Source organism: Miscanthus floridulus, chromosome 1 (assembly GCF_019320115.1).
Source record: "Miscanthus floridulus cultivar M001 chromosome 1, ASM1932011v1, whole genome shotgun sequence".
NCBI classification, from domain to species: domain Eukaryota; kingdom Viridiplantae; phylum Streptophyta; class Magnoliopsida; order Poales; family Poaceae; genus Miscanthus; species Miscanthus floridulus.
This window is the reverse complement of record NC_089580.1, coordinates 183,803,760-183,873,100: the sequence shown is the minus strand read 5'-3', so window position 1 is coordinate 183,873,100 and position 69,341 is coordinate 183,803,760. Positions and strand designations below refer to the sequence as shown.

Sequence of the window (69,341 nt, the reverse complement as noted above, 5' to 3'; positions counted from 1 at the left end):
GGCCTTGCAGGAGCATGTCGTTTGCGCGCTCGACCTGCCTGTTCGTCCGAGGGTGCGCGATGGCCGCCCAATCGATTCGGATGTGTTGTTCATCGCAGAATCAAATGAATTTCCTATCGATGAACTGTGTGCCGTTGTCTGTGATGATGGAGTTCGGTACTCCAAAGCGATGGATGATGTCGAGGAAGAATAGCACAGCTTGCTCGGATTTGATCGTGGATATTGGTTGAGCTTCGATCCATTTTGTAAACTTGTCTATGGTGACAAGCAGGTGGGTGAAGCCCCCGGACGCCTTCTTGAGTGGCCCAACCAGGTCGAGCCCCTAGACCGCAAAGGTCCATGTGATGGGGATCGTCTAGAGCGCCTGGGCTGGGAGGTGAGTCTGCCGAGCGTAGTACTGACATCCTTCGTAGGTGCGTACAATTTGCTCGGCATCGGCTACTATGGTGGGCCAGTAGAAGCCCTGTCGGAATGCATTCCCAACTAAGGTCCTTGGTGCAGCATGATGACCGCAAGCCCCACCGTGGATATCGCCCAGCAGGAGCTTTCCCTGTTCGCCAGGGATACAGAGCTGCAGGATCCCAATGTGACTCCGTTTGTAGAGTTCGCCCTCTACAAGAACAAATGACTTGGCGCGGCGTGCGAGCCGTCGGGCTTCTGTCTTGTCCGCTGGTAGTATGTCGCGGAGGAGGTAGTCGAGGTAAAGCGTTCTCCAGTCATCGGGAGGGTCGGACTCCGCCGCTGGGTCCTCTTCAAGCGCCATAACCTCAGGGTCGGGCAGAGCGATTGGCGGATCGGCCCCTGGGATCGGACTAGATGAGCCATCGTTGGCTTGTTCCGACCCCATGTGGCGTACCGAGGGTTTGTGTTGATCGCTGGCAAAGACGCCTGCCAGGACTGGCTCTCGGCCGGATGCTGCTTTCGCGAGCGTGTCGGCTGCTTCGTTGAGGCGCCTTGGGATGTGATTGAGCTCGAGGCCGTCGAATGTATCCTCCAGCCGTCGGACTTCTTGGCAGTATGCCTCCATCTTGGTGTCGTGGCAGCTCGACTCCTTCATGACCTGGTTGACGACCAGCTGGGAGTCGCCTCTAACGTCGAGACTGTCGGATGCCCAGCTCGATAGCGATTCGTAGGCCATTGATGAGCGCTTCGTACTCTGCGATATTGTTTGATGAGGGAAAGTGGAGCCGAATCATGTACCTCATGCGGACCCCGAGGGGAGATACGAAGACTAGTCCCATGCCGGCGCCCTTCTTCATCAGCGATCCGTCGAAGTACATCGTCCAGTACTCTTGATTGGCGATTGTTGGTGGCATCTGGACCTCGATCCACTCTGCGATGAAGTCAGCCAGCACCTGGAATTTGATCGCTGTTCGAGGGGCATAAGTAATGCCCTGATCCATTAGCTCGAGCGCCCACTTTGCGGTTCTTCCTGTAGCATCCTGGCTATGGACGACCTCGCTGAGGGGGAAAGACGTCACGACTGTCATAGGGTGTGACTCAAAGTAATGGCGTAGCTTTCTCTTGGTGATGAGGACAGGTGTAGAGGAGTTTCTAGGATTTGGGGGTAACGAGGTTTTGGAGTCGGATAGCACCTCGCTGATGAAGTACACAGGGCGCTGTACCTTGAAGGCGTGCCCCTCTTCCTCTCGCTCTACTACTAAGGCGGAGCTGACCACTTGCGTGGTGGCCGATATATATAGCAGGAGGGATTCTCCGTTGCACGGAGGGACTAGGACCGGCGGTTTAGTTAGAAATCGTTTAACCATGTCAAGCGCCTCCTAAGCCTCGGCTGTCCACTCGAAGTGGTCGGATTTCTTTAGGAGTCGATAAAGGGGAAGTCCTCGTTCGCCGAGGCGCGAAATGAATCGGCTGAGGGCGGCAAGGCACCCTGTGATTCGCTGAACCCCTTTTATGTTCTGGATCGGGCCCATCTTTGTGATAGCTGAGATTTTCTCCGGGTTGGCTTCGATGCCTCGTTCGGAGACTAATAAAGCCGAGCAGCATGCCCCTCGGGACCCCAAAAACACACTTTTCGGGATTGAGTTTGATGCCAGTTTGCGCGGAGTTTCGTGAAGGTTTGTTCAAGGTCGGCGATAAGGTAGGTCGGCCCGTTTGGACTTAACTACGATGTCGTCGACGTAGGCCTCAACGGTCCTGCCCGATGAGGTCCCCGAAGCAGTTGAGCATACAGCACTGGTAAGTTGCCCCAGCGTTCTTCAGACCGAACGGCATTGAAACGTAGCAGAATGATCCGAAGGGGGTGATAAAAGACGTCGCGAGCTGGTCGGACTCTTTCATCGCGATCTGGTGGTAGCCGGAAGTATGCGTCAAGGAAGCAGAGGGTTTCGCACCCTGAGGTGGAATCAACTATTTGGTCGATGCGTGGTAAAGGAAATGGGTCCTTTGGGCATGCCTTGTTGTGACTCATGTAGTCGACACACATCCTCCATTTCCCACTCTTCTTTCATACAAGAACGGGATTTGCAAGCCACTCTAGGTGGTATACTTACCTGATGAACCCAGCAGTCAATAGTTTCGCTATCTCTTCGCCGATGGCCCTGCCTTTTTCCTCGTCGAAGCGGTGCAGGCGTTGCTTCACTGGCTTGGAGCCTGGGTGGATTTTTAAGGTATGCTCGGCGACCTCCCTCGGAATGCCTGGCATATCCGAGGGTTTCCACGCAAAGATATCTTTGTTATCGCGGAGGAAGTCGACGAGCGTGCTTTCCTATTTGGAGGAGAGCGTAGTACCAATGCGTACCCTCTTAGCCTCGGAGCTACTGGGGTCTACGAGGATCTCCTTGGTGCCCTCGGCTGATTTGAATGACCCGATTGTTGTTTTGGCGTCGGGCGTTTTTTCGGCAACCTCCTCCCTGAGGGTGATGAGCTCTTTGGAGGCGACGACCGTAGAGGCGTGATCGCAGCATTCGACTTCGCACTCGTAAGCGCGCTGGAAGGAGGTGTCGATGGTGATGACCCCACGGGGGCCCGGCATCTTCAGCTTAAGGTACGTATAGTTGGGGACGGCCATGAACTTCGCGTAACATGGTCGTCCCAGGATGGCGTGAAAAGTTGGAGGGAACCCCACTACGTCGAAGGTGAGGGTCTCAGTCCTGTAATTGGACCGATCCCCGAAAGTGACGGGCAGATCGATCTGCCCCTAGTGGCATGGCCTGCCTACCAGGTACGACGCCATGGAAAGGTGCTCGGACGGGACGGAGGTTCGTTCGGTCGACGCCCATCTCATCGAGCGTTTTGGCGTACATGATGTTGAGGCCGCTGCCTCCGTCCATCAGTACCTTTGTGAGCCGCTTTGGGCCGACGATCAGGGTCGACGACAAGCGGGTATCTTCCTGGGTGTGGGACGGCGCCCGGGTGGTCGGCCCGGTCGAAGGTTATGGTGGATTCTGACCATCGGAGGAAGGCAGGCGTGGCCGGTTCGGCCGTATAGACCTCGCGGCGCGCGACCTTTTGGCGGCGTTTGGAGTCGTAGGCCGCTGATCCTCCGAAGATCATGAGGGCGCCGTTCGGAGTCAGGAAGGTGTCGTCCTTCTCCTCGATGTCGTCTGTAGCTGGGGGCAGGTTCCTTCCCCTGCTCCCCTTTGTTGAGGCCCCCGGACAAGTATTTGCGCATGAGGCCACATTCCTTGTATAGATGCTTGGCCGGGAAAGCGTGGTTTGGGCATGGCCCCTCGAGCATTTTTTCAAAGTGGTTCGGAGTGCCTTCCGCGGGCTTCCGGCCACCTTTACGGTCGGCGACGGCCACGAGCGAGTTGTCGCGCCGTTGCTTCTTATTCTTTCTCTTGGCGGGACGGTCGGAGGCGCCTTCGTCGGCTGGCCTCGTCCCGCCTCGCCTTGCCGTCGGTGCGGTCGAAGACGGCTCCGACCGCTTCCTCTCCTGAGGCATGGCTGGTGGCGATGTCCAGGAGTTCCTTGGTGGTCCGCGGGCCCCTACGTCCCAGCTTGTGGACCAGGGATTCGCAGGTTGTCCTGGATAGGAAGGCTCCTATCACATCGGCGTCGGCAACGTTAGGGAGCTCGTTGCACTGCTGGGAGAAGCGCCGGATGTACCCGCGGAGGGTTTCATCGGCCTTCTGGCGGCAGTTCTTGAGGTCCCATGGGTTTCCAGGGCGTTTGTACGTGCCCTGGAAGTTACCCACAAAGATCTCCATGAGATCCGCCCAACTTTGAATGGCGTTGGACGGTAGGTGCTCCAACCATGCTCGTGCCGAATCGGCCAAGAATAGTGGGAGATTGCGAATAATGAAGTTGTCATCACTCGCACCACCGGCTTGGCAGGCAAGCCGATAGTCTTCGAGCCAAAGCCCTGGGGTTCGAATTCTCCAGAATATTTTAGGATATTGGTGGGCGGTCGGTACCTCGGGGGGAACGCAGCGTTGAGGATGTGTCGGCCGAAGGCCCGAGGGCCTGGCAGGCTTGGGGCTCGGGCTCCGGTCCTCGCCGCTGTCAGTAGCGTCCGCCACGTCAGAGGATGATAGCCAGCGACGGGCTCATTCCCTTTCGTCCGCCGTGGGTGCGCCTGCGGGCGCTGATGGTGCTGCGCATGTCACGGTTGTGGCCGAGACGTTGATGTACCGGGATAGCGGAGCATTGCCTGTTGTCCTGGCGGCGTCTGGTGAACGGACTGCGTCCTTGGCAGGACGTACCGAGGGCGTGTGCTAGCTGGTGTCGGGTTCATGTCGTCGAGACAACGAGCTTTCCGCCTGCTGCACCGCCGCACGCTCGAGCAACGTGCGAATTTCTCGACGGGCGTGGCGATCCTCAGACGTCGCGGCCTCTAGAAGGTCGTGAAGCAAGGCCGTCGCTGCGGCGATGTTCTGGCTTGCCTGAGTGAAGTGAGGGAGAGTCCCATCATCGGTGAGGATCCTCCGATGCACATTACGGGCCGAGGCACGTGCGTGCCCACCGTCTCCGCGACGCTTGATCTCCTCATCGATGTTTCGGTATTCCCGAACAAGCTGTTGTCCAGGCGTCATCGATCTCCAGCTTTCGTGCTCTTAGCTGCTCCATCCTTACGTGAGATGGAGCGGCCACCTCTGCCTTCGATCCTGGCATCGGGGTTTCCTGTTGGGGTTGTCTCCTCTCTGGAGATGCTTTGGACGTGCCCCTCGGGGGTTTGCGTCATGAAGCATTCCCGGGAAGGGTGATGGCTCCCCTCGCTGGAGTCAGAGCTGGAGGACAACTCTGGTTCCTCCGTGAGGAGCCCATAGAGTGTCTCCGGATCGTGTTCGATTACCCCACGAACTCGCTGTCCGTAGGCGGTTGAACCATGCGTAGTGCCAGAAGGTGGCCAGCGGTCGCCACGGCGTTGCGGAGACCGAACGGAAATGCTGTCGCGGCGCTTCGTACGGGGCCTTCCAGAAACAGGGTGATGCTTCGTGGGGGCTCCCTAGACAACTGGGGTCCAAGGGAGTCGCCCTGCGGGCCCTCAAGCCTCAGACGGCTGAGGTTGATGGAAGGAGAGAGGCTGTGCCGCCGTGTGGGTCAGCGCCAGCTCTCCTCCTAGTGTGACGATGAAATCTAGGTCGCCGAAACGTACATGTGCGCCTAGGGACCCAGCTGATTGCGTGGGTGGCCATCCGAGGCCTGATTTGGAACTGCGCAAGTCCCCTACCTGGCGCGCCAACTAGTCGGTGTTTCGTACAAGCACCGGCAAGTAAATTTATAGTAATGCGCGTTAGGCTCGGATGGTGCGCTAAAGGACACAAGATTTATACTGGTTCGGGCTGAATGTCCCTACGTCCAGTTTGTTGCTGCTCGTGTTATTAGCACCGTGAACGGTTCGTAGTAGGGGGTACAAACGATCGAGAGAGGGACTGGTCCCAAGTCTCTGATGGAAGGGTTGAAAGGAGGTCAAGAGCTTGGTAGCAGCTTGACTGTGTGTGTGTGTCTTGTATTGTTCGGTCAAAAGTCCGTCCCTTTTATGGAGGAAGCGCATCCCCTTTTATAGATGAAGGGGCTGGCTTTACTAAGGGTGAGGGCTTTAGGATGCGTACTCTACTTAGTCTTGTGGCTCACGTCTACCCGGCCTGGTTCCTCCATTCTGATGAGTGCGAAGGAAGATAAGTGCCTACAATACTGTCGATGTCTCTGTAGAATGTCAGGTTGGTTACAGAATGCTACCCTGCGCAGGGTATGGGCCGTAGTACAATGGTTTTGACTTATGAGCCTCCCCCAGCCTTGCTTCGCATGCCTTCTGGTTCCTATGAGTCTTCTTCGGAGGGACGCGGGGTCGGGGTCTGGAGTAGCGCCAGTGGCCAAGGTCTTCTGTCTTGGTGGACCTGAGGGGTCGGGAAGCGAGCGCCGCTCCCTTGGGTCCATAGCAGTGGTGACGGAATATCCGTCGTTCGTGGAGATAGCAAATCCTTTTCTGGAGCGTAGCGGTTGTCGTATATCTTCGTCGGGTTCCGTGTCCCTAGAGCTGAAGGCGGCGCCTACAACTCTACAGGGCGAAGAGCACGCACCTATAATACCTTTCGGGCTCTACGGCGTCCGGAAGGGTCTAAAGCACCTATCCTGTCGTTCCCTGGCAGTACTTTTCCTACCAGGGCGCAGGGTATGGTCCTTGGAGCCATGGTTGACCCAAACGTCCTGTCTTGCCTTGTACCCATCATCATGAGGGAATGGGGAGAAGTTGTCAGGTAAGATGAAACCAGTCTTTAGATATTGAACAGGGCAAGGTTCGTTCCCGGCCGTCGGGTGAAACGGAGACCAATCCCTATCTCTTGGGTGAGACCGACCCCGCCCCTCCGGGGTCGGGCGAGGCGGAGTCTATCCCTCAGCCCTCGGGCGAGATCGAGCCCGCCCCATAGGCGTCGGGCGAGACGGAGACCAGCCCTGAGCCCTTGGGCGAGACCGTGCCCGCCACAAAGGCGTCGGGCGAGACGGAGACTAGCCCTGAGCCCTTGGGCGAGGTAGAGCTACCTCAAAGGCGTCGGGCGAGGCAGAACAAAACTCTTGTCATTCGAGCAAGGGACGCTACGGCGCCCTTATCCGTCCAGAAGTTTTTATCGTTCGGTGGTTATTGGTTCCACCTTCTGGGGTACCCCGGTATTAGGTTCCCGACAGCACGGCTCGGTCCCGCCTGCTCGTCCTTAGCGACAGCAAAGGCGTGCACGAGAGATGAAGATGGGGGACATCTCGATACATCGCGTAGCCATTCAATAGAAAAGAACAAGGCTAGAGGGTGGACAACTACACGTGCAGCGTAGGGCGAGGCCAGCGGCGGCTTGGCACGTTGTACTGCGCGCGGGAGCTCCGCGTAACCTCGACAAGGCACGGTCGACCGCTAGCGGGGACAGGCGTGTGTGCAAAAGGCAGCGGCCTCGATCCCGTACCGACACAGCACCACCGAAGCAAAGGGAGGGGGCAGGCACCGGTCGTGACAACCATGTGCGTGGTGGTGTGGTAGGGTAGCGATGCGCCAGGGCTATCGGCCACAGCGACCAGCCAAGTGCGGCCAGACGCGCGCGGGTGGCCGGCGCATCGATGTCATGGCTCAAGGGCGCGGTGACCGCGCCTACACGAGGAAACCGACCGAGGACGTGTCATGCACGCTTTTTAAATCATCTGAAACAGCTAATCGATTGGCCAAACACCCAAACCATCTTCACCATACTTTAGAGGGTACATTAGGCTACTAAAACAGGCCATGACACTCTACTTCTTAACTAAAATTTTCTACAAAAATTGATGAACAAAGCAATGTCTACCCTTTCCAAAGTTCAAGAAATTTTCTAAGTTTTAATTGGATTTCTATTTCTAGTTGCATTTTCAAGCTATTGAAATGTGTACTTAACCCAATTATTTCTCTAAACCAAGTATTTCACTGTCAACTACAATTCTTAGACTTCCAACTTTATTTAGGCCTCTCATGCATGTTCTATAGTGTTTTCCTTCAATAAAAATTCATGAATATCCTTACTCGATAATTTCATAAGTCGTGAACAACCTTTCATTTTAAGTTTTTACGGTTTGTTTAAATTACACTGCTTCACTTGTTCATATTATCACATGCAATAACATTTAAACATGATGCTTATGACATGTTTTAGTAAGTGTTACACTGCGCGCCGCGCTAGGCCGAGCCGATGAGGCAGCGCGCGTGCGCCCCTCGCCGAGGCATATTCCGCTCCGTACGGTCACTACGCAATGACCAACGGCCAACGACGCTTGGCCCATCTGCACCCACGCTGGCACGCTCTCTTAGCTTGGCCGGCCTTGACCGAGACAGAAACTCGTGGCCGCCGTCACCGCCATGGACGTCGGTAAACACCGCCACCTCCCCGTTTCCAAATTCGCGCAACTCGAGGCCTCCCGCTCCAATTCCTCGCACACATAGCTGCGCCCAATTATCGTGTAGCCCCTGGAAGTGACCCTGTTGCAAACCATCCACTGCGAGTGATGAATTTTGGAATCTAGCCGCTGCGGTCCGCCATGGCCGAGCGAGCTCCTGCTGCGCCGCGTTCCACTGCCACCAAGCCTCCCCTCGCTCGACCACTGGCACAGTGAGGCAGGGTCAGCCACGGAGGCGCGGGATCACGCGGCCACGCATACGCGGAGGCGCTGGGGCAGCGCTCGCGTGCGTGGGGCGCCAAGACGGGGTGGGGCGCCGTCCGGCCAGAGGAACAACAGAGGAGAGGTGGCCACAGGGCGAGGAGGTCGAGCGCGATACGGGCCAGGGTCGCCGCGGCTAGCGCGGCTAGTGGCGAGGTTGTCGCTGCCGGCGGTGGCCATGGCCTGCTGGGCGAGTGCGCCTCGAGCCCACGGGCCACATGGACGACCACGTCACCTTCTAACCTTCCTCGTGTTTATTTTGGACCTGGATGAAATCACTTAGATACATTGATGAGTCAAACGTGTGATTTCATAGTTTGAGGACTTAGATAAAACCTGCCCAACACTTCAAAGACTGGTCTTGTAATTTACTCTAAAACAAACAAAGGGTCGATGGCATAAAGAGATGCCAAGTGTAGCAGTAGAGCGAGCACATTACCCCGGGCTGAGTACATGAGTGATTCCCTGTCACATGCCTAGCTACGAGGGCTAGCGGAGAGAGGCCCCTTTTGGCATGGCATGGGCTGATGCGCATGGCAGCACACGCACCACACACAAGCTGACAAGCACCACCAGTTGCCAATAGATTAGTCTTATATAGTCCCTGTTTTTAAACAAAAGAAAAGGCCGCAAGTCAAGTGGGCGTTCATTAGTACGAGAGCCGGCGTTGGCTTTGGGCATAAACTAGGGAGTGCCATCCTTATCTCAGACACCTCCCGGCCCTGTTTCCCCATCTCCAACTTGTGGAATTCCGACGCCATTATAACTAATCCTCCCCCTCCAACCGCGCCGTGCGAGCTGAGTGTGACCACCAAACCTAATCTCCTCGGGACACGGGCTACACGCCTCCTCTCCTCCTTTGATGAGCTGAGCGGCCTAGCTAGCTAGCTAATGGGATCCCTGGAGGGAGCTGAGCTGCTGGCGTCTACTAGGCATGGTTTAGTTTAATGGCGGAGGGAGATCTCCGACGATCCGCGGCCGCGCCCGGATTGGGCAGCAGCTCGGCGCGGTGTCGTGGGCGCCTGGGAGGACGACAGCGACTGCCCGAGGCGAGCCGGCTCCGCGGCCGGCCGGACGGCAGGGAGCGCGCGCATGCCGCACGCTAGCTAGCAAACGGAAGGAAGCAAAGCACGCAGCAGCAAGGAACGTACGTACGCCGCCTCGAAGTGCGTACGCGGCGGATTCGCTCGTCGATCTTGGTCCTCGATCGATCGCCTTTGCGTGATCGGCTCCTCCATCTCGATCGAATTCTCTAAAAATTAGAGGACGGGCCGGGGAGGGTGCTAATACCGATGCATGCTGCTCGTCGTTACGCGCGCGCATCTAATTTCGCGCCTGCCTTAACTGACTTGATCGTCAGCTTTCGGACGTGTTACTACTACCGGCCCTATTAGCTTAACACGTACTCCGTATAGGTCAATGGGTCATCAGCATGTAACTATATGTATCTGGCTTGACTTATCAGCCAACCAACAGTGTTTTTATCTCATACCAAATCAGTCAACGGTACTTTCAGCCATAAACTTATAAGTCAATCCAGCCGAAACAAACAGGCTGCGAGGTATTCAATGGAGAAAAGAAAAGTCAGGCTGCCCTCCTTTGATTTCCAACCCTAGTTAACTGTCCACTGTTTCTTTCTTCTGTTCATATTCCTGGCCTGCAGAGGTTTCACAATGGTACAGGCCAGAGGGCCCGGTTACTACCATATCACCAGTAAAACGAAACAAAGCACTTGTAATAATAAGTTTTTTTATATACAAACTTGTAATTTCTAATGAGTTTCTTCATTCGTCCATTAAATGCAAGGCACATTATGATCCATCATTTTGTTCAAGTAGCTACACTACCATTAATGTTTTTATCCATCCAGGTTAACAATTAATGTTTTTTTGGCTAGCTATATACTATACGAGCCCCTCCTCCACTCTCCGAGCAACACGTGTATACCAATGCCAGAACTAGGGCTTGCACCATCATGGCAACAAGTGTAAACTCGCGGCTTTGTTTTAACGGCAGCACTAATGCCACGTTAAACCGGAATCATGGCCCGGCTTTCCCCGAAAGGCGCCAAGTTTTGTGCCACATTTTTAGGAGGGACGACGGGTTTAATTGGATGGCAAGCAAGCTTCAACCCCAAGGCTGCTGCTGCACACTTGGCATGTTCCAGTCCATGGTTTCCCATGGTTTGTTAGGATACTCCTCTTCTTTTCCCATGCATGCTAGCTAGCTATAGCTAAAGCAGCCTTCACCAAACTTAGCTTGTTGCTCCTCCCTAATAAACTAATATAATCCCAACAGTTGCACGGTAAAGCTAGCTTAACCACAAGCCACAGAAGCAAAGGATCGGATGATGGGCTTTGATAGGGTTCTTAGCTAGGGTAGTAGGGGACCTCGGACCCCAGGGGACCTTGGAACATTCAGACAAATTAAAGGAGAAAGGCTAACATTAATCGCCACTAAACAACTCGCTAACCTTTGAAGCACATATGCTCCGGCCACACGCCGAAGCTCACACAAGTGGCCATCTGGCATGACGTGGACAGACATCGCTGACCTGGCTCCTCCCGCAAGGCGACACGTGGGAGGCGGGTTCGGGCGACCGCGTCGCCGGAGCGAGGCGCGGACGCCGAGGCGACCTCGAGGAGGGCGATGGTGGGATCCCGAGCTTAAGGCCTTGTTTAGATGCCAAAAAATTTGGCAAAATGCTATAGTAGCGGTTTTCGTTGTTATTTGGCAATTAGTGTCCAATCATAGTCTAATTAGGCTTAAAAGATTCGTCTCGTAGATTTCGTCTAAACTGTGTAATTAGTTTTATTTTTTATTTATATTTAATGCTTCATGAATGCGTCCAAAAATTCGATGTGACGGGAAATCTTGAAAATTTTAGCAAAATTTTGGGGAACTAAACTGGCCCTAAATATGACCAAGTGTACGTTAAGGCTAGCTAGCTTGAGTAGAATAATGGTTTTGCCAGTGAGGTTTTGAGGTGGAGGACACGGCCATGGCGAGGCGAAACGTGGCCATCGTGTCGCGATTAGTTTATTATGGTCGGGGCCTGTCTTAATTAGCTGTCCGATTAACCATATTGATCCATCAGTGCTTGAAAGGTGCGATAGCTTTCTTGCGATCACTTGTTTTTTATTTGGGGGCTCACTTCTCAAGGGAAAATCTTTATCGTGCGATTTGCTATACAAGGCAAGTATGTGACATAAGGGCTGACGCATCATAACCATGTCAACACAACACTCTCTTTGTGTTTTTGTATGCGTGATAATCAGACTAGTACGATATATATGATCATCCATGCAGCTAATAGCATACATACATATATCTTTTCAACTTGTGTGTGTGTGTTAAAAAGTTTGCAAATGCAAAGTGAAAAAACAGTAGATACTTGCATTATTACTAGGTTTATTTATGCAAAAATCAACTATGTTTATTTCTTCTAAAAGTAAGATCAGATGCAAAAGTTCCAGCTAATCTTGGATTAGCAGGAAAAGAAAGCAAGATTAGAAACTTAATATTCCCCATATACTTAATCATATCCACTCACAGTTTTAATTGACACCCGCTAATTGTTCTTGGAATAAAGAAACTTATGTTAGGTAATCAGATGCAAGGTTCTTTTGTTGGGGAATAAAAGAACAGCCATGAAATGGCAAACTGCTAGAACATTGTAAGCTGCATCGTCTGTACATACACGCCAGATACCGTACATTCAGAAAACAACACAGCAGAAGTTGCTTTACATCTAGCCCAATCAAAGTGCATTCTGCAATACCAATATGATACATGTGAGAAAGCACTCCACACCAGAAAGCTGCACAATCTTATACAATGTATATACAGTATACACCACTTGTTCAGTAGCATCCCAATGCACTTTCAAACTGTCCTGACAATCACAAATAAGAAAAATGACTCAGGTTGACTTCAGTGACTTGCTACACCTCCCTGGGATCTGAATCCTCCGAAGATGGCGAGCCCAGCCTTCTATCAGGCAGTGCTGGCTCTGGTCTCACATCGTTTTCACTGGCCTTGTGCTGGTTGCAAGCCTGAAATCTGAAGCAACATGACAGATGGTCGTTAACGATCCCGGCAACCTGCATGAAAGAGTAGATCGTTGTAGGTCCAACACACTGGAACCCTCGGTGCATCAAGTCCTTGCTTATGGCTTCAGCTTTCGGCGTCTTTGTAGGTACATGGCGAGCATAGCGGAAGCCGTTTGTGATGGGCCTGTGGTTAACAAAGCTCCAGCAGTGGTTGCTGAACGATCCGAATTCCTTAACCACCTACAGGTAAGCATTTCGAAAGTTCAACACATGGAATACTGAATTTATGAAACATATGGTACTACACAAAAGATGTTTGATCAAATCATGGTGAACTGCAAATCATGTATAGAAGAAGCCCATGTATCACATTATCCAGATTCTCAAAGGGTACATGATGTGGCTCATGTACGAAACGAGGTCTCCGCCTCTTGGGATTTCTGTTTGCTTATGGACTGGAAATGGCTGTTTTAGTGCTGTGCTAGTCAGCTGATCGCTAAGTTGCAAAGCTGAAAAAAGTAAGCTGAGTGTGATCTCACTAGTATTTTTTTTATATATACATTGGACAGATGCTCAAAATTTCTAATGTTGCCAAATTTCTGATACCGTTTTCCCCTTTGTTGTTAAATGCCAAATAGGTAAAACAGCAAAATATTAGCATTCGGCCTTATCACAAGAACGATAAGAAGAATAAACATTGTGTCCTCGTCCATCACAGATAAACTCAACAAAAAGATTCGATGCAAATGCAAATAACTGTAAGAATACAAACTCCTGTACCTTCTGCATTTGCTTAGCATTTGTTACAACTGCGCGAATCTTTTGCTCTGACAGCAGCACGATTCCATTTGATCTCAATAGGTTTATCTTCTTCTCCGTGAATTCAGATACCAATGCAAAGTTGAAGCCATCGAAAATCTCCCTGGTACAAAGGCTGAATCCATCAGTGGACATCCTAACACCTCTGCTATGAACAGAGTTTCAGTTTTGGGCAGCATACCTGGATTCCTCCCTCTTGCTCAAAATAGAAGGCCAGGTGAGTTGACCTAAGGCTTGTGAAAGTGTGAGCAGCTCGAATAGCATTTGGTCATCATGAATGGGAACTCCCCATTCTTCATCATGGAATGCGACATAGAGGGGCTCTGAAGAAATGGAGGTACCATACCATATAACACCAAAAAGCATGATATTACCTGACCTGTTCGCTTGAACTTATCAACACGGCTTATCGGCTATGGTACAGTATTTTTCTCTCACAACAAAACAGCATCAGCCGACTTATCAGCCGCAGAAACCACCCGCCGAACAGACTAACGGTGAGCCTATACTTTGACAAAACTGAAAATTCAACAAAAGTGCAAAAGATGCGACTTTTTCTACAAAATGCACTTCTGTCCTTGGTATTCTAAAAAACCTAAAAATTCAGGTGTTTATTGTTGCAGAATGAATATCTGTACTAAAGTGTAAAGATGCATGTTCACCAGTTTCAGACTGTTCATGGATAACAGTTCTAGAGCTACACCTGGTCTAATAAAATTGCGGTAAAATTCTTGCCATCCTTTCGAAAAAAAGTTCTACAGCTTCGAACTCAGTATATTTAGCACTAATTCACTAACGTCGTAAATGACAAAGGAGAAGTCTCAACTGATTATGAAGACAAACCAACAGAGTTACAAAGGTAGTTGAAATCCAACTGATTATGCTTCAACCACAGAGCAAATGACAAAGGAGAAGTCTCAACTGTAACGCACACGTACTGATCATTTGCAATGTTCTAGAGGAACCACAAAGAAAATGCAGTTTTATTTCACTTATTTTAAGGGAAACAAAAAGGAGGAACCAGACAACTGTGATTAACTCACCTGAGTTTGCAGTGATCCAGGAACATCTCTTCTTCTCCGCATCCGAGCCAACTGGCATCAGAGGAGGCGAGGTCCTGCACCCAAGTGACGGGACGAGCCTTCCATGCTTGCCCCGCTTCTCTTGATCATCCAGTCGTCCCTTCGCCTTCGAATTGGCCAGCGTCTTGGCTCTCTCAGCTAGCTTCGCCCTGGCACTGGCTACCTTGGAGGAAGCGGTGGGTAGGGCCATCCAGATGTGGGGTACCTCCGGCAAGGGGGACTCTGACTTGACGCCCGGCATTTGCAGTTGCAGAGTCAAGATCCTCGAGCTTCGCGGTGTTTGTTCAGTTCGGCAGGGACGACCGGACGAGCGGCTTATTAACGCTGTTTGAAACGGATGCAGAAAGACGGAGTTACCCCTGACGCGATGTTTTGAAACAGGAGGCTAGGGCAGCCGTGTCGAGCTGGGCGTCGGGTGCAACGGCCTCGGCACCAAGGGTGGCGTCGCCACGACGCCTCGTACCGTTACGCACAAGCATTGCCATACGCCGCTCAAGTCTCAACACGTAGTCAGTCTCCGCCGCGCGCATCGTCCCATTTGCAGCCCGGGCTTCCGTTAGTTTGCTTGCGGCAGCCGGCAGAGGCGCAGAGCTCTCGTCGGCAAAGATCTTCCCATGAAAATTCGACAAGTACTCTGCAGTAGTCCTTGGAGAACCACCTTCCAGATGTAATGTAACAATGCAAGGTACACGGCAAGACGAATGGACACATAATGGAAGATTGTGATATCAGCAACAGAATAGACACTGGATACGGCAAAACTTATGATACCAGAATGTAGAGTAAACCAGCAAACATTGTCTTCAAACCTTAGTTGAGTGCTCAGGGAAATGGAAATCTCTGTTCTACTTTACAGGAACGTTCCGAATTGTAGTAGCTGGAAAGTAACCAGGACGCAGATGAGTCCAACGAATCTAGTTGTGTACAAATTCTTTCATCTGTGACTGCCTGTTAGCATTTGATCTGAGTTTTCCAGAAGCACAGTAAACATTGCAATGCAGGGAACTGCAGAGTGTAACTAAGAAATAAATAGAGATGTCAGCCCCTCAGGTCAGCCTAGGTAGGATTCGCCAAACCTCCAGCCGCTGGCAAAAAATTGGACTTGATATCAATCAAGCACTGCTGGGAAGCGAGAGGTCACACAGTAGGTCAGCACTGGCAGACGGCCCCACTCATCTGGAGATGGGGTGTTCTTCACCACCTGAAGAAAGACATGTCGTGATATTACAAGTCAATAATACAGCAGTCATGAAGTGACTGGATAATAGATGCGGGAAATAACTGCTTACCAAGAAACACGAGGTACAATGCTATTGCAAAACCACTTGCCATAGGCGACAGTTGCATCAACGATTCATGTGTTCATATCATGCTCTTGGCAATCAAATTATTTCTCCGAGAAGTACATGGTATCCTGAAAATGAAGCGGCTCGTTTCCCCAAGAGGTCCATCTGGGAAACAACTCTCTGGCAAAAAGCTCGATGCATCTTGAAGGTTTAGGACCTGGAATATATTCTGAAAGTAATTCTTTTACAGATTAAGGGTCAACTAATTGAACATCTGTTATATCCAGCTAAAAAGGCCATATTGCATGACTGTCTATTCCAAGTTATAAAGGCAAGGGACACTTGAAGGATACTCTCAAGGGGAGGTTTCCTTGAGTGAGCACCTGGGACACTCATGATTACTTGGCTTCCTTCTAAAAACTTGAAGTTAGACCCTTGCTTAGCATTTGTGTTCTACATAAACAAATCCGGAGAACATAATCAATGAATTTAAGAATACAACTGCAGAACTAAAGTCACAGTCAAGATTTGGTACAAATAAGCTGGTGGGATAAACTTACAACATTTATGTAGCCAAGGAGGAGGCACTCATAAGGCCTGTGATGGAACAAATCTAAATCACCAATTAGAGAACCATCAGGTTTCACCTATAATTGGCAAAGATATTAGAACCAAAATGCAGAAAAATAGTAATGTCGCTATAAAATTAACAAATATATCAATGAAAAATACTGTTGCAGCAGGTGCCAAATGAGTATCAGATGTAAACCTTAAGCCAATAAAACACGGTGGGATCTTCCACTCCCCAAGAAGGAAGCAGTTTTTTCTCAACAAATGCCCGCAGTTTCTCCCTATTTGTAATCCACAAAACAAGAAGCGCTCCGGCTGGATGGGCAAGTTCTTGCACTGGAAGATACAACAAATATCTGTTGGGAAGTGTAGGATACCTGTGGCATAAACATTTAAATGAACGATTTATTACTCTATAAGGTTTCTAACTAACCAACTATAAGTTGAAAATTACAATTCAAAAGATGATGGACGGCGATGAACGTGAACACAGTCTAACCATAAATGGTTTAGTTTTGTAGACACAGCCAACTCATGCTTTACTATAAGTTCATAGAACAAAATGATACAGCCTAGACGCTCTATGGTCAGCTAAGGGTAATAATGATATCTGCACTACATTGGACACCATACAAGAAATTTGCACAGTGACAAAAAGAACGGGCTTCAAGAACTGGAGCGCATATTGGAAAGTTTGTTTACGCTGAATTCTCACTCTTGGTAGTAGGAGAATTCTTACTCTCATCGAGAGAGGATGGCACAAGGAGTTGGAGCAATTTTCTTGTCTATTTCTCACACAAGCTCACACAAATGCCATACCAACCTGAGGGGTTGGGGTTACATATTTATAGGCTGCTAGCCAGCCAAGCATATGCCAAGATGCTAGTCTAAGATGCTAATATGCTGTCCTAGCTAAGATGCTGTCCTCTAGTCTAAGATGCTGTCCTCTAAGATGTTGTCCTCTAGTCTAAGATGTTGTCCTAAAAACAGAAAAACAGCCACAAGGACCATGTGAGCAACAACCAGCCCCACAAAGACCAGCCACACATGACTTATCCATCATTCTCCCCCTAAGCCTTGTGCGTCGTCTTGTGGGAGAGTTGAACCATCCCGGTCCTGGAGCAGAGCTCAAGGAACTTAATCCTCCCAAGGGGCTTGGTGAGAAGGTCCGCAAGCTGGTCCTTGGTGTTGATGTAGTTCGCCTTGATGCTCCCTTCCTCCAAACAGCCTCGGATGAAGTGGTACCTCACCCGGATGTGCTTGCTGCGTTCGTGGAACACGGGGTTCTTTGCCAGGGCCAGAGCGAACTTGCTGTCCACCCTGAGCTCCACCGCTCTAGTGTCTCTGCCGAGGAGATCACCAAGCAGTCGAGCGAGCCAGAGCGCCTGAGTCGAAGCGGTGGAGGCCGCTATGTACTCGGCCTCGCAGCTGGACAGGGCCACCACCTGCTGCTTGACCGACTGCCAGCTAACGAGGCACTTGCCGAGGAAGAAGAGGATCCCGCTCGTGCTCTTGCTGGTGTCGATGTCGCCGGCGTGGTCGCTGTCGCTGTACCCGACGAAGTGTGCCGCCCCAGGACACCTCGGGTAGTAGAGGCCGTGGTCGAGAGTCCCCGCAACGTAGCGAATGATCCTCTTCACAGCCTGCTGGTGCTCCGTCGTCGGTCGCTGCATGAACCGACTAACGTAGCCGACGGAGAATGCCAAATCCGGCCGTGTGTGGGCGAGGTAGCGAAGGCTCCCCACAAGGCGCCGGTACTGTGTAGCATCCACCTCCTCCGTCGTGCTGTCGCGGCTCAGCTTCAGCCTCTCCTCCATCGGAGTGAGAGCTAGGTTGCAGTCGGTGAGCCCAGCTAGCTCAACGACGCGCTTGGCGTAGGCGGTCTGTTGAAGCGTGATCCCGGAGTCATCCTGGTGCACCTCGATTCCCAGGTAGAAGGAGAGAGGCCCCAGGTCACTCATCTAGAAGGTGGCCTTCATCTCTTCCTTGAATGCCGCCACCTCCGCATCCTTGGTGCCGGTGATCACCAAGTCGTCGACGTAGACACCCACCAGCAGGGCATTTTCTCCATTGCCCCGTCGGTAGATGGCCGCCTCGTGCGGGCTTTGCTCGAAGCCCATCCCCTTTAGCGTGGAATCCAACTTGGTATTCCACGCCCTCGGTGCCTGCCGCAGGCCATAGAGGGCCTTGCGCAGGCGGAGCACCTTGCCCTCCTTGCCGGGGATCGCAAATCCCGGCGGCTGGTGCACGTAGACCTCCTCCTTCAAGTCGCCGTTAAGGAACGCCGACTTGACGTCCATGTGGTGAACACGCCAGCCCTCCTGGGCAGCTAGTGCAAGGAGGAGTCGCACGGACTCCATCCGTGCCACGGGAGCAAAAGCGTCGTCGAAGTCGACCCCCTCCTGCTGCACGAAACCTCGTGCCACCAAGCGAGCCTTGTGCTTGACGATGGCGCCGGCTTCATCCCTCTTCAACTTGTACACCCACTTAGGGGTGATCGCGCGGTGACCACGAGGAAGGTCAGCAAGCTCCCAGGCGCGGTTCTTGTCAACCGCATCCATCTCCAACTGCATCGCGGCGCGCCATGCCGCGTGTCTCTCGGCCTCTGCGAACGACCGAGGCTCGCCGTCGTCACACGCAAGGTGCAACTACGCCTCCAGGTCCTCCAGGTCGTGAGGCACCAGTCCCGGCACCAACTGGTTGCCGAGAAGGTTCTCCATCGTACGGTACCGCAACGGCTCGCCGTCGTGGTACGCGTCGATGCGCTCCTCGTCGTGAGAGAGCGGAGTAGCGAGCTCAACCGGGTTGTGCTCGACACGAGCTGGTGTTGGAGTAGTCGTGCCCGGAGAGGTGCCTGTCGGTGCTGGAGTGCGTGGCGTTGCCGGCTGTGGTGAAGCCGGCGAAGAACTCATCGCAGCCGAGGTCCTGGCTGGAGAGCGTGGAGCTGTCGGAGTAGCAGGCGCCGGGGTCGGTGGAGGCTCGGGGACTGGGGTAGACGCGCTCGCCGAAGAAGAGATGCCTACTCCCCCAGCTCCCTCGAAGTGGACGTACTCGACAGTGAAGTCGTCGTACGTCGGAGCCGAGCCATCGTCCACCGCCTTGTCCCACGCCCATCCTCGCCCTTCGTCGAACACAACGTCGCGCGCCGTGCGCACACACTGTGTCTTCGGGTCGAGGATGCGGTAGGCCTTCGAGCCCTCCGCGTAGCCGATGAACACTCCCGGAGTGCTCCTGTCGTCGAGCTTGCTGATGTGGCCAAGCTCCTTGGCGAACGCGAGGCAGCCGAAGACCCGCAAGTGGGAGACCGCCGGCTTGCGCCCATGCCAAGCCTCGTACGACGTCCTGCCGTCGAGCGCCTTGGTAGGCGAGCGGTTGAGGATGTAGACGGCCGTCACCACCGCCTCTCCCCAGAAGACAGCCGGCATCCCCCTCTGCTTGAGGAGGGCCCGAGCCATCCCCACAACCGTCTGGTTGCGCCGCTCGACGACGCCGTTCTGCTGCGGGCTGTACGGCGCGGAGTAGTGGCGCTGAATGCCCTCGTCAGCGCAGTACGACGCGAATTCAGCCGCCGTGAATTCGCCGCCGTTGTCGGTGCGCAGCACGCGCAGCTTGCGGCCGCACTCCGCCTCCGCAGCAGCCTGCGCGCGTCTAATGGCGTCCGCAGCCTCTCCCTTGCTGCCGAGGATCATCACCCACATGTAGCGGGAGAGGTCGTCGACGAGCAGCAGGAAGTAGCGTCGTCCTCCCGGTGTGGCCGGTGTCACCGGGCCACACAAGTCCCCGTGCACGAGCTCGAGCCTCTCCTTGGCTCGAAAGCTCGCCCGCTGGGGAAAGGGGAGTCGCCTCTGCTTCGTCAACACGCAGACGTCGCAGAGCTGCTCCATATGGTCGAGGCACGGCAGGCCTCGCACCATCTCCGTGGCACTGAGCCGCTTCAGGGCCTCAAAGTGAAGGTGCCCGAAACGCTCGTGCCACTGCCACGCCTCGTCGTCCCGACGAGCAGCGAGACAGAGGGGTTGTGCCACCTGCACGTTAAGGACGTAGAGTCGATTTGCGCTTCTGGATACCTTGGCAAGAAGGCGACGACGACGATCCCAAATCCTCATGACTCCGTCCTCAACCACCACGCGCGAACCGTTCTCATCCAGCTGTCCCAAGCTGATGATGGAGTTCCTCAACGCGGGGATGTAGTAGACTCCGGTGAGCAGCCTGTGCTCACCAGACATGGTGGTGAAGATGACGGAGCCGACGCCCTTGATCTCCACGCCGGAGGCATCCCCAAACTTGACGGAGCCTCGAACGCTAGAGTCAAGCTCGGTGAAGAACTCCCGTCGACCGGTCATGTGATGGGTGGCGCCGGTGTCGAGGCACCACCCGTCAGTCTTGTCGTTGCCGGAGCTGTCGCCGAGGAGGGCGTGTGCTTTTGGCTCGTCGAGGTGGAGGAGAGCCGCTGCGGCCGGTGCCGCTGGAGGTAGCTCGATGCTGGCATGTGCCATGAACAGAGTCGGCTCCTCCTCCGCCTGTGCGACGTGGGCCTGGCCGCGTCGTGGCTGTCGACAGTCCTTGGCCCAATGGCCAAGCTGGCCGCAGTTGCGGCAAGTGTCGTCTCGTGCCAGCTTGTGCCTGCCGGCGGCGCCGCCCTGGGCGCCTCCGCGGGCATCACCCTCGGCACGTCCTCGCGCCCCGGCCTGGGCGTCTCTGCGCGCCTTGCGCGGCTTGCCACGCTTGCGGCCGCCTGTCGCGGAAGAAGGCTCCCCCTTCCTCCGGTCACCCTGGCTGGCAAGCCACTGCTCCCGAGTGAGAAGGAGCTTCCCGCCAGTGGTGATGGGCCCCGAGAGGGACTGTGGCTCATCACTGTCGACGACCTTGAGGCGACCTATCACCTCCTCGATCGACATCGTGGAGAGATCCAGCAGCGACTCGATCGAGCGAGCCATCTGCTTGTACTTCTCGGGGACGCAGCGGAAGAGCTTTTCGACAGCTCTCTCCTCGCCGTAGGTGTCGTCGCCGAACTGCACCATCTTCTGCAACAGAGTGTTGAGACGGAGAGCAAAGTCATCAACGTCCTCACCTGGCTTGAAGGCCAGGTTCTCCCACTCCTTGCGAAGTGCCTGCAGCGTGGACTTGCGGGCGCGGTCGCTGCCGATGCGTGCCGCAGCGATGGCGTCCCAAGCCTCCTTGGCAGTCCGCTTGCTGGTAAGCGAGAACTGCATCTCGGGCGGGACTGCAGCGATGAGAGCATCCAGCGCCCGTCGATCTAGGTCGTAGTCGACGTCGCCGTACCGGACTGCCTCCCACATGTGCCGCACCTGGAGCTTTACCCTCATCACCGCAGCCCACTCGACGTAGTTGGTCTTGGTGAGGGTAGGCCACCCACCGCCGGGACCGACGTCCCTGACAACAGCCTGGAGCCCGTGGTAACCACGGTACCGATCCGGGGAGAGAGAGCCACGCTGCCTGTGAAGGCCGTGCTCTCCATCGACCCGTCGGTACCGATCCGGGAAGAGAGAGCCACGCTGCCTGTGAAGGCCGCGCTCTCCATCGACCCGTCCGCCACCGTTGCCGTGCGCGCCTCCTCCAGGAGCGCCGCCGCCGTGTGCGCCTCCTCCAGGAGCGCCGCCGCCGTGCGCGCCTCCTCCACGAGCGCCGCCAGCGCGTCCGCGCCTGTCTGGGCTGCCGCCACGCTCGTGGACGTGTGCGGCTGCCCACTGCACCGCCCGCGCTCGCGCTGCGTCCCTCTCTAGCAGCTCGAGGTCCGCGTCGGCGGTGTCATCAGCGGAAATGGAGCTGCCGATGCTGCCGCGCAGAGCCTCGACCTCCGCCGTCGCCGCACGCGCTGCATTCGCCGCCGCCGCTGCTTCCGCCTCCGCTCTGGCTGCTGCCAGCCTCGACGCCCTTGCCGCCGCCGCAGCGGTCTCTGCCGCCGCTCGCTCGCGTTCCTCTGCCGCGGCAAGTTCGGCCTCCTGCCGACGCCGCGTGCTCGAGGCGACCGAGCGCTGAGACTGCCCTGCGGACATGACGCGCTACCGGGGGGCTGCTGCGTGGGGAGAGGGCGGCTTCAGACGAGCTGGGAGAGGAGTGAACAGGAGCGGCCGGAGGAGCTGCTGCTGCCAACGGCTGGGGCTGTTGTGGGGCTGGGAGAGAAGATGAGCAAGAGATGCTCAGGCTACAGGATAATACGGCTTTGATACCACTTGTTAGTCGCTGAATTCTCACTCTTGGTAGTAGGAGAATTCTTACTCTCATCGAGAGAGGATGGCACAAGGAGTTGGGGCAATTTTCTTGTCTATTTCTCACACAAGCTCACACAAATGCCATACCAACCTGAGGGGTTGGGGTTACATATTTATAGGCTGCTAGCCAGCCAAGCATATGCCAAGATGCTAGTCTAAGATGCTAATATGCTGTCCTAGCTAAGATGCTGTCCTCTAGTCTAAGATGCTGTCCTCTAAGATGTTGTCCTCTAGTCTAAGATGCTGTCCTAAAAACAGAAAAACAGCCACAAGGACCATGTGAGCAACAACCAGCCCCACAAAGACCAGCCTCTGTGATGTGGACCAAGGCTTAGTCATTAGCAGGTGCAGAGCCAAAGTACTAGTAATGCGGTCACCTTACAGCACGCATGTCTATCATAGCTATGTTAGTGACATCAATGGTTTCTAACTCTAGATCCGCCCCTGGTCATTAGGCTCACCGAGTGCTCTAGGCACTCTAGCTTTTATTTACTTTACAGAGAAAAAATACAAAAATTACTGTTAAATACTTGTTCACTTCATATTCATAGATAAATCACATCCAAAAAACAGTAAGCTTACGCTTCTTTCTGACGAACGCATCCATTCTCCCAAGGCGGGTCAATAACTATAAGATTATACCCTTGATTTGGACTACCTAGAGGAAAAAGGGTAACACCAAATGAATAAGGGAATCAAGTAAATGTGACAACACAATTATCACAAGCATAGAAATATGTGAGCATATTTAGCCTTCACTGGTGCCACATTGTCACTTACAAGGAATGAGATCTCTAACCTGTTTGAAGTCAGTCTTTATGTCAACGGATGACCCAAAGCATGAAAAGGCATTTCAAAATTAAGGACAGATCATTCAGTTAGCTGAAACTATATGTAACAAAGAAAAAGGGTATTTATGTACCATCAAGAAGCAACTTCCTCTTGGTAAAATATAATGCCTATTCTGGAATTCTCCTTCTGCCTCGTCGATCCCTTCAACACTGATTATGCTATTAAAGAGAGGAAATGATGTCTTTTGGGCATGAAAGGAACCTAAGATATTAGAATCAATAAACACTGCTTCAGCATTGCATCATGTACCTTCAAATATGGTAAAAAAGAATAAAACCATCTGTTTCATTACTTTACCTTCCTCATTGCCCTGAACATGGGGTTTCCGGAAGCAAAGAGTGATCTCATAGAAAGGTGCTCGCCATGAGGTCCCAAGCTCAACGAAATTATTCTCAGAACCACTTCCTGCATCAAGTGTGTGCTCGTTGCCTTTGATTGTCTTGGAAATGTACTCCAGTAGATGTTTAGCCTTAATGAGTGATTCATGTGCTTTCAACAGTAAAGGCCTCGCTTCCTAGCAGAAGTTAATCACAACATCAAGTTCAAGCACTAAACACTACTCACTACGTTTGCAAAACAAATTCCAGAGTTCTTCTCCACAACCTTAAACAAATATTATGTTTTCAATTGCCACTAGCTAAAATTCTAAATCCCCTGGCAAGTTGTCAAAGCGAAGCCATGATCCAAGTAAGAACTCAGTTACAGCAAGACTATCAGTTTGAGCCAAATTATATGTTACCATCTAGTCAATTTAGCATTACTTTGCCACAGTAAAGCAGTGTAACACATCACCTGGTGCCGGGCTTCAGCGATTTGCTCCATGGGATTGAGCTCCCTGGACTTCGGCTTCTGATTACGCTTGCGCTTCCTCCGTTTCTGGGGCCGCTCGATCTCTGGCTCGCCTTCCTGATGCTGGGGGCTGAAGCTTCGGGAGTAGTACGCAGAAGGGACGATGCGGAAGCGCTGGTAGCACGCGTTGAGGAGGCGGACCGGGTCGAGGAAAGTGGCTCCGGTTCTGCTGCACGTGCCATCGAGGCGGTAGACGCCGGTGGCCTCAAACGACCGCACCTCGTCGCAGACTTCCATCTGCGGCGGCAGCAGCAAGGGTTTGGGAGAATCTGAACTCTGAACCGTTGGATCTCCTTCCTTCGAGCCGGCGCAGAGGGCTGAGCGTCGCCGCCACCGCCGACGCCCGAGTTTGCGGGCCGCCTCCAGCTCTCCCTCCAGCTCAGGTAAGCGCCGCCGCCGAACAGCCCCGGGCGGAAGCGAGCGCGCGGGCGTGGAGGTCAGTCGGAGGCACGCGCCGTCAGTTGGGTTCAACTATCCTGGTCCTCACCAGTCAGATACTCAACGAGCAAAACGTGAATTGGCACAGTGGTCCGCAAAAAAAAATCTGTGCATCCGAGGTGTAGAAGGACCCGTGTGCAGCGCCGCAATCCGAAGAAGCGAAGCAACCAACCCCCGAAATCTCCGACGCCATCGCCACTGCGCCATGCCCATCCCGCTCCTCCTATCGCCGTTTTCCCTACCCTCGCCGCCGCAGCCCCTCCCCCGCAATGGAGCGCCATGGCGGTGCCCGACGCGACTCCGTGCCGCCCTACGGCTAACGCCTCCGCATCCGCCTCCGCCTCCGCTTCACCTGGGGCTCGCCGCGGGCCGTGGCGATGGTGGGAGGCGGTTCGTCGGGACGCTGGGCTCGAAGAGAGCGCGAGCGGCTGGTGCGGTTAGGATTTCTGCGATGTCCGGAGACGGTGGTGGCGGTGCTGGTGGTACGGGGATCGCGGCGGCAGCGGCCGCCACTGTGGTCTTTGCTGTGATGAACCGGGTGCTCTACAAGCTGGCGCTTGTGCCAATGAAGAATTACCCCTTCTTCCTCGCCCAGTTCGCCACATTTGGGTAATCTTGATAGTTGATACTTTCAATGAAACCTCAACGTCTGTCGTGTATTGAGCATTTTTTGTGCTATACAGAGTACTATAGGAACTGTGTGTAATTGTAATCTTCTGGATTGATTAAATTTATTAGACGTACGTTGCTGGTTTTCACTAGTCACAATTAAGTTCCTGGGGCTTATGAAGTGCAATGCTTCCATACAATTCAGTATCAGTAGAGTCCTTGTGTATTTCCTTTGCACAAACTGCTTTCTACTAGCACTGAACTTCTCACTTCATATTATTTGCAGGTATGTCCTAGTGTATTTCTCTTGTGTATTTCCTTTGCACAAACTGCTTTCTACTAGCACTGAACTACTCACTTCATATTATTTGCAGGTATGTCCTAGTGTATTTCTCAATTCTCTTCATAAGATTTCGCGCTGGGATTGTCACTAGAGAAATGTTAGCACTTCCAAAGTCACAGTTCATGCTAATTGGTTTACTGGAAGCGCTAGGTGCTGCTTCAGGCATGGCTGCTGCTGGTAGTCAATGATGCTCCTACTTCACCTTTAACAACTCATTGTTCAAGTTTGTGCATTGTAGCAGGTTCAGTAGTTGTGGTATGATTCCTTCAGACCATAACTAAATGAAATTTGTTTCTATATTTGTCTGTCCTCGCAGCTATGTTGCCTGGGCCATCTATTCCAGTGTTGTCACAGGTAATATGTCTACATATACCACTGGGTCACTTCTGATTACTCCATACGTAAAGCTTTGATTGTGGGAGGCATGAATCATGTATTGCTTACAAGTTACAACTTTACATATAACCCTGTAAATGGTTGTCAAATGGGTGCTGTTTTCGCAATTTCTGTTTTTTTTTACTTAGCATTTCTCTTTAGATTGTTTTTTTTCCCATTCTAAGTGCTTACATTGGATCAACACTTAGATAATTCTTGTAGCTAGGATGGTGGGCTAAGTGTTTCCACATGCTCGCTTGTGTATTCTTTTCACTGATCTATTAAATAATCATCATTATTATATAACATTTGTATAAGTTACAATTAACTTAATTTTTCCATTTTATCTTTGCTAGTGACATACAATGTTTCTAGGATGTATTTATTTTTCTGTATAGATCCGCTGGATTCATCCACATTCATGAGTACTTTTCATGTGATCTTCCTATTAATTGTCTAACATGCTTGTTATCTTTGTGTAGTCTTTTCTGGTTTGGCAGCTTATCTTATCTGTCCTCATCTTGGGAAGGAAATATAGAGCAAATCAGATCCTTGGCTGCTTGCTTGTTACAACTGGAGTAATTCTAGCAGTGGCTGGGTGTGTATTGGAATAGTTGTCCTTATTTTGCTTACTCTTCTATTGCACTTCCATGACGAGCACTAAATAATAATGAGTGGTTATCTATTATATTGTACACCATGTTTTTTTTTCCAAATCTGGCATGCTCATGTAAAGATCATGCTGACTGTTATCAAAGCTCCTGGTTCATTCTAGATACCACTGATTGCATTTTAGGATTGGCAGGCAATATAAGAGATTTTGCATATGCCATTTCAGTTTGTGATGTAGCTGAGAACTTGGCTTTATTAATCTGGCTAATCCTAGAACAATGGCAGAAGTAGAGCTTGGTCGCCCTCCCTACGAGGCTCTGATCATAAAAACTCTACCTCTGTTTATCCCTCTTTGCTTAGAGGGCCCTTAGTTATAGCACCTAATGGCCGACTCTCACCTAACAGAGTCAATAACCAAACGCATGCAGATCCTAAACCCAAACACATGCAGATCCTAAACCAAGCGCATGCAGATCTATCGTTTAGCCAAAGTCCCCTAAACAGATAACTATGGATATTTTTAGCCACTAACAGTTGCTGACGCCTTCGTCTTCTTTGCTGTATTGCTTCCCAATGAAAGCGTCCACAACACTTCCACCCTCCTGTCATCGAGCTGTAGGCCTGCTCAGAACTGGGGCTGAGCAATACTGAAGGTGATGAAGCACACTTGAGCAGTCAGCTGCTGGAAGAAGACAATCATGGCGACGACGGAAGATGAGGTCTGAAATTGCGCCACTGGAGTCAATTCAGCCAGCGGGGGTGCTGGTGCTGGTGTCATTGGTAGTGCCATGGTGGTTGCAGGGGAAGGAGATGCCACTGCCGTGAGGATGTGTTCGACAAAGGCAGCCAATACTGATGTCAGGCATGTCCACAGCTGACAAACATGGCAGCAATGTCGGATACGGTGGCAGATCTGGCAGCTGCAAAGACGGCTCTGATGCCGTTGGTGTCGCCACAATTGACGGAGTTGCTGTTGGCAAGGCTGCTGATGTAGAAGACAGTGGTGGTGTGGTGCCCAAGACTGAGGAGAACACCCTCTTCGGTGGAGCAGACAACGAGGCCAGAGAGTTTGCTAGAGATGGCGTGCATGTCGGTGGTACGTGAAGACGGCCACAACCACGGAGACGCCATCGGCTTGGATGTGAGTTTGGGAGCCCCTGGATGCAGCGACATCGCGGAGAACGCGTACATTCACGGTGGTGAGTAGAGGGGTCTGGAGGCCTGCGAATTCTGCTAACCCTGTCCGACGGCTTTAGTCCTGCCGGTGCAGATGGCCTCACTACTGATGGTGTTGTGAGGGCTCCAAGTGTCGCAGGCCTTGCCGCTGAAGTGACCAGGACCAAGCAGGACGCCCATCGTTGCGAGGGCCCTAGTGTTGCAGACCTTGGTGCTGAAGTGGCCAGGACCAAGCAGGACGCCCGCATCGGTGGAGCGGACATCAACGCTGGACATGCAATCGCCTGGTGCTTATCCTTCACCATGGCTGGCGCAAATGTGACCGGAGGAGTAATCACAGGTGGGGATGGCGCTGATGGTGGAGGCGGTGGGGAAGTGGTCGGTGTAGCCGCAATTGTCGGTGGAGGTGAAGCTGTTGGCGTTGGTGATGCTGCCGGCGGGGAAGATGTGGCTGCTGGTATAGCAGACTGGGCGTCGCTGGTGGGGAAGAAGGCGGTGATGCCGTTGTCCCAGGGACGGGGATGGGGATGGGGACATCTGGATTGGAGGGGCTGGTGGTGACGAGTCCCGAGCCTTCATCCGGTCGCTAAGCTGAAGGAGTGTCTCGTAGATCCGATCGATCCCTGCAGAGATGCGATCATACCTCGCAGAGATTCCCTCAGCGATGGTGAGGAGATCGCCCATGGCTGGGAATTGTGGATGAGCAAATGTGATCTGAGGGTGGGAATTTGCGGCAGCGCTATAGTACCGCGGGTACTGTAGACACATGGGGTGGCAGCGACGGAAACAGATACGGTCGCAAGATCAAAGGTTCTGGATACGAATTGATGTGGCTGAGAACTTGGCTTTATTAATCTGGCTAATCCTAGAACAATGGCAGCAGTAGAGCTTGATCGTCCTCCCTAGGAGGCTCTGATCATAAAAACTCTACCTCTGCTTATCCCTCTTTGCTTAGCCGGCCCTTAGCTATAGCACCTAATGTCCGACTCTCACCTATAACAGAGTTAATAACCAAATGCATGCAGGTCCTAAACCCAAACACATGCAGATCCTAAACCAAGTTCATGCAGATCTATGGTTTAGCCAAAGTCCCCTAAACAGATAACTATGGCTATTTTTAGCCACTAACAGTTGCTGACGCCTTCGTCTTCTTTGCTGTATTGCTTCCCAATGAAAGCGTCCACTACAGTTTGACTAAATAATCACAGTGACACTACATTTCGTTCATAGAATTACTGGTCTAAATGTTGACCCGTAGATTCAAATTGAACAGATTTCTTGTCTATTCCTAGTTTTCAGTGGCATAACTCTGAGAATAAACTTATTCCCACAAGATAAAATATATAAATGCTGAACCAAATATCTTGGAAGAGTATAGGTTTAGAAACATATTATGGTGGATCATTTGTACAGGTTACCATTATGGCGCATGTATTACGCTCATACCTTGATTAGATTGAGTTTTTCTTAAGTCATCCTCTTTTCTTGATGAATGCAGTGGAGCCAGTGATGGTCCGATTCTCTCTGAAGTCAAATTCTTTTGGCCAGCAGTAATGATGACTTCAGCTGCATTTCAAGCTGCTGCTTCCATTATCAAGGTTGAGTGTTCATAGTAGTGTTGTGGTGGGATTTTCATGCTAATCCAGCTATATAGTTTTTTTGGCACTATTACAGGAGTTTGTTTTCATTGATGGTGCAAAACGCCTTGAGGTTCGTTTAAACCTCAGTTTTTTTTCATTGATTTTCTGGTATTGAAAGCATGAATTATAACTTGGTTATTTTTTGTTTACATAGGGAAAGCGGCCTGATATATTTGTAGTCAACTCTTTTGGTTCAGGTTTCCAGGTAAGATAATAGAGATTCACTTTTTTCGATAACTCTAGGTTCGTAGTTAATACTGAAAATAGGAATGCCAGTACTATGACCTTCTTGGTACTCTATGATTCTTTGGAAATTTCTGGTGATTCTTGTACCATTTTGGCTTATGAATCATTTGGTTTGTCTTTCTTTTGCTCACTGAAAATCTTTGTTGTTGCACCATACAGGCTCTTTTCATTTTCCTACTCCTTCCATTTCTCTCTAACTTGAAAGGGATTCCTTTTGCTCAACTCCCTGAATACCTAAACCGTGGTGCTGCATGCTTTCTGAATGTTGGAGGGAATCTGAAGGGTGAGTATTGTTTCTCATAGTACATTCAGGTGGTAAATAAATGGAGCATTATCTCATATTATGTAATTTCAAATATTTGGTTGGTTGGAGAAAAAAAGATTTTCCTGAAATCTTCCACAAGTGAATATTATTCATCTCATCTTTTTTGTTTTGGTACAATGAGTGTTATTATTCAGGTATGCATGGCATAAATGTATAACACTTTGCTAGCTATGTCAAACTCAAAACGCTTGAGGCCTGCAATCTATAATCTATGATGCAAGATCATATGCTAATGGTTTAGATTTTCAGATTGCCATGGAGCTCCTCTGCTACCACTTCTCTACATAACTCTGAACATGGCCTTCAACATTTCTGTCCTTAATCTTGTGAAGATGTCTACAGCAGTGGTTGCTTCACTAACATCAACTTTAGCAGGTTATGCAGTTTGTCTTCCCTCTTCATATTTTAATGTTTAAGTAGAGTACTTGTGCAAGGCAATCAGGCAAGGGCATATGGAGATTTTTTTTTTTAAGTTTGAGGTGCCATGCAAATCTTTTGTGCAGTTGGCATACACTATAACTCGATGTTGACTCACGACCAAAACTTTAAGGAAACATGCCCTTTTTAAGCTGACTTCTGTTTGGTTTGTTGTACATTTTTTTTAACACTATGCTTCCCTGCAGTACCTCTTTCCATCTATATCCTGTCGCTGCCTCTGCCATATCTACCCGAAGGAACAAATTTGAGCACATCTTTTTTGATTGGTGTTGCTACCTTAGTGCTCGGACTGCTTCTGTACAATCTTCCTAAAAAATCAGCCAATCAAGTAAAGAAAGATTAATCTAAATCCATATCAGATATAAGGATGACAGGAAGCTATTGGTGCTCCACTAGGAAAAAGGAGCTGCATTTTGTTGACAGTGGCTGCACAATTTGGCACAGAACTTATGAAGAGCAGTTCTTCTGCTACAAACATTTGTTGTGCAAACATTGGAGGCACCAGCTGACTTAAAAGCTTTGAAACAGCAAGTTCTCGTTTCATCTGTTAACAAAATCCCGATGGATTATGCAGCTATCTGTTAACTCCACTTGAGCGAATGTAACTGCCAACTAGTTTCAGACGAGTAAGGGCTTCACAAATTCATTGGTCGTATAATTGTTGTCACTATTTTTTTTTTGTTAATTCAAGACTAACATGCCTAACTTCATAGGATTTATTATGTAAATATAAGTATACGTTCTTCTTCATTGTAAATCACGATTGTATGGCCAACCATTTCGGGTGAATGCTAGATGCATGGACCATTATTTATTTCTCCTTTATATTAACCTTTTTTATTTTTTTACCCTAGGGCCTAGGGTCTCTCTCCTCCAGACGGCGCCGCCGACGGGAGTCCACCACAAAACCGCAAATCTCACTGGATTGCTGCTGAAACTCCTTGTTTTAGCAGACCCTGTGCGGCTCTCTTCCAGGTTATTACTTCTCCCCACCCTGTGCACAAGTTGCATGGCGGGTACTTAGGGAGTTTCGGCTAGAGAAGACAAAGAGAAGATGACCGACGAGATGAGTTTGAGGATCGGCTGCAGGGGCTCGCTTTGGTGGGGGAAGAAGATGAGGATTTAGATTTCTCGGAGGAGATTGACAGCTTGATCAAGGAAATACCACAAAACCCTTCAGCCATGCAGCCTTGTTAAACGCCATGCGCAATACGTGGTCTGCAGCAAAGGAGGTTACTTTCAAGGTGTTGGGAGAACCTATTTCTTGTCCAACTCCAGTGCGTGGGGGTTGTACTAGGATCATGGAGGGAGGGCCTTAGCCTTAGCTGTTCCGTGGAGCACCGGTGGTCCTAAAGGAATATGATGGCTTCTCAAATGTGAAGGACTATAATTCTATAAACTCAATAAAATCACAGTTTGGGCTCGCATCCAGGGCATCCGGGAGGGGTTGAAGAAGAAAGAACTGGTGGAGAAGGTGGCGAGGAAGGTCGGCGGGCCACCAATTACGGTGATTTTGGATGAAGGGCGCATAAACCCGACCTCTTATCTTAGGGTCTGTGTTTTCTTCGATTTTGAGAAACCCTAGTGAGGGTGGTTCCTATCACGATTAAAGAAAGCAAAAGATATTTGGTGCAATATGAGAAGCTCTCTATGTTTTGCTTTGTTTGTGGTCTTATGGGCCATGAAATGATAGAATGTGATGGAGTGCATGATGTCAATAAATGTCGGTGGGGTGATTGGCTTCAGGTGAAGTTTGGGGGCAATAATTTGAGAAGAGGTGCTGGTCGAGGGAGTGGCCCTAGAGGAGGCTTTGGGAATCGTGGAAGGGGAAGAGGTAGAGGTAGAGGTACATGCCCAAATGCTAATGAAGGAGATGACATGGATATCTATGAAGAACAGAATAATGATCTCCTGTTGCTGCTGGGAGCTTCAAATACAGTGGAGGTTGAAAATAACTCGAAAAAAGTTCAGGAGAGGAAAAGACAAACAAATGAGGAGGTGAATGAAGGGGTGGCAAAGTAACTTTCACTAACAGCGTCCTATTCAAACCGTAGGTCACTTCAGCATTTTCCTCCCTGCTTCCGTCTCGAAGTGAATAAGAAAAGACAAAACAATCTAGCAGAGTAGCAGTGGCAGATGCTTGTCCCTTCCAGCACCAAGCACCAAGGCGGTTCTCCCGCAAGACGTCGCAATCATCATAATTCCTTGTAGGGGCGTTTTGATACTTTAGCTTTAGCCTTGGTTTTGGTGAGATGTTCTTAATCGTGGGACAGAGAGAGTAATTATTAGTTATTCTGGCATAACATTATGATTCTACAGCCATATTTAGTAAAGCCTTGCTTGGTTTGATAAAGATTTGAGGAGGATTGAAGGCGATTTAATCCCTTGCAAATTAAAATCCCTCTCATCTCTTTTGGGAGGGGATTAACCGAGCAAACTTTGATGATGGAACAGACGCCGCGCATGAACCAGGAGGGAGACGTGTGTTCGCACGGGAAGGGGGAAAATCACGTGGGTTATAAAAATAAAAATTAATGTTTAAAGATGAATCATATCATATAATAACGCCTTGCTTGGTTTGATAAAGATTTGAGGAGGATTGAAGGCGATTTAATCCCTTGCAAATTAAAATCCCTCTCATCTCTTTTGGGAGGGGATTAACCGAGCAAACTTTGATGATGGAACAGACGCCGCGCATGAACCAGGAGGGAGACGTGTGTTCGCACGGGAAGGGGGAAAATCACGTGGGTTATAAAAATAAAAATTAATGTTTAAAGATGAATCATATCATATAATAACGACACCAATTAAAGCCCCCGGCGAGGATCGAACTCGCGACCTTTCGCTTACGAAGCGAACGCACTGCCACTATGCTACGGTGGCCAATGCTGCTGTTTATGGCAGAGAAGATTACTTATAAGCATCTCACATGAAATGGCCTAAAAATAATGAACATGGGCACCCTTTCATTTTTTTCTCTTCTCTCCTCACCCTATCCATACACACACCTCCTCCACCACAAATACTACTGGCGCCGCCTCCTTGTATTGCCCTGCTCCGCTCCACCGTTGCCCCGCCTCCGCCCCTCCCCATCTCATGCCGTCGCGTTGGCTTTCCTGTACCGCGAGTTGAGCCCACACAAGCAAGAGGAGCCGAGTGAAGCTCCTTTTTCAAGCTCTTTCTCCTTTTTCGCACTCCTCTTGGTACATTTTTTGAGCTCCATCTACGAAGCAATTAGACAGGGAGAGCGTTTGGTGAATGGATTCATAGAGCCCCTCGTGGAGCGTACCAAACTTGGCCTTATCTACGTCAACATCCCAAGAAGTTATCTTACCAGCTATGACCCTCACACATATGCTTTCTTAAGTTTGACTCAGCTTCGAAAATATCAGCAATATTTATATCTCTAAATATGTTTATTACGAAAATACATTTAGCGATTTTATTTAATAATACTAATTATAGATAATAAGTATCAATATTTTCTTTTATATATTTAATTAAAATTAAAAATATTTGACTTCTTGGTAGTGAGAATGATACTATTTTTACAGAACGAAGGGTGAAAGTAATTGTGGCTGCAGTGCATAACGCACAGGATTATTTTGCCCTCGGCAGTATAATTTGCCCCAGGCGGTGTGTTCCAGCAAGAACCTCTTTACGAATTGGACAGCCTAACTGTTCCAGCGTCGCCGAAAATGTTCGCCGATCCGTTGCGTTTTTTTAAAAGGCTACGTACAGTTCCGGCACGAGGGAAACGTTGGAGCAGCATGGGTGGTTGGGTGGCACCACGCCGACCAGGGGAGCTAGGGAGGCCCCCGGCCGCCGTGCCCGCAGATCCGCGTCAGGAACAGGACCGGCCGGCCGCGTCCTCTCGCCTCGCGCGAGCGCCGCCGGGGACCCAGGAGATGCCCCCTCCGCCCATCTCATCTTCTTCCCCACCCGCGATATCGGTCTCCATTCATTTAGGGATTGGAGAGTTTTTTTTTTTTTTTTTTTTTTTTTTTTTTTTTTTTTTCAGAGGAAGAAGAGAGGCAGGCTCAAAGCCCCGAGCGCGTCCCCTCGTTGAGGGGAGAAAAGGGGGTGACGGTGACCGATTATTTGGCCAGAGGCATTTTGGTCCCTTTCAAAATTACTGACACAGTCAAACTAAGTCAACTAAAAGATATACAGAGAAAATAGACGGTAGTGCTATTTATGTAACGAATTTTCAACTCGGTGTTAGATAAGGAACTTTGATTTCTTTAGTGCCTTAGAAGGAAGAGCGATTTTTTTCAGTGCTAAATAGATAATTCTCTCAAGTAATATGCTCCTCTAGTTCAAAAAAAAAACTTTCTTATTTTTCAAGGAGTTAACAAATTTTAAGTTTAATTAAATCTATATAAAATATTACAAACGTTTATAATACCAAATAAGTATCATTAGATTGATTACAGAATATATTTTCATAGTAGATTTAATTAGAGACATAAATATTGATAATGTATTTAAAAAAACTTGGTTAAACTTAGAAAGATGAATTTATTCAAAACCTAAAATTGTATTCTTTTTTTCAGAAAGTCTTCCGAGCGCGCACGTGATCGAGCCCCGGCGCGCACACCCCGACGGCCGTCCGATTCGTGCCCGCGTCTTCTTCCACGTCACGCTCGCGCCCGCTTCGTGCCCTCGTCTTCTTCCTCGCCGCACCCGCACCGCCGCCCTTCTTCCCCAAATCCAGCGCCTAGGGTTTCGACGGCCGCGCCCCACCCTTCTTCCCCAAATCTGGCGGGCTATATAATGGCTGGCCGGGGGAGGCAGGTAGGCTAGGCGGTGGGGATGGCCGGTGGACGGTTTAGGGGAGCTGGCGGCGGTAGCGACGACCGAGCCAGGTTAGGGCAGGGGTGCCATGGCTAGATTTCGACGGAGCTCGCCGGAGTTCGCCATGGCCGCATGCGGGAGGGGACAGGGAGGGAGCGAGAGGGGAGAGGAAGGAGGAGGTCGCCGCCGGCGGCAGGGTGGCATCGGGGTGGTGGGAGGTGGTGGAGGCGGGGGCGAGGGCGGCGAGCCGGATCCGAAGGCACAGGGAAGGAGGCGAAGTGGGAGCGCTGAGCGCAGGAGGAAGCTCTGTCGCCGGAGCCGAGCAGTCGAGGAGGCGGCGGTCACGCACGCGTAGTCATGCAGGAGAAAGCAGATAAGTCGAGGAAGGAGGTGTGCGGGCGAAATTTGTGGAGCATGCACGGGCGGAGACTAGGAAGGCCCTTCTTTTTTAGATGGAGAGTATTTTTATGACCCTTTTATCATTACAGTGGCCCCGTTCGCTTGTCTTAAAAATAGCTTGTTCGGCTTCTTTTTTCAGCCGGAACAATGTTTTTCTCTCACAACAATTCAGCCAGAACAATATTTTTCAGTCAGTTTCAACCAAATTTCAGACCAACGAACGGGGCCAGTATTTAGACTTTAATGTTCTGATTTCTTTTAACAACAAATTACAGTCGTCAATAAATAGTTAGATTGAAAATACAGTGAGTTTTCGACCAACCAGGAATTACCGACCGTTTCTACCTTATCACCGGAGTTGAACAAAACGTATATCGTGAGTAGTATAGAAATCCCTGCGAGTTCGTAGTGAATCCGTGTTAGTTTCGTGACAGAGATTCAATATACAAGTGATCAATGGCATCAAGATTGTCCACGCTTAGGCCTTGTTTGATGCGCATATATTCATCTCAATCCACATATGTTGAGTTGGATTACAGTGGAATTAAACTAAGTTCCATTTCAATCAAATCCAACACATGTGGATTGGAGTGGATACAGGTGCATCCAAACAAGGCCTTAAAGCAATTACATGTACATGTCATGATGCGAATCCTTAATCGAGCATCGAAACAGCTAAACTGTGTGAAAGAAAGACCAAAGTGCTGCTTGTCTGTGACTGTGTAAACGCCTAAACGGGCAAGATATTTTTTTAACCCAACTAGTAAACTAACTAGACCCTTGTCTTTGAATTGCAACCACCACCTCGTTACAGCGTGGGCATCTATAGGAGCTTGTAGCGGAACAACGTGTGCGTAGGCAGTAATAGCAATACCTGAAAACAGGAAAGAACCTGTCTTAGGCAAATTTCAACACAGCAAAGCTTTAGATACTATAAACAGCATTCTTTTTCACGCTTTGAGATTTTCTGGAAAAAAAAAGATAATCGACTGCAATATGATTACAGAAGTTGTCTAGAAATCCTGAGAAGGATCCTACTATTCCAACCATTTGGAGATGACTACACACTTGCTTTTCCTTATACATGTCTTGCTCTTTGAATGATCAAATAGTCGTTTCCAAGGTTATCTACTAGGTTACTACAAGGGGCTAGTGTAATAAACACCAACCCCAGCAATCTTAATTAACCCAATAATAGCTATCAGAACATGGCTTTTCTAATGTGCTTCTTTGTTGTGCAAAATGTTAGGGTGGAATCTACTGAAGGGAGTATACCACAAAGGGAGATATATATGACCAACAGGGCACAATAAGAACCGGCGTACCTGTGTTGACATGGAAGAGCAATAAAAGGAATGCTAGGACTGGACCGACATATAGGACAATCTGCTTCGTCGCCAGAAGAACCTGCCGACTTATCTTCGGAGAAGGGAAGAAGGAACTTCTTTACTGAGGATGAGTTTAGGAGGGGAAGAAGCAAAAGCAACATTTCCTGAACAATTAAGCAGGGTCAGGCATCACTTCAAGTTCAACTAATATATACCGGCAGTACATCAAAATAAAGTTCTGTTGAATAACAAGACACTAGCAAAAACACCAATTTAAACACTGGGACAATAGGGACAATAGTGACAATAAAGCTCCCCAAAGTACAATATGAACAATGGTCATAAGACTAATGCTCGAGATTGCTTCACAGTACTATACTCATCTAGTTCTTCAAGAACATGTTTAAATTTCAGAACACTTCAGCTTAAATAATAGAGATAAATCCGTTGATTTTTATCTTTACTAGCCATCTTGCAATAATGTGAGAATCTAAAGAACAGCGGCAAATATTACAAGTGATACTTTGCTTTTATAAACAATAAATAGCTGGAAAAACTAGGTCTTTACATATACTTTCAGCATGTCCACATTACAAGCACCAATAACAACGTGATCGATTGCGGTCAAAACCTTTTTGCCCATTGCTGTACTTCAGTTCCAATGCTAATATAGTATCAATGGAGCCACCAACCCATGTTTACTTGCATTCTATTAGGCAACTAGTCTGACCTTCTACATAGAGGAAAAGTTATGTTTATCCTTACATAACACATTATAGGATTTTCGAATTTCGATTATACCAAAATCGCACCCCAAAGTATTCGTGGAAAATCTCAGGAACACCTAAAGAAACCGGCACAGCAGCCCCAGCACACTCTAAATTAAGAACAACATTACCAATCCGTTATTAGCAGGTTCCTAAGTAGATAGTCCTGAGCGCCCTTCACTGAACACAGATCAAGTGAACAGATTCAGACTGCAAGGATTTCACAATAGGATTACAGTTTTTATGCCACTGGAGTCACGCAAACTGCGTTTGAATGGTGATAACAATGCAACATGTTTGACTTAGTAAAATTATCATTCCAAGGGACTGTCATGAGATCGTTTCCATTTGGAATAGAAGCAGATGCAATTAAGGCATCCTCCAACTCCCATGTTTGCATCCTAGTATCTGGCTGGAGTGAACACGAACTAGATTTAGTGAAAAATGCACAAACATATGCAATCTAAAATGTCAGATAGTGGAGGATATCAGAGAACTAATTATTCAGAGACCAGATAGGTTTCATTATTTATATCAGTATATATGCAATCAAAAACACAGCTGCACAGATCAAACTGTAACATCGATAACTACTTAAGCTAGAAACTTTTTAGGTTACCAACTGTTTGTGAGAGAAGAGAACTGTAAGAAAGAGATTTACCGAAAACTCATTCCAGACCAGCTGCCGATTCATGTACTCAAAGCTAACGGCTCTGTTCATGTTGGGGCTCCCATAAACAAGTCTTGCTTTCAGAATCCTTTCTACAATAGTTTTGTACCTTTATAAACACATAAGAAAGGCTTATAAGTATGTGTCATACAAAATTAATCATAATTAAAAAGTGAAAAGGATGATAATCTATTAAAAAAAGAGTGTCTTTCAATTTCCCCACAGATTATGCTGATCCAGCTCATTCAGATACAGTCATTGGTCAATTTCCTATCAGTGGACAGTACATGAAGTACATGTTGACAATGTTCAATCTATAAATAGATAGTAGTTAACTTTGCCAAACTAGGCACCACCTGCTATGGCCATGATATCATGAATAATTTCTACAATCCTCATGACACAAGAAGAAAGGGCCATAATTAAACAGGCATAGGAAGGTACCTTCCACCATAAAGAAACAAAAATAGGTTAAAGAACGAAGCAGCCCTGTACAATACTTCAGCATTCTGCACTAAGCCCCAAGCATGGCGTGCTAGTGGTCTCTACATCATGAAATAGAAATTAAGTTATACTAATACAAGTGGAGGAATTGTAAGTTTTCAAGAAGATGTCTGGCACCTGTTCAGAATCGCCCCATCGACGGAAAGCAGAAAAAGACTGTAATCGTGACCATATATACTGGCCACCAACAAAGCTAATACAATAAAAGATCTTTTGAGAAACAGAAAGCCCAGATCCTTCCAAACCTGTTCTAACTGAAAGCAAATGGAATTCATTAGATGTTGCTCAGATAATACTAATTTACGTATCAGTAGAAAACAACACAAACCGGTATAGAATAAACTCCTAGGAAGGTTACAAATGAGCTAATTTGGCTAAGATAACCTTGGTGTGGTTCAGTTCATTTGCTGAGTTGACTTCAACTTCTGTTTTTACAAAGAAAAGGAGATTGTATATAGCATGTAATGTGAAAAGGCAAGCTCCAACCAAGCTGTAATTTGATATGTTCATGTAAATATGATAAATGAGCTGCTGAATGGTTAAAATTATGCAGAAGCAGAGCAGAAGGGTGAACCTTGTGGGGATGAGACACTAGAACAGGAGAAGAAGGGCATAGATGAAGACACTTTAGACAAGGTGAATGCAGATGGTTAGTCAATTTCATTCTTTGAACATAAAGGATACAATCGTGACAGTCCTATCCTTTTTGTAGATGGTGGAAGACTTGAATACTAGTGAATGTATCTGGAAACAAATAATACTAAAGATATGCAACTTTTTTTATAATACTAGAGATATGGAATTAATCATGTCATAACAAACTAACAGATTATGAGATAAACAAGTAACATTCTAATTATGCAACAATAAGAAAAATAATGCACATCATATGCCTCCTGGCACTGGCAGTGGCTGGCATTAGGCCCATGTCACTTGTTTAATTGCATAAGCAATTTCTGATTGTTGCACTGTGCTGCAATGCGAGTATTTTAAGTTAGCTGTGGAAAGCAGTTATTGTACAATCCAGCACACTGTTTGATAAATCAGATTATAGTTTACCAAATTAATTATCAAATACGCAAGAGAGTTGCATATCACTAAAGAAGAAAGATATGGTACAAAACAAGTTCAAAATATTAAAATATTACAAGGATGGCCATAATTCAAAATATCTGAAAGTGATTCCACCAAACAAGATGACCATAATTCAACATTTCACTCTACTGTTTATTCGTACTAGGTATTTCTACAAGCAACCATTGGGTCATATGTGTACACCATTCTACTCAATAGGGCAATATACCTGTAGAGAGATAATGCACCGCACACCCAATAAGGGGGGGTGGCCTTTCATATATATAGCCGAGAAGGCTTGGAGTACAAGTAATATGAAGTACAATACAAGTCAGGCTATACATATCTATTTATATCTCTAATACCCGCCCGCAGTCGCAGCGGGAGGATCTCGCACGCAAAGACTGGACCTAAAATCAGTAAACAACTGTACAGGCAAGCCTTTGGTCATAATGTCCGCGAACTGGTGGAATGAAGGGACATGGAGGACTCGAACCTGTCCTAGAGCAACCTTGTCGCGAACAAAATGAATGTCAATCTCTATATGCTTCGTGCGGCGATGATGAACAGGATTACCCGTCATGTAGACTGCACTGACATTGTCACAGTATACAATCGTCGACGAAGTAAGAGGAGTGTGAAGCTCCTGAAGTAGCTGACGAAGCCAACAAGTCTCAGCAACAGCATGGGCGACAGCACGGTATTCAGCTTTCGCGCTGGAACGAGAAACTGTAGTCTGTCGTTTGGAGGACCAAGACACCAGATTGTCACCAAGAAAGACACAGTATCCAGACGTAGACCGCCGAGAATCCGGACAGCCAGCCCAATCAGCATCCGAGTATGCTGTGAGAGTGTCAAGAGACCCGGTACCGAGGTGAAGACCTGTAGACAGTGTACCCTTGACGTATCGCAAAATCCGCTTGAGCAGCGCCAGATGAGGTTCACGCGGAGAATGCATAAAGAGACAGACCTGCTGAACTGCATAGGCAATGTCGGGACGAGTCAATGTGAGGTACTGTAAACCGCCGGCGAGACTCCGGTATTGTGTTGGATCGGCAACTGGTGAGCCATCAGTGGCTGACAGTTTGGCGCGTGCATTGACTAGGGTGGCTGTAGAGTGACACTCAATCCTGGAGAAGATCAATTGCATACTGCCGCTGTGACAGGAAAAGGCCGTCAGCAGAACGAGTGACAGAAATCCCGAGGAAGTGATGAAGATCCCCGAGATCAGTCATGGCGAACTCTGAGCTAAGGCGCTCAGTAATATGTCAAAGAAGAGCAGGCGAGGATGCTGTGAGGACAATGTCGTCGACGTAAAGCAACAGGTAAGCAACACTGGTGCCCTCCTTGAACACAAAAAGAGAAGTATCTGACACTGAAGCGACGAAGCCCAAGGTCTGAATGAAGGTAGCGAATCGCTGGTGCCATGCCCGGGGTGCCTGCTTGAGCCCATACAAAGACTTCTGTAACAAGCAGACATGGTCAGGTGCAGCCGGGTCGACGAATCCAGGTGGCTGCTGGCAGTAAACAATCTCATTCAGATGACCATGAAGAAAGGCGTTCTTGACATCCAACTGATGAATTGGCCAGGCACGAGACGCAGCAATGCTGAGAACAACCCGAATCATTGCAGGCTTGACAACTGGACTGAAAGTCTCTTCGTAGTCGATGCCATACTGCTGAGAAAATCCTCGAACAACCCACCGAGCTTTGTGACGAGCAAGAGAGCCATCAGAGTGATACTTATGCTTGAAGATCCACTTGCCGGAGACAATGTTGGCACGAGGAGGCCGTGGTACGAGTCGCCAAGTGCCATTGTCAACAAGTGCCTTGTATTCGTCCACCATTGCAGCCCGCCAATTTGGATCAGCAAGGGCGCTGCGATAATTGGCAGGAAGCGGTGAGGCATGCGTGGCGGAGTAAGTCAGGCGTTCCGGCGGAGGCAGGAGCATTCCAGTCTGTTGCCGTGTCACACGGCGCAATGGAGCAGCAGGGACCGGCTCAGGTGCGTGAGCCGGCTGAGGCGCCGGTGGAGGAGGCGTGACCTGTGCCTGGAGCACAGATGACGGTCGAGGACGCCGGCTGTACTGGAAGAGCACCGGCGGACGTGATGCAGCGGGAGCCGGCAGACGTGCTGCGCCCTGAGCAGCAGGCATGATGTCAGCAGCAGAGGACGCGCCAGGGGCTGCCGATGTAGGGGTAGCAGTACCCTGAAGGACCGGACCGTGCCAGAGGATGGCCGGGTCCAGTGCCAGGGTGTCGTCGTCGTCGAAAGGCGGCCGAGTAGAGAGCTGGCCCGGAGCGCCAGCAGGAGGAGCTGGCACAGGTGCAGGAAGACGATCCTGTAATAAAAAATCAAGTGACTCCGTAGGTGGTTTGGCAACCGCAAACGGAAAGTGAGTCTCATCAAAAATCACGTGACGGGAGACGATGACTTTGCGAGTGGAGAGATTGAGACAACGATAACCCTTTTGTGAAGAGGGATACCCGATGAAGACGCAAGCTGAGGAGCGAGGAGCCAATTTATGAGGTGTCGTGGCACTAAGATTTGGGTAGCATAAGCAACCAAAGACTCGAAGCACGGAGTAGTCAGGCGTCTTGTGATAAAGGAGGTGATAGGGAATACCATTATTGATGGAGGAGGAGATGGCGGCGACATGACAGGCTGCAGCAGGGTGACTGGAATGTGGAAGGGTGTAGAGCTCCCCGCCACTATTGCAACGCGGAATCTCGGTCTTGGTCTGCAGATCCTTAACAGAGAAGCCAAAAGCATCAAACTCAATGGAGCAGTTATTGTCGCGAGTAAACTGACGAAAAGATAACAAATTTCGAACAAGATGTGGAGCGACAAGAACATTATTGAGTTGAAAAATATGATCAGCTATAGGAAGAATGGAAGTGCCACGACTAGAAATTGGAATGGAGGACCCATTGCCGACTGTGATGAAGGACGGCGAATGAGGTAGATGGGAAAGAAGTATACCGTCGTGGGGGGACATATGAGATGTAGCTCCTGTGTCGAGGACCCAGGGGCTGGCGCCTCCCTGCAGTGCCATCTGGTTGAGGGAGGCAATGAGAGCGCCCTGATCCCAGCCATCGGACGTAGAAGGCGGTGCGAAGGACGTGTGGGCCTGCGGCAGAGGTGCCATTGGAGGACGCCACTGCGGCTGAGGAGCCCACGAAGAAGGACCAGTCCACGGGTTCATGCAGACCCAAGGACCAGTCGGCTGGACGCCGGGGCCGGGACGCCCGCCCAGGAGGCCCGGGGACGCCGCGGGTGGCTGCTGTTGGCGGCTGTCACCGCCGTTGTTGCCTCCACGCGCACCATAGCCGCCCTTGCCCTTGCCGCCGCCTCCACGCGCACCATAGCCGCCGCCGTTGGGGTTGGTGCCAGAGGACGAGGAGCGGCAAGAAGGGGAGGTGCAGGCCGTAGTCGCTGAAGTGGTGGACGGGGCGACGGCATTAAGGGCGGTGTCGGAGGAGACCTTGGCGTCGTTGGCGAGGCGAAGCTCCTTGAGCCGAAGGGTGTTGTGGGCGGAGATGAACGACGGAAGAACCGCCGCATTGGCGATGATGTCCGCCGTGTTGGCGAAGCGCGGATTGAGGCCGTGAAGAAGGTTGAGGACCAGCTGGGGCTCGGAGACGGTGTGGCCAACGTCGCGGAGAGCGTCAGCCGTGTGCTTCATGCGCCGGGCGTAGGCGTCGATGGACAAATCACCCTGGGTCATAGAGTGGAACTCTTGACCTAGGACGACGGCGCGTGTCTCCTGGTTTGCCTGAAATAGATTGGTAATGTCAACAAAGAGATCACGGGCAGTCTGCTCAGGTTCCATGGCGAGGTCGAGGACGCTGTCGTCGATGCAGCCATACATCCAACTCCGGACGCAAGCATCTGGCTGTGACCATGTGCGATCAGTAGGACGTGCCGGGATGGAGCCGTCGATGTGGCCAAGTAGGCCGAACTTGCCGCACATAGCGGTGAAGAAGGCAGACCACTTGGTGTAGTTCGGCAGCTTGAGATCAAGGGTGATCGGCACGTGCTGGCGCACATTGATGGTCGCGTAGGAGAAGATCACAGGAGCAGGGGCGTCTGTCATGGCCGGCATGGATGGTGATCCAGACATCCCGGAGGTCGCAGTCGAGGAGGATCCATTGGTGGCCATAACAGGGGGGGCGGCGCCGGGAGAGGTAGGGCTAGGGCAGCGGAAGAGAGGAAACCCTAATTTGGCCCGGTCTATGATACCATGTAGAGAGATAATGCACCGCACACCCAATAAGGGGGGGTGGCCTTTCATATATATAGCCGAGAAGGCTTGGAGTACAAGTAATATGAAGTACAATACAAGTCAGGCTATACATATCTATTTATATCTCTAATAATACCATGAGGTGAGGATATCATGAAAAAGCTTAAATTGTCAAGATAAGTAATATACCACCCCGTATCAAAACAAATTTCTTAGCTGAAACAGGAATATGGCAGTAAGTTTAGGATTTTCAAACAAGGTAATTTTAGTAAACTATGCTAGTTATGAATTTTTTTTAAGTCTCAGATTTCTTGGGAGCATGCTTTTAATACTTTGAATCTTTGGTGATTTGAAAACTTCACTTGAATAAATTGTAAAAAAAAGTCGCTAAATCATTTTTCACTAAAAATAACAGGACAGATAATTAGAATAATTGTAGATGCAGCCTCTGCCGGCAAAGTCAGACCCCACAAGGCCACAAGAGCTAGGATCAGCCAACTTTAACATGCTAGGGGCCTCAACCAAAGTATGTAAGCAAAGGGTATTCTAATGTAAAGGAAAAGCGCAAAATGATGTGTTTTGTCTCAAAATGTTCAGGAAGACACCTGATTAGCTATAACCAGCATGACAGGTACAAGGGGAAAACAACATGAAATCAGACCAAATATTACAGCAATTGACATAAAACTTTGATAGAAATACCTTCTTTTCCAGTGATGGGTGCTGCCCGCTCATCTCTATACCTCAGGTTCATGAGTGCATTGCCTGGGGTTGGCTTGTCAACCCAAATTGAGAACCTCCAGATGAGGAACTCAAGGAAAGCATCAAGTTCAGGCTCATATTGGAACAAGAGTCCTGGCTGATATGAAGAAAAAGCATCAAAAGTGAAAGCAATAACTAACATTGCCCTTAAGTTCGGTGCAAGCCTAAAACAACAGGCAAATCAGCAGAGTTAATAAAGAAAGCACCTTCACCAAGGAGAACACCTTGAGTAGCTGCTCTTTCAACATGGCAGACATCTCGACATCTAGCCTTGCAGCATCAAACTGGTTCACCCTAGATATCGAAATCGGGATAATGACCTGCACCAGAAAAACGACATTACATTCCACACATTAATCGTGCTATGTGCCTGCAACTATCAATCGTGACAACTAATTGTGCTTCCAAGAGCTCGAGATCATCTCAAACCTTCATCTCTGTACTTGATAAGCAAAACCGGGACCCAGGACAGCAAAACGAGCAGCGATTAGGACCGTGAAATTAGTTTCCATATGCTTGTGATGGGTTTCAAGTCTCTACCACTTCATCTCATACATAGAACTAGAACTTATGTCTCGCAAAGTGCCGTACAACAAAATGAACCTAAGAACACAGGGGAAACAGGGGCATCTACCTTGGAGGAATAGCGCAGCGACTCCCACCGCGGGAGGAGACTGCAGAACTCGACTACCCATGCGTCCTGCGGCGGCGGCGGCGGCGGCCCCTCCGAGCCAGCGACCGACTCGACCTGCGGCATGGGTGCAGGGGCGGATCCCCTATTTTTTGGAAAAGAAAAAATTGAAATTTCTCATTTGCTAATAGAAATGATGGCTAACTACAGCGGGAGTGGAGAGGAGGGCAGGAGGGGGCGTACCTGTACCTGGTGGATGCTCGTCGCCGGCGAAGCCTGGCGATGGGTCACGCCGCTCGCCCAGCCGTCGCCGCCCAGTGAACACCTCTGCTCCGCCAACTGCTGCTGCCTTTATCTGGGCATTTGGGAGAACCAACGAAGGGGACGACGAAGGTAGCAGACAGGTTAAAGCACCCACTAGCTTGGGTTATGTTGTCAGTGTCAAGAATTCAAGTGCGGCTTGAAGATTATTGGAGGACTCGACTTGTAATAAATATAGTTAAGTCCACCTTATTCCATAATACCTCTATCTATAAAAGAACGCGACTCTCGTTTTTATTAGTGAAACAGATTTAACTTTCATTAAAAATATAAAAAAAACTACTAGCATTTATAATACAAAATAAGTATTATTAAATTAATTGTAAAATATATTTTAGTAGTAAATATTTTTTAAGACATACTTCTTTTATTCCAAATTACAAGTCATTCAAACTTTCTTAAAAAATTAAAACATCTCAAGGTTGACTAAAATTATAGAAAAAATTATAAAGACTTATGAGATCAACCATCGTGGATGCTCTACGTAGCAAGCCCACCCAAGATAGTGTTATTTCCTCCGACTTCCTTAGAGTCTCCAATAGCACAGTCAAGAATAGGATAGAGCAATAAAAGTATAAAAAGAGGATAAGGTAGGCCGGTAGCAATGCAGTGATATATACAACCGAGATATCCTAACAAAATTAGCTCTTTGACGAAAAGATGGAAAACAAAAAAAGGCTCTATCCTTCCATCTCTTGGATAAATAGAGAGGGATGGTAGAGTCATTTGTGTCATTTTCAAGTTAAAAAACCCAGGGGGTGGGGGTTGTTATAATGACGAGCCAATATTTGTCTTATGTCTTTTCTCATTTATTGCTCGATATTTTGGTGTCTCAGGCGTAGACAACTACACCAATCCATTCTAAATTCGATGGTCAAACTCTATTGCGATAATGGTACTACAGCTTTATTGCACTATTTGGAGGCATACCCTGTCTATACAAATTTATACATAAAATGAAATGGTTGACATATGTATATCGATAATATAGTAAGAAATTTGTTTTTTCATAATAAAATAATAATACGCATATGATTCTCTTGTAAGAACATTTAAAAATCTTGAGAAGCAACGAACGTTAGTGTGGACCATCGGACCATATTTTTTATGTTTTTTAGATTTTTTTGAGTAAACATTCATTATAAGACTTAATAATAATATTCTTTTAAAGATTAGCATCGCTAGCCTATTCTAAATCTCACTTCAAACTCTATCGTCGATCTTAAACCATGTGGTAGGGGTTTAAATGACTATCTTTGCTATTACAATATTATCTCCATCCCAAAAATGATGCAATACTGGTTTTAGATTGAGTCAAACTTTCTGAAGTCTAACTAAGTTTATAGAAAAACATTGCTAATATGTATGACTTCGAATAGATATTCTATAAAAATATAATCCATGATTAATGTAATGACTTATTCTGTATCATAAATTTTAAGTATTTTTCCTATAAATTTAGTCAAACTTAAAACTATTTGACTCCTTGAAAAACGAGAATTGTATATTTTTTAGAATGAAGTTAATAAAGATATAATAAACACACGAGTTTCATTAACTTAAAGATAAAATACCTATAACAACTGATAAGCTCAATATTTTAAAACCAAAATCAAGATTTAGGACGTCATAAGATTATGTTTTCTGAGATTCTGGCATGTACGGGATCACGGTTTGATCGACTAGTAGTGGCCTTAAGTCTTGACACACCAGCAACAGGTTTAGTGGTTTACAAACAGAAGCTCAGTTCATGAGTAACCTTGTGTTGAATGTGGATGGCTCGATCGGTAAACCGAGTCACGCTGGAATGAAATTTGAACTTGAGACTCGGATAATAAAACCGTTGAAAGCTCTAGTTTGGTTTTGGTTAATTGATGAAACCCTAAGTGCTAACCTAGTTTATCAAGATGATTATGAGATAGGTAGCACTACTCCAAGTGATGAAGCAATGGCGAAGATCATGACAATGGTGATGGTCAAATGCTTAAACTTGGAAAAGAAGAAAGAGAAAAACAAAAGGCTCAAGGCAAAGGTATAAAATATAGGAGCCATTTTTTGTGATCAAGACACTTAGTGAGTGTGATCACATTTAGGATTGATAGCCGTACTATTAAGAGGGGTGAAACTCATATCGGAATGCGGTTATCAAAGTACCACTAGATGCTCTAACTCATTGCATATGCATTTAGGATCTAGTGGAGTGCTAATGCCCTTGAAAATGTTTGTGAAAATACAATAACACATGTGCACAAGGTGATACACTTGGTGGTTGGCACATTTGATCAAGGGTAGTGAAGTTTAGGTGCAAGGACAAGAAACTCCACCGGCACCCTAGACAGAAAAATTGGAGGTCACTGTGAGTGATCGGACGCTGATCTTGGGTGGACCGGCGCGTCCGGTCAGGCATAGCAAAGAGATCGCCAGTTTCGGTGTTGCACCGGACGCTGGACCTGAGATGCATCGGACACTGGTTTCTGCGTCCGGTCAAACTGACATGGCGACACAGTGACTAGGGTTTAGCACCGAACGCTGGTCTGTGTCCGGTCAAGGTGGACCGGACGCGTCCGATCGAAGAAAACCGGATTTGGACCGTTACTGTAAACGACCGGACGCTAGTGGTTCAGCGTCCGGTCAGTTTTGCCGGAGCGTCTGGTCAGTTAATAGCCGTTGTAATCTGGCGGCTCAAGTTTAACTCAGAATGACACGTGGCTTACATCTGTGGACCGGACGCTGTGTCCAGGGTCCAGTCAGTATGACCGGAGCGTCCGGTCAGAGCGCGATTTGCCCAGTGAAGGGGTATAACGGCTCTATTTGATGGGGGCTCTATATATAGCCCCATGGCCGGCTCAAGGGACAACTCTTGCACATTTTCATTGACATAGCAACCTCGTGAGCTTAGCCAAAGTCCTCCCACTCATCTCCATCATTGATTCATCATCTTTGTGAGATTGGGAGAGAATCCAAGTGCATTGCTTGAGTGATTGCATCTAGAGGCACTTGGTATTCGTGTTGCGCTGCGGATTTCGCTTGTTACTCTTGGTGGTTGCCACCACCTAGACGGCTCGGTGCAGCGGTGGAGGATCGGCACAAGTTGGTGATTGTTCGTGACCATCTCTGGTGATTGTGAGGGGAGTTGTATCTTCCGCGGCGGAGAGCCGAAAGGTAACTCTAGTAAATTGCTCGTGTCATTGAGTTACCTCACTTGTGGGTCGGTTCTTGCGGTGTCCAATTGTGTGGACGCGGTTTGTGAAACACCTCTTAGCCGCCGAACCACCAAGTGTTGGTCGACACAACGGGGACTAGCGTGTTGGCAAGCACGTGAACCTCGGGAGAAAAATCGGTTGTCTCTTGTCATTTGTATTCTCCCTGTGATTGGCTTAATCTTCATCTTGTGATTGGTTCATCCCCTACATGGCGGTATAATCACCCTACTCACCTATTTATATTCTTGCAAACTAGTTGATACAAGCTCTTTAGTGTAATTAGAATTGAGAGCTTGCTTTATTATTGTCATTCATCTAGTTGAGCTCTTTAGAGTAGAAAGATTGAGAGCTCTTAGTGAGTAGTTATATAGCAAGTTTGGGTGCCTAAGTAATCATTGCAACTAGAATTGTTGGATAGGTGGCTTGCAACCTTTGTAGAGCTAGAGCAAGTTTGCATTACGCTATTTGTCATACTAATCAAATTGCTCTAGTTGATTTGTAGATTTTTTAAATAGGCTATTCACCCCCCTCTAGCCATATTAGGACATTTCAACCGTGTTGGACAATACGCCACCCATGGGAAAGGAAATCCAAACTTTTGTTGAGTTGTTCCCAATGAACCGCAGTGGCGCGGAGAAGATATGATATCCGCTCACAATTCTTTAGCTAGAACCGAATTGTTCTTCTGATCACAAACCTCTACTGCTAGTCTGCGACTCGTTGGTTTCTCATACACATTGCATCCCTAGGAACAGATGTTCAAAATGCCGCTGGATTCTGGCCTTCAGTTACATATCTTGCAGTCTTCTGAACCACCCACCTAGTACTAGGCAGGTGTGCAGACACGAGTTCAACGGCCAAACTTCAGATTTTAGAGGTTCGGTGCACATTCAGAAGTTCATCAGATATTCAGAGCTGAGGATCACTTAGGTGATGTTAAGGCAGAAAAGAATGCTGGAGTTCAAGTTTGGATTCTGAATTGCTACCAACATTTTATATAGTCCTATCTAGTTTGAATTAGAGATGCTAAGAATCCTCATATGCAAATACCATGGCTTCCATTTGGTGCATGCGTGAGTTTTAGTACCGAGTCACTGACGACAATCAGAAGATTTGTGTGATAATCAACCAGCCAACCAAGTCAACCTTCAGGTTTTGTCTGAGTGAGATTACCAGAGTACAAAAACCCATGAAGAAAAGATTTTAAAAAATGGTTTCTCATCACAACAGAAGCCACAAACAAGTCTGTAAGCGACTGACAAAGGTTAAAGTGACGAATGAAAGATGCGGTTGATGCATTGGTTTCTGCAGGTCTTTCAGTCCTGGCCACAGTTGTAGTCCACTCTGTATTATAAAATGAAAACAACAAATGTGTCAGCAAATGAGGGTCAGCTAGGAAGTCAGTGGAAGGACTGCATGAGATATAGCAAGTGAAGTCTGCACAGATAATTAATGTCAGACAAGATTTTCATAAAACGTCATCAGGTATGAGTGATGCATATGTAAATATAGCATTGTAGCTAGATAGTTCAAGTAATTGACATTGCATAGTGCAGAAATGACAGTGTCGGGTTCATAAACCCGGGGTCCCTCATGAACCTGCATCCCAGCAAAAGCTTGGCCCAGCAGGCGACGTTATAAACGACGCACAACTCCTGAGCCAGCCCAAATACCTAACGACGGGCCAGAAGGGTGATCCAATCTACGACCGAAAGGCCTGGCGAAGGAGGAACGGCATCCACTTCCGACTCCGGCCCGCCTCTCCGAGCAGAAGGCCTGACTAGGACCGACCGAAAGGTCTAGCCAAAGAAGAACGTCGCTCGCTTTCGACTCTGACCCGCGTCTCCGACCAGGGATGCACCGAACCTCTGCTTACATCCTTCTCCGACTAGCGCAGTCAGAGCCGACTAGGACCAACCGACCGGGGATACCCGCTCGGTGAGGACCCAGGAAACGGGCAGAGTAAGTAAAATAGGGCGCTCAAGTCAACCGCAAAACCAAGGACCATACCCTATACACCTACAGGCCAGTACCGACAGGACATGTCAGAAGGGTGCCCTACAACTTTCCAGGCATGTTAGAACCCAAGCAGTGTTGTGGGCGCCGACGTTTGCCCTACAGTGTTGTGGGCGCCATCAATTCCCATACCAGACGAACACGGTAAAAACCCCCACATGCCTCTAGGCATCGACAGTGTTGTGGGCGTCGTCATTTACCATACATGGTGAATGCGGTAAAACCTCCCACATATGTCTAACACAAACAGTATTGTCAGCGCCTACCATCATCTTGTACCCGACGACATGGGCAACAAGACTTAGTAGCATATGTACTCTCTCTCTCTCGCTTGTAAGGTCGTCCCCTTCATCTATAAAAGGGGATGCCCTCTCTCCCAACAAGGAGGAGCGATCCATCAACAACTCTCTAAGAGAGGACTCGAACGATCCAAACCACCAATGATCGATTCACTCTAAAGCTACTCAGAGCACACACTCGAATACTTAGCGCACGTAGGAGCTCCCTTCACTGTCGGCCCTTCGGTCCAGAGTCCGACCGGACCTCTTGCACCCCCCATCTTACTCCCTTCCATTTGTAACCCCACAGCAAACTTCGAGCACCTGGGCTCAGGAATAAAATCACCGACCTACTCAAACTAGATGTAGGGCATGTTGCCTGAACCAGTATAAACCCTATGTCATTGAGTGCTAGGACACATCCGATCACAATGTACAGCAAAACTACAAATATTTACGTGTTGGTCACTTTCTGCACCGACAGTTGGCACCGTCCGTGGGGAAGACGCCGTACGTTCACGCTTTTGGTCATCGGATGGCCTACTTTTCCACCATCTTCGCCATGGCAGGCTCAAGCGATACGACTCGCTTCGGCTCACTGGAGTTTCCCGCACTCCCACCTATTGGGATGTGGGTTCCACCGGTCTTCGAGTCATCCTAGGCTTTCCTCTTCAGAAGCCTAGACTTCGTCGCCGACCGGCTCGGCGTACTATACCTCCGCTAGGAGGCACTTGTTCTGGCGCCCGTCGGAGGGGCGCCATCCGTTGGCTCCGGAACTCTCGGCGACCTCAACGATGAGGTGTCTATGCTTCACTCCGAGCCTACACTAGGTTCAAACCCCGCTGTGAGTAATGTACATAATGTTATTTACCCGCTATTTACTATTTTCCACCGATTCTCCGGAGCTGGGTCCCGATCCGCACTATCTTGGTTGGGTCGGTGGGGTCGACACCCACCGCCTTGGTTTCCTCGAGCGGGTGGGAGGCCATCGACGAGGTTGGTTTGTTGCAGTCTGGAACTGATGGGGTTGACCACTCCCCGTGCCGCGGGAGCTCGGACGAGTTGACGACCGTGGTGGTGAGCTTGAAATGCTCGCGGTCGCACATGAAGGCGTGCCAGAAGGCACTACTTACAGCGATGACGTCGTTTGGTCCCGATATCTTTAGCTTGAGGTAGGTATAGTTGGGGATCGCCATGAATTTGGCATAGCATGGACGCCCCAAGATAGCGTGGTAGGACCCTAGAAAGTCCACCACTTCAAAGGTGAGGACCTCCGAGCAGAAGTTGGTTCGTTTGCCAAACATGACGGGTAGATCAATCTGCCCGAGTGGGTATGCCTGTGCTCTCGGGATCACCCCATGGAAGGGAGAACCCGCTAGGTGGAGTTCCGACTGGGGAATGCGCATGGCGTCGAGGGTGTCGACGTAGAGAATGTTGAGGCCGCTGCCTCCGTCCATTAGCACCTTGGTGAGGCACTTCTTGTGGATGATAGGGTCAATAATGAGCGGGTAGCGTCCCGGTCTTGCAGCATGGGAGGGATGGTCCCTCTGATCGAAGGTGATCGAAGATTCTGACCAGCTGAGGAAGGAGGGGACGACCATCTTAGTGGCGCATGCCTCCCTATAGCGCACCTTGTGCTGGTGTTTCGTCCAGATGGTGTTGGACCCACCGAAGATCATGAAGCACTCCTCAGGTTTAGGGAAGTCGTCTCCGTCCTTGCCTGCCGCGCCTCCTTTCTTGGCTGCCGCCTCTTTGCCATCTCCCTCCTTTGGCCCGCTGGCCTGTCGGAGAAAACATTTGAGGAGCTCGCAGTCCTTGTAGAGGTGTTTGATAGGATAGGCGTGGTTGGTGCACAGACTGTCTATGAGTTTGTTGAAGTGGTTAGGTAGCCCCTGTTGGGGCTGCTTGCCCATGCGATCAGCCACGGCGACCATCATGGTGTTGTTCGATCGGCGCCGATCATTTTTGTTCTTTTTGCCCCTCTATGTGGAGGGGCCCTCGTCTTTGTCCGCGTGCTTGGCCTTGCCTTTGTCCCGACCTCCGCTGAAGACCGTTCCAACCGCCTCCTCGCCAGAGGCGTGGTTAGTGGCGACGTCGAGCAGGTCACGGGTGGTACGGGGTTTCAGGTGGCCAAGCTTGTGGATCAGGGACTCACAGTTCGTCCCGAAGAGGAATGCGCTGATGACGTCCACGTTGACGACATCAGGGAGGGAGTTGCATCGTTGGGAGAACCTATGGATGTAATCCCGCAGGAACTCGCTGGGCTCCTGCTGGTAGCTCTTGAGGTCCTAGGAGTTTCTAGGGCAGACATACATCCCCTAGAAATTTTCGACGAAGACCCTCTTGAGGTTCGCCCAGTTGCGGATGCTGTCGTGCAGGAGGAATTCAAGCCATGCCTGAACATGTTTCCCCACACAAATGGAAAGATACTGAATGATGAAATAGTCATCATCCACTCCTCCGGCCCGGCAGGCGAGCTGGAAGTCTTCGAGCCAAATGCTTGGGTTTGTCTCCTCGGTGTATTTGGTGATGTTGGTGGGTGGTCGGAAACGCTGCAGGAATGGTGCTCTCTAGATACACCGACTGAAGGCCCATGGTCTCGGGCCGTCAGGGCTGGGACTCTAGTCGTCTGGCCGGGGACCACGCCTGGGGCGCATTTCACCGCTCCCCTCGATGGTTCGGTCAGGATCCGTGTTGCCTGCTCTTGCCGCCGCACGGTGGACATCATCATCGTGTCGGACCTAATGTCGGTTGCTGATGATGCTATGAGCATCCTAGTGTGGATCGGGCCACTCGTGTACCAGCGGTCGGTGTGAAGCAGGCGCCAGGTCGGACCGTGGCACGGCTGCCGCCCCTGAGCCACGCCTGACAGCTGTAGCGATGAGCGAATGGAGCGATCCGTCTAGCACGTCCCCGTTCCCCCAGTTGAAAGAGAGGGCACGTGTCGAAGTCGCAACGCGGAGCTTTTCGCCTGTTGAACAACGGCGGCTTCTACTAGAACCCAGAGGTTCCGGTAGACTGCCCGCTCCTGGGGGTCGACGGGCTTGGGAACACCGCGCAGAAGCGTTGCTGTAGCAACGATGTTCTGGCCAGCCGAAGCAAATTATGGGAGATCGTTTCCCTTGTTCATGATGTCATGTTGGACTTGATAGGCCCAACCCCGGGTGCCACCCACCGGGCCATGCGCATGGGGCGCAGCATGCTGTACCGACTACACCGGTGTAGGCGGCGGCTGGTTCTACCACCGTTGTCGTAATTCCTCAGTGTGCGCTCATGTAGACGCGAGGGCCTCCACACGTAGGTCCGGAGGGGTGTGAGTCTACGCAGACTCCACAATCATCGGCGGCTGTCCCAGAGCGTCCGCCATAGCGCACTCCCGGGACGGACAGTGGCGGGGTGCCACGTCGCCGATGCTGGAACCATCGCTCTCGCCCTCATCATCCGGGAGTTTGTGGAAAGCGACAGGAGCATAGCCTGCCATTCCCATGAATTTGGATGCGAGGGGGGGATGGCGCTAGCATCCTTCGGAGCCCCTGAGCATACACATCCGTGGAGGATGCGAGGCCGTAGGGGAACCGATCATACGGTGTTTATGGCATGGGCGATATGGTCCCTCCGGATGATCGGTGGGAGATAGTAAATAAAGAGTAAATAACAGTACGCATATTACTTACAGTGGGGTTTGAGCAGAGAGTTTGCTTAGAATAAAGCGTAGATGCCGCGTCGTTGAAGTCGTGCGTCCCAGAGTCGATGGAGGGCGCCCCTCCGATGGGTGCCGGAACGTGAGCCTCCTCGTGGAGGTGTAGTACGCCGAGTCGGTCGGCGACGAAGTCTAGGCTTCCAAAGAGGAAGGCCTAGGATGGCTCAAAGACGTGTGGAACCCGCATCCCAACCGATGGGGAAACGGGAAACTCGAGCGAGCCGAGACGAATCGTATTGCCTGAGCCCACCACGACGAGGGTGGTGGAAAAGTGGGCCATCCGATGACAAAAAAGTGTTGAACGTACAGTGTCTTCCCCACGAACGGCACCAACTATCGGTGCAGAAAGTGACCAACACGTAAATATTTATAGTGTTGCCGTACGTTGTGATCGGAGGTGGCCTAGCACTCAATGACACAGGGTTTATACTGGTTCAGGCAACGTGCCCTACATCTAGTTTAAGTCGGTCGGTGACTTTATTCCTGAGCCTAGGTGCTCAAGGTTTGCAGTGGGGTTACAAACGAGAAGGAGAAAGATGGGGTGCATAAGAGGTCCGGTCGAAAGGGCCGAGAGCGACAGGAGCTCTGCTATGAGCTAAGTGTTCAAGCGCGTGCTTGAGGCCTGAACCTAGTGGTTCTGTGGTTGTGAGCTAGTAAACTTGATCGATCTAATAAATCTAAAGGGACTGAGCTTGAATCAACTTGGTCTATTGGGAGAGAGCGCATTCTCTTTTATAGATGAAGGGGATGACCTTAAAAATGAGAGGGAGAGAGTACGAATGCTTCTAAGCCTTGTTGCCCATGCCGACAGGTACAGGATGATGGTAGGCGCCCACAACACTGTTGGATGTCAGATGCACCTGTGAGGTTTTGTCGTTCTTGTTTGGGTATGATAGATGTCGGTACCTACACATACTGTTGATGCCCAGAGGCATGTGAGGAGTTTCACCATGTGCACTCGGTACAGTAAATCCCATTGCCCACAACACTGTCGATACCCAGAGGCATGTGGGGGGAGCCTTACCGTATGGGAGTTTAATGACGCCCGCAATACTGTAGGGGAAATGTAGACGCCTACAACACTGTTTGTGTCAAGGCAGTTGCAGAGTACTGTTCCTATAGGTGTACAGGGTATGGTCCCTTGTATCATGGTTTGACTTGTGCGCCTTGCCCTGCTTTCTCCGCACATCTCCTGGTCCCTACCGAGCAGGCGTCTTCGGTCGGTTGATCCTAGTCGGCTCTGATCGTGACAGTCGGAGAAGAACGGTGAGCAGGGGCTGGACGTATCCCCGATCGGAGAGTGCGGGGTTGGAGTCGGAAGCGGTGCTTTTGGCCAGGCCTTCCGGTCGAAGAGGTCGTCCGGAGGCGGGCTGTTGACCGAAGCGAGCGCTCCGATCGGAGAGGTGGGCCGAAGTCAGAAAACGGGCGCTGTTCTTCCTCGGCCTAACCTTTTGATCAGAGATTGGATCACTCCCCCGGCCTGTCGCTCCGATACTTAGGCCGGCCCATGAGTTGTGCGTTATTAGTTTGGGTCGAGCCTTTGTTTGGGAAGCCGGTCTACGTGGGACCCCGGGTTTATGAACCCGACAGCAGGCCTCCGAAACCGGGTCGTATTACTGTTCATCTACTCGGGTGAAGGGCGACCATCATGTTTTTGGGGAGCGACCACGCGACTACTCGATTGTTCGTCAACTTCTTCTTCCTAGCGTTTGTGGCGGCGGCGGGAGATCGACACTGTAACCTCTCTGCACTGCATCGGGCGGGACGACTACTCCAACAGGCGTTATGTCGACTAGCGCAACCGGCTCTGGTGCCGCTGGGTATGTTCTAATTCATCCCCTATCGTCAACTATTAAAATCATGATTATTAGTATCATCTACATGGTCATGTCACGTAGATCACACGTGCACATATATGAGGCCACAAACTTGTTCTTAATCTTTTTCTAGATTAAGTTAATACTGAAATTGCCTAAATCTCTAACATATTCTCTCTCCATACTCTACCAATCACGTCTCTTTATGTCTTGGTTCTCGTGTATACATGGTTTCTAACTTAGACCCAGTTTCTATGATTTTTGCTCTCTCTTTAATAACTACCTCGCCACATCAGCAAAATACTTATGTGGTAGTACAATTAATGTTCATAGAAACTATGGTGGCTTCTGTAGTGGAGTGCCATAACAGCCTGCAGCCTGTTCGTATGGTCGTAAACAATCGTAAATTTCCAGTCAGAACAGTATTTTTCTCTCACACCAAACCAGCCAGCAGTAATAATACACGATCGTATACGATCGTTTCAGCCCCAACCGAACATGCTGCTGGGCATGGGATGTCCGGGAATGCAGTGGAAGCCAAGTGACCTGCAGGCCTATGGCCATATGGTCGGTCAGCAAAGCAAGGCAAGCAAGGAGAAACCGTTAAGGCTGCGTTCGTTTGGCAGGGAACGGTGTCCAGGAACCATTGCTACCAGGAATGCTAGTGTAATTTGTATAGCCAATCATCACCGAGAACTATTCCTGACCAGGAATGGCCATAAACGAACGAGCCCTAAACGAGCGTGTTCGCCCTCCCAAACGGGCACACCGAGAGTCCGAGACCGATCGAGAGCTCATGCAAAGGCAAAGCCCCTCTTCTCTCCAATTCCAGGCCAGGACCAGCTTTCCATGTGCTGTCGTCTGCCCACACGTGTTGGATTGGGCGAGCGGATGCCCCGGTAGGACAGCTTTCCGTGTGCCGTCGTCTGCCCACACGTGTTGAACACAGCCTGTTCGGTTGGCTGGTTCGTATCATTGCTGGTTCGTGAAGAAGTACTGCTGGTTGATTTATGTGAGAGAAAAATACTATTCCGACTAAAAATTTACTATCATTTACGACAAGGCACAGCCAAACAAACGTGCTTCTTTCGACGAACAGGCTTCTTTCTATTGCCTGGCTGGTTTGTTTCTCAACCTTGGATGACACGAGTAGCTACGTACGTACGGCCTGTGGACAACGATCGATGTGACCATATATGTGAAACTGGAGTACTGTACGTTGCTGCTTTGTGCAGTCTGCAGGGTCAACACGCGAAGCAAGCGCAATCAGCAAACAGTCAGATCGATCGGCCGGTGGGGTCCATATCCTTATGTGTGGAGTCTGAATGGAGCAGTAGCTAGAAGAAAACTAGCTAGCTGCGTATATCAGCTGGGACGCCATGCCCTGGATGCCCCATGCCACGCGCAATCGCGCATCTCGTGACCGCATGACCCGGCATCGGCGTGTCGTCGTGTCCTAGACTCCTAGGTAGTCGGATCACATGCCAGCGAGTTCAGTTGGCCACGCTTCGTCGCAAACGATCGTAAGCAGTAATAATCTATGCGATCGTTTCGGCCTAGCCGAACATGCTCATATTGTGCCATCTCGTTTGTCCGGTTTGTTTACTTTGATATTGAACTCTACACTGTGTTCTGTGTATTTAGTGTGGAGTAGCTAGCTAGTCTAGTTGCTCACTAATTTTAGCTAGCTATATATAGCAGCCTCGTCTAGCTAGCAGCTCTTATGTGGCGAAGTGTTTTAGTGTAACATTCATTGACTATTAGACTTGTGTTGCTTGAGTATGAGGCTTGCTTGGATGGACTACTAGAGCGAGGCAAAATAGTTGCTATTAGGAATTGTTTTTTTACTAATCATTTTACTCTAGTGTTTATGAGTTTGTAGAGAATTCTTTTTCATATGCTACCCAGCCCCTCTCCCTCTAGCCATCTAGATCATTTCAAGCGTCTAGTTCTTCTATATTAATAATGAAAGAATTGAGTATTTTAGAAGTATTTTTCTATATATGTAGATAATCTAAGGATCACCTTAGGTTATTTCAAATAATAATGGAGGTGGGTAATTTAATATGCATATTTAGGGGGCCTCTTTAGTGTTTCTTTAATGTATATGTATATGTGTGTAATATATGTACGATTAGGGATTATTGTAGGCTATTTTACATAATGGTAGCGTTGAGTAATTTAGATGAATATTTAGAGGTTACCCTAGATTATTTTTATGATAGTGGAGATGTGTAATTATTTACAAAACAAGATAAATATAATTTAGGTATATTATAGCGGAATTTGAAACGGGAAAAATTTCAGCGGAGTTGCTCCTTAATCATCTAGAAGATTTTTGACACTTTCGTGAAAATTTTGCTGTGGGCTCAAGGTTAAACGTTTAAGTCTGTTGCCAGCTAGCTCTACTCCTTCCGTCCCAAAGTAAATGTCACTTTGTGTTCTATACAGATCAAACTTTCTTAAGTTAGATTATATTTATATAAATATTAGCAATATTTGTATCCTAAATAAATTTATTATGAAAATATATTCAACAATTAATCTTATATGATGATTATGCACCATAAATATTTATGAATTTATTGTATATATGTTTGATCAAAGTTAAAAGTGATTGACGTTTTCAGAAGTGAGAATGACACTTATTCTAGGACGGAGGGAGTATTATCTTTTAGGGCCGGCTGACTAGCTAAAAATTAGCTTAAATTAGCTCTAGTGTATCAAATATGAGTGCTAATAGGTGGGCTAATTTTTAGCTAAAGTCTTTAACTAGTTGTTAGCCAACTAGCTGGCTAAATCCATCTAATCTGGACTATTTTTTATCCCTAATTAGTTGCTAAAACAGACCCTTAGTCTAGTTAAATCATCTTCAACAATTTTTAAACAATTTTGTAAAAAAAGTCATGGTTTGAACACAATGTTCTAAGAGATCCCATTCCCATGTTCTAACTTTAAATAGCAAACTTTTGATATTGATGGATTATGTTGGGTGGATTTGGATTAGGCATTGCATGTCATTATTAGATATTGATTGGATGTTGGATTTTCTTTCCACAGCTTTCAATTGGACTACTGTTGGAGTATATATTCTGAAATGTCACTTAAAGGTGTGTGGTTACTTAAATTCCCGAAGGCATATATGCGCTCTCAATCTAAACTAAAATGTACATGGAAATAAAGACGGCACTGTTGTACTGTACTCTCTCCTTTCTAAACTATAAGTCGCACGACTTATAATTTTGAACGGAGGGAGTACTCTCTACGGTGAGTTGGTGACCAGTGACTACGCTTTATTGGCTCTGTTCGGCTTACCCCATATTCGGCTTGTTCGGCTTCTTTTTTTAGCCGGAATAGTGTTTTTCTTTCACAACAATTCAGCCGGAACATTGTTTTTCAGCCAAGTTTCAGACCAGCGAACGGGGCCATTACGCTCTAGAACGAGTCATCTATCATGGTTATGTTCGCTTCTCTTATAATCCGTACTTTTCAGCTTGATTTTTTAGTCGAAACAATATTTTTCTCTAAAAAAAATCAGCCGAAACAATGTTTGACTTGTTTTTTTCAGCGAAGCGAACGGTCCATGTGACTGAGCCCAAACATGGGCCCGCATGTCAGCCAAGTATCCTGGGGCATGAAACGCACTCATGTCTGCAGCCCGCCGTCCGCGCAACGTCCTTCTCGGAAGATTCTTGGGAAACCACGTGGTAGTCACACCGGCCGGGGCCGGCTTTCTTTCTGTCTTTATTTCTTTCTTTCTGCTGCGCGTCCGCTTTGGCGCTTTTTAGCCGTTCACACTCGTCAAACCCGGTCTCGCTTAATCCTGTTGCCATTCCCTCCTTATTCTGGAAACATTACGCTTTCTTCCTAATCACAGCCTCAGACATAATACCAATGGCCATGGACGATTGGTGCTGCCAAAGCTTCACAATGGGGAAATGGATAAAAAGGTTTTTGAGACTTGGCTATGGATAAAAAGGTTTTTGAGACTTGGCTATCACACAAAGAAAACTGAAAAGAAATAACGGCCACATTTCGGCTGATGCGTGCATAAACTCTGGAATTCTGTATCTATCAGATAGTAGAGGATCGAGTGACCAATATATGGATGCCTTTGGCCACAGGATTTCCTCCGGATATAGACGTGGAGTGTATATATAACTATTTATGAGTTGGATCAGTGTAAGTTACTCTTACTGCTGATCTCACCTCGCACGTTTTGTGATTAGCCATATGCATAATGCGGCTAATTAGTGGAAGTGATGAGCTTGGACCGGGCAGGAGTACATCTGGCCAGAAGAATTCAGACACTCCACTCATCACTCATCAGTTTCAGCTCAGAGGTTCCATCACAAAGGAGCTCACATCATGTCGGCTAAATGCCACGAAACTTGACCAGAAGCTCACCGGAAAAGCACGAGATTCCGTAACAGAATTTGGTTTGCAAATTGCCAAACTCTGTGGAGTTGCGATCCAAATTCAATTATGTATAAGATAAATGCTAATTTCTATCGGAGCGAAGCGAGGCCCGTCGTCGGGAGGCTTGGGCCGAAGCGAAGCGGAACAGGTGGTGCTGAACAGGTGGAGAACATTCTGTTATATTGTTAATTATGTCTTTAGGTGTGCTGGACAGATGGAGAACATTCATGAGCCGGCTACGTACACTGAAGTTGTCATTTCTGGTGACCGCGAGAAGTGGATTTCCGCTATGCAAGAGGAGATGCAGTCACTCGAGAAAAATGACACATGAGATGTTGTGCGCTTGCCTAAACACAAGAAGGCCGTTCGTTGCAAATGGATCTTCAAAAGAAAGGAGGGTTTGTCTCCTAGTGGACCTCCAAGATTTAAGGCAAGGTTAGTAGCAAAAGGTTTCAGTCAGATTCCTAGTATTGATCATAATGATGTGTTCTCTTCAGTTGTAAAGCATAGTTCAATTCGTATATTTTTCGGTATTGTTGCTATGCGAGATCTTGAGCTTGAGCAGTTAGATGTGAAGACTGCGTTTCTACATGGAGAGCTCGAGGAGGAAATATACATGGACCAACTAGAAGGGTTTATAGTACCTGGTAAGGAGGATCATGTTTGTAAATTAAAGAGGTCCTTATACGGTTTGAAACAGTCTCATCGTCAATAGTATAAAAGATTTGATTCTTTTATGATGTCACATGGTTTTAAGAGGTCTGAATTTGATAGTTGTGTGTACATTAAATTTATTGATGGATCACCTATATACTTGTTGTTATATGTTGATGATATGTTGATTGTTGCTAAGAGCAAGAAAGAAATCACTACATTGAAGAAACTGTTGAGTAGTGAACTTGAGATGAAAGATCTTGGTGCTGCTAAGAAGATTCTAGGTATGGAGATTACAAGAGATAAAAATTCTGGTTTGTTATTTCTTAGTCAGTAAAGTTACATTAAGAAAGTTCTTCATCGTTTCAACATGCATGATGCAAAGTCTGTTAGTACTCCTCTTGCTCCTCATTTCAAATTATCAGCTTTACAATGTGCTAGTACGGATGAGGATTTTGAGCACATGTCAAGAGTTCCATATTCTAGTGCTGTTGGTTCTTTGATGTATGCCATGGTTTGCTCTCGTCCTGATTTATCATATGCTATGAATTTGGTTAGTAGATACATGGCTAATTCTGGTAAAGAACATTGGAAGACTGTTCAGTGGATTTTCAAGTACCTTCGTGGCACAACAAATACTTGTTTGAAGTTTGACAGGACTGATAAGGGACTCACTGACTACGTGGATTTAGATTTTGCTGCTGATTTGGATAAGAGGAGATCTCTGACAGGTTATGTGTTCACTATTGGTGGTTGTGCTGTGAGTTGGAGAGCAACATTGTAGTCCGTTGTTGCCTTGTCTACCACTGAAGTAGAATACATGGCTGTTGCTGAAGCATGTAAAGAATCAGTTTGGTTGAAAGATTTATTTGCTGAGCTTTGTGGAGAGGATTTTTGCATTAATTTATTTTGTGACAGTCAAAGTGCTATATGTCTCACTAAAGATCAGATGTTTCATGAGAGAACGAAGCACATTGATGTCAAATACCATTATGTTCGTGATGTTGTCGCTCAAGGTAAACTGAAGGTATGTAAGATAAGCACATATGATAATCCTGCTGATATGTTGACAAAGACAGTTTCGGTTGCTAAGTTTGAGCTTTGCTCAAGCCTAGTTGGTATAACTGTTTAGCCCAAGAGGCTGTTTGGCACCGGGAGTATTTCTTTGTTGTTTCAGGGTAAAGGTTCGTTTTAGGCTACAAGAAAGAATTTGTCTCAAGGTGAAGTTTGTTGAGTTGTGATCCAAATTCAGTTATGTACAAGATAAAGATTAATTTCTGCCGGAGCGAAGGCCCGTCCCTGGGAGGCTTGGGCCCAAGGGTTTGCCATCTATATATACTTTATGTAAGCCGTCGTCTTGGCATAAGTAAAAGTTATAAATCTCCGATGTTTGTAACCTCACTTGATACAGTGAAGATTTATTGGCTGGTGTCCGTGGTTTTTTTTTCTTTTACCTTGAAAAAGCTTTTTGTCGGATACCGTGAGAAGGGGTACCCTAAGCAAGATCCAAAAAACGACTGCTTAGACTTCGTAAAGATCGAAACCAGCTAAACGCTGCTAGCCTCGGCCGATTCTCCGACTCGCCCGAGGCCCCATCACCGCGGGCCTCGGCCGATTCTCCGATTCGCCCGAGGCCCCCTCACCACGGGCCTCGGCCGATCCCCCGCCAAAAGCCTCGGCCGGGCCACCGACCCTCCGTCTCGCGCAAGGCGGGCTCGGCAGCACTCCGCTACCTCTTCCTTCTCCCGTTCCTCTGGCAAAACGTCGTGTCGCATCAACTCAGCCAACTGCTGCCCCTGACAACAGCCGCATGCCCGGCACAGTACAGCAGAATGGCCGATGGGACAGGAGGCAGGACTGGGCAGGGGTTACCCGCCACTGTACTAACCACCGTGCACATGGGTTGACGCCCATGCCTCACTGTGCTGCCAACTCCTGCACCGAGGACAACGCAGCGTGGGGAGCCACGTCTGGGCTACTGTGGCCTCGGAATCAGTACCCAGGAGCAATAATTCCCTCCAAGGCCTCGGCAGTTTGCTTCAGGGGCTCGACAGCCTGGGGACCCATGTCCGCCGAAGCCCCTCGCGATGGCTTGGCCTCAGCACCTACAGAGCCACAGCCCCCTACGACGTCATCACGCGATGACCTGCACGTCCCCCGGACTGGGCAGGGGTTACCCGTCACTATGCTATCCACCATGCACATGGTTGACACCCATACCTCACTGTGCTGCCAACTCCTGCTCCGAGGACAACGCAGCATGGGGAGCCACGTCTGGGCTACTGTGGCCTCGGAATCAGTACCCAGGGCCAATAACTCCCCCAAGGCCTCGACAGCTTGCTTCACGGGCTCGGCAGCCTGAGGGTTCATGACCACCGAGCCCCCCACGATGGCTCGGCCTCGGCATCAGCAGAGCCGCTGCTCCCTACGACGTCATTACACGATGACCGGCACGTCGCCCGCCATGTCCTGCATCAAGCCGTACTGGAGCCCCACGACGCACAAGATCGAGTATGACCAGCATGTCACTTCCGCACGACAAGGACGGGGCCACTCCATCGACCATACCACAACAGTGGCCGGCTACAGGGCTCGGACACGCCACCCCATTTACAGAGGCGCTATGTAGCAACCTATGTACGGTCCCGGTCCTCCCTTAGAGTATAAAAGGGAGGGACTGGGGCCATTTCTACGGGGAGAACAAGAGGACGAACGCCCCAATAGAACCACACGCTTCCACGCTGCTTGGGAACAACGTCTCAAGCAGTCCGCACCACCCTCGCCGAGACCTGGGGCTAGCTCCCTCTCTCACCTAGCTTGTAACCCCTACTACGAGCACTCAGGTGCAAGGAATACAAGATCGATCCCTCAGACTGGACGTAGGGCCTCGATTGCCCGAACCAGTATAAACCTTGTGTCTCTTTGCATCACCATCCGGGATTAGGGGCACGCAGCACAAATTCACTCGTTGGTTGAGGGACCCCCGGTTCCAAAACACCGACAGTTGGCGCGCCAGGTAGGGGCATCTGCGTGTCAGCTTCGTCATCCTAGCAAGTTCCGGATGGCAGACCACATACGACCATTGCGTCTCGGCACCATAGTTTGGTTCGGGAGCCTAGAGTTCATGTCTCTAGGGCATGAGTACGACATGGTGCCCCTCACCCCTCGAACCCCACCGTCCGACGACGAAGTCACGCCCCGGCAGCCCAGGCGCAGGCGACGCCCGGGCGGCCGCTCTCGCCACGCTCGCCAGGCACGGCGCGAGCAAGGCCACCCCGATGCTACGCGAGCCCGGGGCGGCACGCCACTCCCCGCCGATATCCTACGACCAGCTGTTGGTACGGGGTCCCTGGCTGGGGACCTGTCTGACCTGAGCCTGGACAAAGGAAAATCGCCGGTGGCTTACGGCGATGCCCAGTCGTCTAACCCCGCTCCGCCACTCCCTGAAGAGCCGACCCCGGCGGGGCAGAATCTAGAGACGGCCCCGTCCCCATACCCCTTTGGGTTGAGAAATGCCGCCACCTCTTATGCCTACGCTTACGCTGCCGCTCACGAGCACCCCTCGGAACGCCGCCAGCGCTTCGCTCTCGACCTGAGCACCCACTCCGACTCCTCGGACGAGGACGAGGCATGGCCCGGGGTGGATTTCTCTGAATTCCACAACCCTGGGGCTTTGCGCCAATTCTTGGCCGCAAGCGACTACTGCCTTGGCTATTCCGACTCCGACGATGAGGGGACTCACGATCCATCCCGTGAGTGCTTCCACGTCGGGCTCGGGATGCCAAGGGCGGGCGAAGAGGAGGAGAGGACAGGCAACCATTCCCCGCCCCGAGCAGGGGCGGGCGATGCCACACCTCCGCGTCCCGAAGCCCCGACAGCACGGAACGAGAATCCCGTCCGCATGGAGCATCGACGCCCAGACTTGGAGCAGCTCCGCGAGCTTCAAGCCAAGGTTGAACAAGACCGACTCCTTCTGCAACAGCTACGGGACACTCTCGAGCAGGAGCAGCAAGAGCGCAGAGAGGGCGGAGGAGCCCGACGGAGGGCCCGCAACGTCTATCACCGTATCAACGACAACGAGGGGGATGAGCCGCCCCCAATCTTTAACCGCGCTAGCCAGAACGTCGCAGCGGCTGCGATGCTGGTCCGAGCAATGCCCGAGCCCTCCACCACCGAGGGGCGACGGGTCCGCGGAGAGCTCCGCGACCTCCTCGAGACCGCAGCAGTGCAGCAGGCCGAAAGTTCCGCCTCCCGCCGGCGCGGAGGCACTTCGGAGCAACCCACGGCACGACCTCGCCAAGGCCAAGATGCCTCGGTCCGTCCCGAGCCCACTCGCGCACCGACGGTCAACAGGGCCCTCTCGGTGCGCGACCGACCTGGACACCAACGCGAGGTACAAGGCGACCACGAGGTAGTTGGCAGGCGACGGCGCCACGACGACGGAGCCGCCCGGGGCTACCACCCACACCGAGGCGGTCGCTACGACAGTGAAGAGGACCGCAGTCCTTCTCCCGAGCCACCTGGCCCTCGGGTCTTTAGCAGAGCCATCCGCAACGCGCACTTCCCAGCCCGATTCAGGCAACCTGCCAACCTCACAAAGTATAGCGGCGAGACGAACCCTGAGCTATGGCTAGCCGATTATCGCCTGGCTTGTCAGCTAGGTGGGGCGGACGATGACCTGCTCATCATCCGCAACCTCCCTTTGTTCTTGTCAGACTCAGCGCGAGCCTGGCTCGAACACCTTCCCCCCGCACAAATCCACGACTGGCACGACTTGGTGAGGGTCTTCGTCGGGAATTTCCAGGGCACCTATGTGCGCCCCGGGAACTCCTGGGACCTCAAAGGTTGCCGCCAGAAGCCGGACGAGTCTCTTCGAGATTTCATCCGGCGCTTCTCCAAGAAATGCACCGAGTTGCCCCGCGTCGGTGACTCGGAGATCGTCCAAGCATTCCTCTCTGGCACCTCCTGCCGAGACCTAGTCCGAGAATTGGGCCGGAACGTACCAACCACAGCAGCCGCACTCCTCGACATCGCCACCAACTTCGCCTCGGGCGAAGAGGCGGTTGGGGCCATCTTCCCCAACAACGACGCCAAGGGGAAGCAGAAGGACGAGGCCCCCCAGGCCTCGCCCGCCCGCGTCCCCAAGAGAAAGAAGAAGGGTCGCCCAGGGAAGCAGGAGGTCCTCGAGGCCGTCCATGCCGCCACAACAGATCGCAGGAATCCCTGAGGCCCCTGCGGCCCTGGGTTATTTGACGACATGCTGAAGAAGCCCTGTCCTTACCATCAAGGTCCGGTGCAGCATGCTCTCGAGGAATGCACCATGCTCCGGCGTTACTACGCCAGGCTTGGGCTCCCCGACGACGAGGACGCCAGGAAAAGGGGCGCCGGCGAGAGGGACGGCGATAAAGATGATGGGTTCCCCGAGGTACGCAACGCCTTCATGATCTTTGGTGGACCCTCGGCATGCCTCACGGCGCGCCAGCGAAAGAGGGAACGCCGGGAGGTCTTCTCGGTCAAGGTAGCCACCCCCCGGTACCTCGATTGGTCTCGGGAAGCGGTCACCTTTGATCGGGCTGACCACCCCGATTATGTTCCGAATCCCGGGCAGTACCCGCTTGTCGTCGACCCGATCATTGGCAACACCCGGCTCACCAAAGTGCTCATGGACGGAGGCAGCGGCCTCAATATCCTCTACGTCAACACTCTGGAGCTCCTGGAGCTCGACCAGTCACGGCTTCGAGGCGGTTCCGCGCCCTTCCACGGCATCGTGCCAGGAAAGCGCACACGACCCCTCGGGCGCATCGACTTACCCGTCTGCTTTGGCACTCCCTCCAACTACCGCAAGGAGGTCCTCACCTTCGAGGTGGTTGGATTCAAGGGGGCTTACCACGCCATCTTGGGGCGCCCGTGCTACGCCAAGTTCATGGCGGTCCCCAACTACACCTACCTCAAGCTCAAGATGCTAGGCCCCAATGGCATCATCACCGTCGAGTCCACGTACGAACATGCATACGACTGCGACGTCGAGTGCATCGAGTACGCCGAGGCCATCGCGGAGGCCGAGGCCCTCATCGCCGATCTCGACCAGCTTGCTAACGAGGTTCCCGACGCTAAGCGGCGCGTCGGGACCTTCGAGCCCGCGGAGGACGTCAAGCTCGTCCCCGTCGATCCCACCGTCCCCGACGGCCGGGGACTGAAGGTCAGCGCCACCCTCGACAGCAAATAGGAGGCCGTGCTCGTCGACTTTCTCCGTGCGAACGTCGATATGTTCGCATGGAGCCCCTCGGACATGCCGGGCATACCAAGGGAGGTCGCCGAGCACGCCTTAGATATCCGGGCGGGCTCCAGACCGGCAAGACAGCGCCTGCGCCGGTTCGACGAGGAGAAGCGCAGGGCTATCGGCGAAGAAGTGCAGAAGCTCGTAGCAGCCGGGTTCATCAAGGAAGTATTCCATCCAGAGTGGTTGGCTAACCCCGTATTAGTCAGGAAGAAAAGTGGCAAGTGGAGGATGTGCGTGGACTACACTGGTCTAAATAAAGCGTGCCCGAAGGTCCTGTTCCCACTACCACGAATTGACCAAATCGTCGACTCCACTGCAGGATGCGAAACCCTCTCCTTCCTTGATGCATATTCCGGTTATCACCAAATCAAGATGAAAGAGTCCGACCAGCTCGCGACTTCTTTCATCACTCCATTCGGCATGTACTGCTACGTAACCATGCCGTTTGGCCTCAGAAACGCAGGGGCTACTTACCAGCGGTGCATGATCCAAGTCTTTGGCGAACACATCGGGCGAACCATCGAGGCCTACGTGGATGACATCGTAGTCAAGTCCAGGAAGGCCGGTGATCTCGTCGGCGACTTGGAGACTGCCTTCACATGTCTCAGAGAGAAGGGCATCAAGCTCAACCCCGAGAAGTGCGTCTTCGGGGTTCCCCGAGGCATGCTCTTGGGATTCATAGTCTCGGAACGTGGAATCGAGGCCAACCCGGAGAAGGTCTCGGCCGTGACCAACATGGGCCCGATCCGAGACCTCAAAGGGGTGCAGAGGGTCATGGGATGCCTCGCGGCCCTAAGCCGCTTCATCTCGCGCCTCGGCGAAAAAGGCCTGCCCCTGTACCGCCTCTTGAGAAAGTCCAAGCGCTTTTCTTGGACCACCGAGGCCGAGGAAGCCCTCGCCAGGCTCAAAGCCCTGCTCACCAACCCCCCCATCCTGGTTCCGCCCACCGAGG

General features: G+C 49.8%; 4 protein-coding genes and 1 non-coding gene across 8 annotated transcripts; 1 reads left to right on the top strand and 4 right to left on the bottom strand.

The window, feature by feature from the left end:
* Nucleotides 1–12,221: 12,221 nt before the first annotated feature.
* Nucleotides 12,222–15,173, bottom strand: LOC136550634 (uncharacterized). Its single transcript, XM_066542272.1, has 4 exons — nt 14,492–15,173; nt 13,630–13,771; nt 13,410–13,551; nt 12,222–12,869 (listed from the first exon to the last, which is right to left on the bottom strand). Exons 1-4 carry the CDS (start codon nt 14,769–14,771, stop codon nt 12,522–12,524), a joined length of 912 nt encoding a protein of 303 aa, XP_066398369.1. The 5' UTR covers nt 14,772–15,173; the 3' UTR covers nt 12,222–12,521.
* Nucleotides 15,174–15,308: 135 nt separating this feature from the next.
* On the bottom strand, nt 15,309–24,560 carry LOC136550626 (methyltransferase-like protein 2). Its single transcript, XM_066542266.1, has 10 exons — nt 24,264–24,560; nt 23,769–23,985; nt 23,542–23,672; nt 23,400–23,433; nt 23,202–23,277; nt 16,586–16,763; nt 16,377–16,463; nt 16,170–16,269; nt 15,820–16,057; nt 15,309–15,731 (listed from the first exon to the last, which is right to left on the bottom strand). Exons 1-9 carry the CDS (start codon nt 24,555–24,557, stop codon nt 15,918–15,920), a joined length of 1,257 nt encoding a protein of 418 aa, XP_066398363.1. The 5' UTR covers nt 24,558–24,560; the 3' UTR covers nt 15,309–15,731; nt 15,820–15,917.
* A 395-nt stretch (nt 24,561–24,955) lies between these two features.
* Nucleotides 24,956–32,265, top strand: LOC136550614 (protein CLT2, chloroplastic-like). 2 transcript variants are annotated; one of them, XR_010782358.1, is made up of 11 exons: nt 24,956–25,367; nt 25,742–25,887; nt 26,027–26,064; nt 26,568–26,683; nt 29,372–29,471; nt 29,548–29,583; nt 29,668–29,718; nt 29,919–30,042; nt 30,334–30,459; nt 30,708–31,148; nt 31,377–32,265. XR_010782358.1 is itself a non-coding variant. In XM_066542255.1 (10 exons), the coding sequence occupies exons 1-10, from the start codon at nt 24,964–24,966 to the stop codon at nt 30,863–30,865; spliced, it is 1,299 nt and encodes a 432-aa protein (XP_066398352.1). In that variant the 5' UTR covers nt 24,956–24,963; the 3' UTR covers nt 30,866–31,329. The 2 variants fall into 2 exon arrangements, 1 of the variants encoding a protein (XP_066398352.1); XM_066542255.1 differs by lacking the exon at nt 31,377–32,265 and having other exon boundaries at nt 30,708–31,329.
* A 1,068-nt stretch (nt 32,266–33,333) lies between these two features.
* On the bottom strand, nt 33,334–33,405 carry TRNAT-CGU (transfer RNA threonine (anticodon CGU)). The gene has a single exon. It is a non-coding gene; the product is annotated as a tRNA-Thr (tRNA).
* Nucleotides 33,406–36,126: 2,721 nt separating this feature from the next.
* Nucleotides 36,127–46,134, bottom strand: LOC136550599 (peroxisome biogenesis protein 2-like). 3 transcript variants are annotated; one of them, XM_066542226.1, is made up of 9 exons: nt 45,945–46,134; nt 45,705–45,846; nt 45,277–45,390; nt 45,011–45,167; nt 39,105–39,241; nt 38,928–39,028; nt 38,475–38,592; nt 37,044–37,210; nt 36,127–36,592 (listed from the first exon to the last, which is right to left on the bottom strand). In XM_066542226.1, exons 2-9 carry the CDS (start codon nt 45,825–45,827, stop codon nt 36,487–36,489), a joined length of 1,023 nt encoding a protein of 340 aa, XP_066398323.1. In that variant the 5' UTR covers nt 45,828–45,846; nt 45,945–46,134; the 3' UTR covers nt 36,127–36,486. The 3 variants fall into 3 exon arrangements, with proteins under 3 accessions (XP_066398323.1, XP_066398331.1, XP_066398338.1); XM_066542234.1 differs by lacking the exon at nt 45,705–45,846; XM_066542241.1 differs by lacking the exon at nt 45,705–45,846 and having other exon boundaries at nt 45,951–46,134.
* Nucleotides 46,135–69,341: the final 23,207 nt, after the last annotated feature.

Excerpts from the sequence above, each read along its gene's own strand:
- LOC136550634 (XM_066542272.1), bottom strand. The coding sequence starts at position 14,771 with ATGCCGGGCGTCAAGTCAGAGTCCCCCTTGCCGGAGGTACCCCACATC. Across the intron at positions 13,552-13,629 it reads AGCAAGAGGGAGGAATCCAG|GGAGATTTTCGATGGCTTCA; the intron begins GTATGCTGCCCA and ends CCTTTGTACCAG. Across the intron at positions 12,870-13,409 it reads ATGCTAAGCAAATGCAGAAG|GTGGTTAAGGAATTCGGATC; the intron begins GTACAGGAGTTT and ends GCTTACCTGTAG.
- LOC136550599 (XM_066542226.1), bottom strand. The coding sequence starts at position 45,827 with ATGCCGCAGGTCGAGTCGGTCGCTGGCTCGGAGGGGCCGCCGCCGCCG. Across the intron at positions 45,391-45,704 it reads CGCTGCGCTATTCCTCCAAG|GTCATTATCCCGATTTCGAT; the intron begins GTAGATGCCCCT and ends TTTCTGGTGCAG. Across the intron at positions 39,029-39,104 it reads GATGGGGCGATTCTGAACAG|AGACCACTAGCACGCCATGC; the intron begins GTGCCAGACATC and ends TTCATGATGTAG.
- LOC136550614 (XM_066542255.1), top strand. The coding sequence starts at position 24,964 with ATGCCCATCCCGCTCCTCCTATCGCCGTTTTCCCTACCCTCGCCGCCG. Across the intron at positions 26,684-29,371 it reads GTAATTCTAGCAGTGGCTGG|TGGAGCCAGTGATGGTCCGA; the intron begins GTGTGTATTGGA and ends TGATGAATGCAG. Across the intron at positions 30,460-30,707 it reads ACTAACATCAACTTTAGCAG|TACCTCTTTCCATCTATATC; the intron begins GTTATGCAGTTT and ends GCTTCCCTGCAG.
- LOC136550626 (XM_066542266.1), bottom strand. The coding sequence starts at position 24,557 with ATGGAAGTCTGCGACGAGGTGCGGTCGTTTGAGGCCACCGGCGTCTAC. Across the intron at positions 23,278-23,399 it reads GGTTAGAGATCTCATTCCTT|GTAGTCCAAATCAAGGGTAT; the intron begins GTAAGTGACAAT and ends TTTTTCCTCTAG. Across the intron at positions 16,464-16,585 it reads CCGTGTTTTATTGGCTTAAG|GTGAAACCTGATGGTTCTCT; the intron begins GTTTACATCTGA and ends TGCCAATTATAG.